The 72,089-nt window shown below is 39.6% G+C and overlaps 1 protein-coding gene across 1 annotated transcript; it reads left to right on the top strand.

Annotated features, from left to right (window-relative positions):
• The first annotated feature begins 25,819 nt into the window (after window positions 1-25,819).
• disp3 (dispatched RND transporter family member 3) lies at window positions 25,820-67,722 on the top strand. The gene is made up of 20 exons (XM_079896045.1): window positions 25,820-27,219; window positions 27,949-28,168; window positions 29,578-29,714; window positions 33,914-34,048; window positions 34,136-34,296; window positions 35,680-35,819; window positions 38,517-38,605; window positions 39,809-39,973; window positions 43,940-44,101; window positions 48,763-48,894; window positions 50,682-50,818; window positions 52,468-52,637; window positions 52,819-52,949; window positions 55,380-55,555; window positions 56,823-56,949; window positions 57,033-57,178; window positions 62,245-62,404; window positions 62,640-62,753; window positions 64,995-65,170; window positions 66,277-67,722. The coding sequence occupies exons 1-20, from the start codon at window positions 26,217-26,219 to the stop codon at window positions 66,619-66,621; spliced, it is 4,026 nt and encodes a 1,341-aa protein (XP_079752171.1). The 5' UTR covers window positions 25,820-26,216; the 3' UTR covers window positions 66,622-67,722.
• Window positions 67,723-72,089: the final 4,367 nt, after the last annotated feature.

The following is a 72,089-nucleotide window of genomic DNA, read 5'->3' as shown; positions in this document are numbered from 1 at the left end:
CTGAAAGATTCATTTTAACCTTTTGGAGAAACGACTAGAGTTCTCAGATCTAATACAGTGGGACACTCCTGCAAACTCCTCTGAGAGTCTCCATCATGAACAGAGAGCAGATACAGCATTGATAGTCACGGCCTCTGGAGGCACGTCCACATACTGTCTGATGCATATTCAAAAGTGGCAACAGTTGTTTCAAAATGGAACGCTCTAATCTTATTGGCTGGCTGTGTGCAATTTCCAGGAGTCGGAGTTCCGAGAAACAAAAGCTAAGAAGCCGCTTCACCAGTGGCGAGGCCAGGAATTTTAAAGTGAGTGAATCTTGGTGAAATAGAGTGGACCTCAAAGCCTACTCTCAAATTACATCATTTACAATATGGGATAAAAATTATTTCCATTAGTGATTGGAATGTATTTCCTCCCTCAGCTTTCCTACGCATCTGATGTGTAAACACAGTCAGCTCAGCATCCTCGATCCTTATGCTTTAATGTTGACTTGGTGATTCAAGCATGTCTTTGTCAGCAAATGTCACGGACTGTGGTTGACAGGCTGCGGCTGCTTTCATTATTCCATTCTGATCCTCATGAAAACGGCTCTTTATCTCAGCCAGCTGTCGGTCCAGTCTCTCATTCCATAAGCGTCGTAGGTCATCATCGTTCCTCACATTATTTATTCCAAGATTTGAAACAACTACTGAGTCACTGAGCCTGGCAGGCAACATTTTTTGTCTGGAGATGGTTACATTAAACTTCACGTTTTGTTATTAACTCATCTGTGAGTTCCAGAACTTTCTCAAAGTCACACTGTGAATTATCCCTGAAGACAGAAAATACATCTTTTAAGCCATCAACAAGATGGAGACAGTCCAAAACACGCAGCGTCGGGCTGAAGTCACTGCACTCAAAACGTTTCCCAAATATGACTAGCAAAAAAAGGAACCGCTTCATTTGGATCTGTTACCCTGTGTTTCGATTATATGGCTACTTCCACTACATTCAGCAAGTAATTCTAAAATTCAATCCAATAAAATAAGCACCTTTCTTACAGACCCTGATTTCGAGCCCCATCGAGTGTCAATGGATCGCTCAAGCTCAAGACACTGCCGACTTGGATGAAGTTGTTTCTGTATTTCCGTAAACCTGGCGTGTCGGATGCTTCCCGTCATGAATGTATGTAAAGAATTCAGTGTGTGCTGACGTGACTGGAAACTCTTGATGCTGCTTGCCAGAACCAGATTTAAGCGATGGGAATTACAGTGCACGTAAAGTGCATGGGGAAAGGTCCGCTTTTAAAAAACATGCACTCCTCCTCTATTTTCAGACATAATGGAGGCCCCATCGAAGCTGAAGCCTACGCAAAGACAAGGGTCCAGCTGTAGGGGTTCAATCACTTCCAGAATCTTTTTTGAGATGCCAGCTGCAGTCATGTCTTCAGTGGCCACAAAACCAATGTCTCTTTTCTTTAGCATTCCCCGGTGAACATACCGGATACACACTGCAATTAATTCTTGTTTTGACTGGTCTTTTTACACATCAGTGATCAGACATAGACAACTAGACATCCATTTTGATGAGCGCTTGTGTGAGGAGCTCATGAGATACATGCATGTTAAAGAGGCTATATGTAAGAATGGTCATATATTAATTGCTTTTTTATTGCCGAAGTTTGAACAGCTTTTAATAAAAGTTAAAAACGAGACCTTCGCTGACTTCCTAGGTTGTCTATGAAAGCCTGTAGACTGATTTTTATGTGAAGGACTCGTCGTTTTTGCTGGGAAATCATTGATGTGATGTTTACATGCACTCCCGAGAGCCACTCTTCTGTTCAATGACATACGAAATGAATGCTTATACATGCCGAAAGAGCCATTCTGTACTGTAATATCAATGTGTCATGCAAAGAAAATGGATTCACTCAAACTATAGTCTCACAGAGCCGGATCTATTTAGTGCATAGTCTCACTTTATAATCAAACTAGATGTACCGCATCGCGGTACAAAATATGACCGCCGCTCAGGCCTGCACTGGCTTTCCACAAAAATAAATGACGTGGAGTAATTTGGCTGTATTGCGTGTTTATGTATATACCTAAAAAAAGTAGTAGTATGTGCATGTCTGTCTGTGTGTGTGTGTGTATGTGTGTGTGTTTGTGTATGTGTGTGTCTGTGTGTGTGTGTGTGTGTGTGTCTGTGCGTGTATGTATGTGTGCGTACATGTGTGCGCGTGTGTGTTTGTGTGTGTGTGTCTGTGCATGTGGATTTGTATGTGTGTGTATGGGTGTGTGTCTGTGCGTGTGGATGTCAGTGTGTGTGCATGCTTGCGTTTGTTTGTATTCCTGCATGTGTGTGTGTGACAGTATCATCCTAAACCAGCAACCCTTCGCTCAACAGCACCATCTACAGGCCGATGAGTGTACAGTCACTAAATGTGCACATAAATGAATTTATTTTATACCCCCCCATGGATGAAATTCTACGAAACTCAGCAGAGGATACCCCCAGAGGATGTCAAGTTAATCATACACATGAAATATGGTGCAGTTCTGAACATCTCCACTGAAGATAGGGGCGATTAAAACAGAATAATATTGCATTTTCATTTTTTATGGGAGGGGCGCAAATCACAAATGAGTGATTATGGGCTAGGTTGATGTGGCCCCTTAAGAGCAAAATACCATAAAAATTTCTTCATCCTCGGTGCCACGGTTCAGGTAGTTATTTAGGAAAAACTGAATTTTTTTGGGTTTGGGGGGGCCCAGCGCGGGGGGGGGGGGGGGGGGAGTGGCCCCCGGGGACCAAACAAAATTTTTCCATAGAAGTCTAGTGGGGCTACAAGCCCACCAAATTTCATGTTCCCCGGTGCTTCGGTGTCCCTGGTATCGTTGACGAAAAATTTACGGGGGCCCCAGCGCGGGAGGGGGGGAGTGGCCCCCAGGGACCAAACGAAATTTTTCCGTAAAAGTCTAGTAGACCAACATACCATAAAAATGTCTTCATCCTTGGTGCCACGGTTCAGGTAGTTATTTAGGAAAAACTGAATTTTTTGGGGTTTGGGGGGGCCCAGCGCGGGGGGGGAGTGGCCCCCGGGGACCAAACGAAATTTTTCCTTAGAAGTCTAGTGGGGCTACATGCCCACCAAATTTCATGTTCCCCGGTGCTTCGGTGTCCCTGGTATAGTTGACGAAAAATTTACGGGGGCCCCAGCGCGGGGGGGGAAGTGGCCCCCGGGGACCAAACGAAATTTTTCCGTAAAAGTCTAGTAGACCAACATGCCATAAAAATTTCTTCATCCTCGGTGCCACGGTTCAGGTAGTTATTTAGGAAAAACTGCATTTTTTGGGGTTTGGGGGGGCCCAGCGCGGGGGGGAGTGGCCCCCGGGGACCAAACGAAAATTTTCCTTAGAAGTCTAGTGGGGCTACATGCCCACCAAATTTCATGTTCCCCGGTGCTTCGGTGTCCCTGGTATCGTTGACGAAAAATTTACGGGGGCCCCAGCGCGGGGGGGGAAGTGGCCCCCGGGGACCAAACGAATTTTTTCCGTAAAAGTCTAGTAGACCAACATACCATAAAAATTTCTTCATCCTCGGTGCCACGGTTCAGGTAGTTATTTAGGAAAAACTGCATTTTTTGGGGTTTGGGGGGGCCCAGCGCGGGGGGGGAGTGGCCCCCGGGGACCAAACGAAATTTTTCCTTAGAAGTCTAGTGGGGCTACATGCCCACCAAATTTCATGTTCCCCGGTGCTTCGGTGTCCCTGGTATCGTTGACGAAAAATTTACGGGGGCCCCAGCGCGGGGGGGAAGTGGCCCCCGGGGACCAAACGAAATTTTTCCGTAAAAGTCTAGTAGACCAACATACCATAAAAATTTCTTCATCCTCTGTGCCACGGTTCAGGTAGTTATTTAGGAAAAACTGCCTTTTTTGGGGTTTGGGGGGGCCCAGCGCGGGGGGGGAGTGGCCCCCGGGGACCAAACGAAATTTTTCCTTAGAAGTCTAGTGGGGCTACATGCCCACCAAATTTCATGTTCCCCGGTGCTTCGGTGTCCCTGGTATCGTTGACGAAAAATTCAGTAAGGTGACGGGAAAAAAAAAAAAAAAAAACTTTGACAATCCCTATATGACCGCTTTCGCTAGCTACGCTAGCGGCGGTCATAATTATCATAACAGTGTAATTTTAATTACCTCATCTGTCGACATAATGGCAGTGAATTGCAGAGCTGGTGCGAACTTATCCACATGCTTTCTTAACTGCTGCTTTCTCACAGCTGTCATTTCTGTTGTGTGTTGTGTGTTATTTTGTTATTGAGAGGAAAGCATGCAGCACATATTTGCATATTGATCTAAACATCGCTCTCAGCAGTGCAGATGGCGTTTAGATGTTGGCTAACAGTGTATTACTGCAAAGGTATTTCCAACTTTTTACCCCTAAGCAAAGAATGAAAATAAACTTTGCTTCAATTAATGTATACCAGGGCCTTGAATGAAGTTTAGTGTATTGTACAAGCACAAGAAATAAGTTGCTGGCTGCAGTTCACTTAACAGCCACCAGTGTCGCTAATAGCAAGGGTTTCTGAATTCTACATATAGCCACTTTAAATGAAAGTTTAAATATCTAATTTTATCGCTCATTACTTCTGGAGAGAAACGGTACAGACACTGGACAAGGAATACATCTTCTAGTGAGCAGATGTCGAACACCTGTGTTTGCACACACTATTAACTCTTTTTTATATGAAACTTACCCACATTCAAGTGTTGATAAAAATATGAATGCATGAAGCTACAATAACAGTAAAAGTTGATTTTTTTTATTTTTTTTTTATATATATATAGCCTATAAAGCAGAGGCCCTGTTCTTTTGATGTATTGCATGTTCAGATATTCATACAAAAAAGTATTCTTGGGGCCATGTGAAAATTATCAAATTTGCTTTGAAAATTATCAAATATGCTGGCAGTGGCTGGCAACTTTAAAAAAAAAAAATGGTGGCGGGGAAAGAGTTAAATGGAGAAAGGCTAATTGAAAGGCTTTGATTATATGAAAGGCAAAACTTAGAAATACTTAGGGATTTACACTCCGTCTTGCACATAGTGTGCAAGCATTTGCACATGTGACTCATTTAATGATCCACCAGTTGAAAATCATTGCCTTATAACAACATACTGAAAGATGCAACAAAATATGACATAAATGTCGGACTGCTCACTAGACACTTTTAGTGATCAGCTGTTTCCTTAAATATCTATGTTCATTATGGTACCAAACCATCTCAAAATCTGCCAAGCCTCTATCCTTTTTTTCTGTCAATCATGAATGCTAATGTGACAGACAGAGAGCATGCAGGGTTTGCACAGTGTAGCAAAAACACAATGCCACAGGAGACTATACCTCACAACCTCACCAGACACAACACTGGTCTAGCTGATAACAGCTCATCCCTGTGCTGTCAATCAACAGCTGAATCTATTTAGATATCACCACTTGCACGGTAGCAGGGGAGAAATAAATAACTAGAATCTCACCTCACTTAGTATGAAGGCTTTTTATCACTGTATTGAACTACAGCTGTAAGCTACTGCACTATAAATATTACATTCTCCTTATTTCTTAGATGGAGAGGGACATTAAAACAGTTATGGATGAAACAGGGACTGGGCAAATAACAGAGTCTATACTTTCTCGTAACAGTTTGGCAACAGCGCTTTCGGGGCAATTTAGGTCAACTGAGTATTTTCGTAGCTGAATAAAGTGGATCATGAGTGCAGCATCAAGGCAAATAGCGTAAAATTGAACAGTTATTTTGAATGTTTACTTTGGTTTGCTGTTGAAATCAAATCACGGAACTGAAGCATAAAAAATGGACCACTTGCAATAGGTTTCCTTTAAGACCAGGCCAGGGTTAATATCGTAGCCTATATTATAGACAAAGACATCATTAACAAACTAGATTATTATAATTCCGGTGGTTGAAAAATAAACTGAAATAAAATAATCATTTGTTAACATTAATTAACTACAGCATATTAGTTAACATAAACTAATAATGAGAAAATACCTTTATAGCATTTATTAATCTTAGTTGATATTAATTTCATAATTTACTAATACGCAATTAAAAGTTGTGTCTGTTAATATTATTTATTGGACCTGAGCTAATATGAACAAACAATAAATAAATAAGGGTATTTTTATTCATTTAACTTAATAAATGTATTTGTGTTAATGTTAGTTAATGCATTAAATGTTAACTAATGGAACCTTATTGTAAAGTGTTGCCTGACTAGCTGAAGACGTTATTAATAGACACGATGCTGCCTTGAAAATAAATTCCAGCATTACACTTCAACAACCATAATGAAATGAGCCTTCACTATAGATAATGCTTTACACTGAACTCTGTTAGAGAGTTAAATGTGACAATTTACCAATATAATACCTTACTCACCTGTGGAGTAATAAAAAAAAAATCTGTGTCGCAACAACATATCAAATCCCTCAGTTTTCGCCATCTCCGAAACGCCAAGCAGATGTTGATTCTGGTTTTATTACGAGCTCTGTCTCGTTCTCTTTTCTCCAGCAGACTCTCCTCTGTTCGGTGTTTGTTTTAAACAGGTAATTCTCTGGAGGTTGGAGATTTAACTGCTCCACGTCAACCTTCAAAGCAGCCGGAGCGTAAATCAGTTTTAGAAGAAGGATTGATGATGTATTGACTCATTATTTACATTTTGTCAATTTTGAACAAAAAAATGTACATAGTGTACCTTTAAAGTACACTGTGTAGGATTTTCTCCCATCTAGCGGTGAAATTGTTTATGACTACCAACTGAATATCACTTTCTAGCCCCTCCCATTTCGAGGGCGTTTTAACTCCTAAGGTGGCCGGCTTTCAAATCTGCCGGCAGTCGCGAATAATCTCCCCCTCGCATTTGTCACGGTGCCACTGAGTGTAAAAGCGTGAAAGGCGAAGCTTGAATTTCCAGGTATGTCCCTCTTTGGCTAATGTATTTTCAAGATGGAGGCACAACATGGCTGCCGCCATTCGAGCGACTCGCTCATATGTATTCTAAATGGCAGATTCTACGCTTACGAGAATACTTGATTAGTTGGTAGAAGTAATTACACATTAATGAGCACATATCATTTTGAAAGAACAAAGTGTTTTTTGATAAGAATCAACTTAAAAAATTACACAGTGTAGCTTTAATTAAAAAATAATACTGTTCTGTTGATTCCTCAATGGAATAGCAAAATGAAAGTTCTGTCATTATTTATTCATGATCCATTGTGTGAGCTGTGCCCACTATGACCGCATCATTGAGTCTTAGTTGGATTAGGAACCACTGTCTGATTTGAGAACAAATCATTCAGGGCTGCATTTCCCGGACAAATGTAACTCATTGCCAAACCACTGTAGGCAAGGCAAGGCAAGGCAAGTTTATTTATATAGCACATTTCATACACAATGGCAATTCAAAGTGCTTTACATAGAAGAAATTAAAATAATAAAAGAAATAGGAATAATTAAAACAGTTTAGAAAAATAAAATAAAATACAGTACAAACAGTCGGACGAACATTGGCACAGTGCTCATTCAGTAAATGCATAGCTAAACAGAAGTGTTTTGAGTCTGGATTTGAATGTGACTACTGTAGGAGCACGTCTGATCTCCTCTGGAAGCTGGTTCCAGCTGCGGCTGGCATAATAGCTAAAAGCAGACTCGCCATGCTTAGAGTGAACCCTTGGTATTTCTAGCTGATATGATCCTAGTGATCTGAGTGATCTGTTGGGTTTATATTCAGTAAGCATATCTGCAATGTATTGAGGTCCTAGGCCATTGAATGATTTATATACCAGTAATAATACTTTAAAATCAATCCTAAATTTAACTGGGAGTCAGTGTAAAGACCTGAGGACTGGTGTGATGTGTTCATATTTTCTGGTTCTGCTCAAAATCCTGGCGGCAGCGTTCTGTATGAGCTGCAACTGTCTTATGGTCTTTTTGGGAAGGCCAGTGAGGAGGCCATTACAATACTGTAGTTTACAGTACTGTAGTTTAATTCATCATTGTAGAAACTATAGCTAAGAACTGTTTCCCGAAACCGTAGTAACATGGTCACACCTCTGTAGTTTGAATCACGTCAGTTCAACAATATAGGACTGTCGTTAATGACGTCACTGGAGGTGGGGGAGTAATCATTTCTGCCTGGCTAATTAATTGATTAGAGGATGCAATTAATGTCATATTATTATAGTTAATTTACACAAACAACAGAAAGCCATTTATTTTTTTAATCACATTTACATAATTGGTGTACACTTTCTCCACAATGTAATTTCTCCAAGATACTGCTGTTCTGAACATGGCATCTCCTACTTCACTATTTTTGTTCCCCATTGTTTGCTTTATTTGATGTTTGATACATCGCATGTTCCCTTTTACGTCATTTATACACATAAACCCCAGACAGCAACATAGTGTCGGCCCAGATCCGGGCCACATCTGGTACATGTGGATAACACGCATACCAGATGTGGGCGGGATCTGGGCCGTCTGGGACTGATTGTTGACACCCTAATAGAGGGGTATTCAATTAAAGTTCTAAGAGGTCTGTTCTCTATATTTCCTTCCCAGCAGAGGTCTGGACAATACTTGAAGAAAAGAAAAAATCTTAAACAATCAAAATAGCCATCAAATATGAGAATCTTGGGCCCCGGGAGCCAAAGCAGAGATGTCTAAGATTTGTTACCAATATTTACCAAAAAAGTAATTATTTCTCCCAACTGGATATAAAAAGGTTAGATCAGATGTTTTATCAAGCAAATTTTTTTTATTACTTATTTACATAGAAGACATTGGGACTGAGAAAACATACTGGGGGTGCAGGGTTTAGAAAAAGTATTAGTAAAGTGTAGTAAAGTAAAGCAAAGTGGACTATTTTTTGCAATCTCTAAATAATTTTCCAAATTAAAACATTGTTTATTATGAAATGCTCTTAATATACTGATTAATAATGCTAAATGTATGGGATAAAACAAAACATCTAAAGGTGCCACGTGTTAACTTGTCACAAACCTAGTTTAGTTAAACGGTCATCTGTATGACAGATAACAAATAATTGTATTAGCCGCATTCTCGTTTTCTGCAGCGTTTAAGCAAAAGTATCTCTTTTACTGCTCATGATGTTTCTGCCACTGTTGTTAAAATAACCGTGTCGTCTGCAGCTCTTAAAGCTACAATATGTAATTTTTTTTCCACCGCTAGGGGTCGCTAACCTCTTACAATTACAAAGGCGTGGATTGATGACGCAGTGATAAGCGGAATGATGGGACTTGCTGTCATGCTGATGGATCTAATAATGTTTATGGATGAGTGAATATCATATTTTTTAACATGACTGTGGTATTGTCACGGTTTAGAGAAAGAGAACCCAGGCGCAGAATGAACAGTGAGCAAACAGTTTATTATGGACAATTCGTACAGATGAGGATACTCAGAACACCACATTTAGCAGGCGGGCGACCAGGACATCAAACAACGGAGAGGATGAGTGGTGTGAATAATGTTGAGTGGAAGCCAAACGGGAACCAGAATGAAGATAACTCCAAACGATCTCAGAGGTTGTCAATTTCTGTGGAAACTTAATGCACACATGGAACACAGACAACACACCAAAACGAACCAGCAAAGACAAGAGGAAAAGAAGCACAATATAAAGGGACTAGAACACATAAGGATCAGGTGAGCACAATTAATGAAAGGGACCAAAGCACATGAGGATCAGGTGAGCACAATTAGTGAAATGAGGGCAAGATGAGAACTAAACAATGGGGCGTGGTAACAGAAAACAAGGAGGCAGGACAAGAGGAGCACATGGCAAACACAAACAAAGACAGAGCCATGTGCTCAGACACAAAACCAACAAGGAAACATTAAACAATGACAAAACAGACAAGACAGTAAGAGCAGGATCCTGACAGGTATAAACAGGGTGCAATTGCTAATGAGAGACAGATATCAGCGCCACACACGAGTCCCGCGGATATAAAGGAATAAGGACATTTCATTCAAGTTTGTCGCGGATGCGGAGCTCTCGGCATCTCGAACACGCCACGCCGATATTGGTCCTCGTTTTAGTTCTCCTTTTGTCCCAAAGTCTGCTTGCCATGGTCCATAATGTTTGAACAAAACAACAACAGCGTGGCGCTAGACGTTACGCAGTTGTCCACGTCTGTCACCATGGTTACTATGTCTGTCTGTACAAGCGGAAACCAGGGATAACGCGGATATTACGTCATTGACAGACGACAAGTGAACAGGGACAGGCACTTTTTAAAATTGTGAATCTCTCTGAATTTACAAATTCTTAGAAACATTTAGGATAATGGAAGTACACAATTGAAAGAAATATATAACACTGTGCAAGTGGTTTTTGGATATTTTGATACAAAATTCGTACATATTGTACCTTTAATGCGGCGCTTTACATCTTTAGCGAGAGAAAAGCAACTCGCACAGAATGGAAAGAGCTTGAATTAAGCACGTTGATGAAAATATTAGAGGATATCGCCAAAAGATCATTACCCTGAGCGCTTGAGATGTGAACCGATCTGTTGTTTTTACGTGCTGCTCACTTTAAACTGTAGAAACAGTAAAATTGTGCAATTATGTCCCGCCATTTGAATACCACTGCCCTAAAACATATAGATTGAAATATATGTATTTAAATGGAATGAAGGATATAGATTGTTAGCTTGCTTTTTGTTCCACAGTGGCATGATCTTTTTAGGTCAACATGTCATACTAACCAGTGCTCGAATTGTGTCAAAGCTCTTGGGGGGTCCCTCTAGGGGGGTCCGGGGGCATGCCCCCCCGGAAGAAAATTTTGTACATTTTAAAGATAAATTCATTAATCTGGTGCACTTTGAGTCCCCCGAATCTGCTGTTAAAAATAAATAATCCACCCGCAAACCACCCATATTCTTTGATTTAGATATCTGCATCTGATCATCACATTTCAATTATTCAAATTCTCATTGTTAAGCATGATAATATGATATCACACTGAAGTAGGCTGATTTAAAATTAAGATTTATTTAAAATAAAAGTTCTTCTTTTGTCAAAATTACATTTCCAGCCTAAACAGAGGCTTTACTCCCTTCAAACTTAAATTGTCAATGTTTCATTACATCACTGTTGGAAAACACTCCTATCAGAATATTTTTTTTAGCTTTATAAAGGGCATTTCTTTCCCTAATTTGTACTCTCTATACTCTTTCCCTACTCTCAGGGAACTGAGGTTACGTTAGTAACCGAGTAGGCTACGTTATTTCTTATTTTATTTTTTTGATATTGAAAATTGTTTTAATCAGGGCATTTGTCCGGTTGGGCAAGTGCAATTCTCTTTCACTTGTCCCTTAAAAAACACACACACGTGTCCCGGACAAGCGTTAATGTCGATTCTATTCAGATCAGTAAATTACCAAACAATCATAAAAGAAAGAAATATTATCTTACCGTCATTGTGAGGTGAAAATGAGGATCCACTCTGCCAGACTCTTGTGAAAGTGCTTATCTATAGCACGAAATGTATTTCTCGTACACATTTATTCGCCAAAAATAGTTTTTGCGTGCATATGATACGCACTTTATGGCGTGTAATACGCACGTACTCCACACCCCTAATCCTACCCAAGGGGTTTGCAGTGCGTATCACGAAAAAAAAAAAAAAAAAAAACTATTTTTGGCGTATAAATGGCACGATAAATAAAATGTGTCTGTTTATAAATTCAACAGTCTGTAAATTCCTTCAGAAAACAGCGTGTGGCGCACTTGAGCGTCTTTTCATACGCAAATCTAATTTGAATTACTTTCTATGGGAGCGGCAGCGCAATACTTTGATTAATATATATATATATATATATATTACCTAATAAATTATGTTTCTATAGTTTTAATGAAAAACCAAGGGACCCCCCAAGGTAATTTTTTGGGCCTTATGGGGGGTCCCTTGATGCTTATGGGGGGTCCCGGACCCCCCCAGCCCCCCCTCAATTCGAACACTGATACTAACAGGTATGGAAACTTGTTTCCGCCACACAATAAAAAATAAAAAAGGTAATTGCGACTCTTTATCTCACAATTCTGACTATTTTTCTCACAATTGCGAGTTTACATCTCATATAAAGTTGCAATTGCAAGTTATAAAGTCAGAACTGCGTGAAATAAACACAATTGCGAGTTATAAAGTCAGAATTGTGTGATATAAAGTCGCAATTGCGTTTTATAAAGTCAGAATTGTGAGATATAAACTCACAATTGTGAGGAAAAAAGTCAGTTTTTTTTTATTGCGAGTTTATATCTCACAATTCTGAGAAAAGATGTCAGAATTGTGAGATATAAACTCGCAATTGCAAGAAAAAAGGTCAGAGTTGCAAGTTTATTTCTAGCAATTGTGAGTTTATATCTCACAATTCTGACTTTATATCTCGCAATTCGGAGATAAAAAGTCAGAATTGCAAGATGTAAACTCACAATTGTGAGATAAAAAGTCGCAATTATCTTTTAAAATGTTTTATTCTGTGGCGGAAACATGCTTCCATACTATGTTTCTACCAGAAAGTCTCAGATGGCAGGTGAAAGTTTACATGGCATTTATTCCATAAAGGATTAACAGATGGTAGCGTGCTACAATGATTCATGTCTAGTTGTATAGAAAGGTTATTTGGCGTAGGCCCCGTCCTAGTCCCAATCCTGGGGAAGCAGATTCGGCTGATCCTGTCTGAAGATGAAGACAACCAAGCTGGTGGTGGTGGGCAGGATGGAGGGAAACCTCAGCGTCAACTGCAAATGTAAAAGAGAAGGTTCGGTACTTGTATATCCTCCAAGTGTCAAGCAGTGATTGACCAGACCTAATAGTTATGAATAAATGACGTGGCATATGATTCTTCCTGGTAGAGCCTACGTTAAAGCTATCATTTCTAACCACAGGTCGAGAGCTGTAGTTCCAACCACACAAGTTTGCAGAGCTGTTTGTGAATGTTTGTTGGAACTAAGAATCGCTAAACTATGCTGATAGCAAAGGAGCTTGTGCATTTGGGAAATGATCTGGGATTATGATCTGGATCAACCAAAAATTCAATCTAAATTAACCTTGCTGAAAGTAAGATTAACTAAACTGAAATTTTAATTAAACTAGTGTTAAGATGCACATATAATTAAAACAGCATTCAAAGACAAATTTGGAAAAGCAAAACCATAAAAACCTTGCTTTAGACAGCCTTCTACATTGTCGTTTCTCAAATTTTTGCTGTCTTTCATTTTCTCAAGTCAGGAGGGAGAGAGAAATAAACCAAACAGGTAGAAATGAGCAGGTCTGGCCCATTTCTCAGCAGCTACTTTAGTCCCAATGTCTTTCACGCATGGGGACCGGCAATGACAGCACAGCAACAGCAGAAGAAGCAACCATAATTAATGTGCTCATGATATGCTATATCTGCCAGTCTTTCAATTCTCAGAGCATGCATGCTTACAGTAAATGGATGAAGTCTCAAGCGGCATTCAGTGGGAGATTATTAGGGACTGTTAGAATCAAGCTATTAACCCTTTAACCAGACACACTTACAGCAGAACATAGCAAGAGAGTTTTAAAACCAACATGAATGAACGTGTTTTTTATAGCTCTCCACAAGTCTGTAATATTGTCTGTTAAAATATCTTGTAGCCGCTTAAATATCACAAGATATTTATTCTGAACATCCTGAGCAATGCCGACAAAGAATAAGAAACCTGAAAAATTGAATACTGAGGAGCCAGGAGGTACAGATAAAGTTCATGAGTCGTCGCCGGCTAATTGAGCGAAATTGAGCAGCACCTTTGACAGAAAGTTTAATGTCCTTTCATCTACTTTATCCGAGGTGAACGTATCACTTGCTAATATTTCCACTAGAGTAGCAGAGACTGAAGAGGCAGCAAAAGTTCACGAAGCCCGCATCGCATCACTGGAGAAACTCTGTGAACACCTAGAATGTGAAAAGCTTAAGGAAAAGACCTGTGACTTAGAGTCAAGATCTCGACGACAAAACATCCAAATTGTCGGCATAAAGGAAGGCAAACAAAATTACAAACAAAAGGCATAAAAAAGGCATAAAGGCATACAAACTAAATTACATCAAAAGGCATACAAACTAAATTCTATCGCTGAATAAGAGACAAACATTTCCAATTGTTTTTGATGAGGTTTATGTTCTTGCAAGAAAAGGTCAGCAGTCGTACAGTCACACAGAGTGGCTGCAGAGAAGGGAGGACATCTTTCCTCTTTTATAGTCTTGACTCCCAGAATGTTATCTTTCTAGGCCAATAATGGTATTTCAACCATATGTGGAACATTCTTAGATTTGTTCATTATATTTTATACTTGAGTGGAGGCCCTCCTGTCACGTACCAACACTCTTTACCATTCCAATACAATTCCATATTAGAATAAGGATTGTTTGTGCTCTTTAACTGTAATATGATGGTCACACACATCTTAAAGATAAAATTTCTTCCACAATTCCCCCTTTTTTATCATTAATTGATAACTAATATAATAATACAGCAAATTTAAGTCACTTCATCACATTTATGACTGAAAACACTCTGTGTTTTTGGACATACGTCTTTGAATTGATCCTCATAATCAGACATTTGAAGCATTTGATATGAAACTGTACTTTTCACCATTCTCTACTAAAGCTGGGAAAACATTGGATTTCACATGGCAGGCACAGCAACACCAAAACTCTGATCACTATCACTGGCAGAACTGTATGTCATTTCCAATAGCCCTACTCTCCCCAGAGGTTGGTGAACCATTCAAACCATGAGTTATTACTTATGGGTGGTTCTTTTACAGCCATTCTCTTGTGCTCCATGATATTGGTTAGGTTGTCACTGTAGTCTGGAATGTACAAACAAAATGATGTACCCAACATTTTACATACCCCTCCTTTCTCAGCAGTTACCATGTATAACACTAATCTATTCTGTATAACAGCATCTCTGATTTGTTTCATTTCATCATTAACCATTGTCAAAGCATTCTCAGTGCTGTTTGCTATTGCCAGCACAGTATAGCCCACATAAAAAAGAAAATAATAGAACATAAAATAAAACAGAAATGAACATAAACCTAAACTTTTTAAAATACTCTTTAGCCTTGTCTCTACACCAAAATTAAAATTTAAACAAGAACTGTCAGGTTTTCATAATCCCCTAATAACTTCATATATCTCCCGGTTTGATGTCGTGCAGGGGGTATCAGCTGCTTTTCCATTAGCTGCTTTCACCTAAACATACATGTTGGATAGGAGAGAAGACATTTCTTTCAATTCCACTAGAAACAAACCTTGTTGTATTATTTTAATTTAATACTGTGAAGCTGCTTTGATACAATCTGTACTGTGAAAAGCGCTATACAGATATACTTGACTTGACTTTACAACACGATCTCACAACTCAATTGATGTTGATGGCACTCGTTGTTTAGACCCTTCCATTACCATAAATGGGGTCTTCCAAATAATATCCAAAACTTTTTACTTTTTTTCCCCCAAACAAAAGTTATCATCCCCCCTTTTGATGCGTGCATCAATTTACCATAGTGGTTGAAGAAATGTTTCGCTAAACAAGGTTTGCCATCAACACTAAACCAAACACGTCTTTAATACTGCAGCCAGATTTCCTCCAAACAGACTTCTCTGTGTCTTAATCAAAAGACTGCATGCTCTGTGAGGAGTCAGAAAAATCAGGGTTACTTTCAGATAACATGGTACACACAATCTCCATTGTTTCTGTGGCATCAGCTTTTCAGCTGCGTCTGCCCTGCAATAAAAAAAAAAAAAAAAATTTGTTAGTATGCGCTGCGCATTTACAAATAGAAATTTGATCAGTCAACAAAATAGCATCCAGCAAATATGATACTAACTCGGCATGAAAAAAAAGGTCAACCATCTGACTTCAAAATTGTTCAATGCCCACAGCGCCCCAAAATCATGTGCTACCCTAAACAAATAACGATAGTTTTTAATCGTCACACATTTTCCTGTCATTCATTTCCAGGCTTCAGTTAAAGCCACAAACTCAGCTCTTTAAGCAGAATAATTTGAGGGCAACGACACTAACACTTCAAATTCAGTGGTCACTGCCTATCTTGCCCAATTCAGGCCAATTCTGTCTCTGAAGCCAGAGCCAACTACAAACACCACATTCTCGCAGTTTTCGAATCTGTCTATCCGGTCAGGTCGTGGTGTACAGACTGGACAGTCAAACAACAGTGATGTTCCCATCCTCCTCCTTTTTTCACCCACTAGCCTTTCATAAATTTGACAGGGCTCTCTTGATAATTTTTATGGTGACTTTGTCAATTTGTCATTTTTTCTATGCAGTCAAGTCTATTATTTTAAATTAGACTATATACTGTATTTCCTCATATTTCTAGAAAAGGGGTTTTAAGCTGTGATGGACTCAATCTTCAACTTCCCAATTCCAATTTACATAAATACTCTTAAACATATTAATCCAGAGAGCCCTGTCAAATTTATGCTCCCTGTAGCTCCCTGATGTTTCTTTTAACATCTCCACGTCTCTGATTTTCAACTGAAACACTGCTTTACTATAAATAGCTTATTATCACTTATGACACAGGCTCAGATAACAGCTTTCGGTTGACATTAAATGAGAGAGACTCAAAGGCATTCAGGACTGGTACTCTGTCTTTTCATAAACTTGTAACATTTTCATTCTACTATATTTTAACTCTAGCCCAGCTTAAGACATCTTTGCCAGAAATGACATGCGTTTTGAAATAAACCTGTATTTATCCATTAACTTAAAAAAATTATTATAGATCTTTCCTTCAAAATGATTTCCTTAAGACTTTAATCTTTTAACCTTATTTTTATCCCTTGTTCTTTCTAAGACGAAAACTTTAAACTTTAATTTCTTTATATTAAACACTGATCTACCTTCAAACCCACATTAACACCAGACATTTCTGTCACTTTCACACTTTTCTGAGTGGGCATTTATAATTACAGGCTAAATGGCCCTGCTGAACACAATTAAAACACTCTCTGTCATCTGGTGATTCGTATCAGCCTCAACTACAGCAGCAGACACCTTGCCTTTAGTTTGATGATGAGCTTGCAAACGGCTCCAACTTTTTTTCAGACCATTGAAGAAGTGTGTCCCAATCAGGAATGTAAACAGAGCCACTGATAAGCAGTTCTCTTTATTATTTTGACAGTCCACCAGTGGCGGATTCATTTAAAGATAAAATTTCTTCCACACGTTCATCACATCAAGGCTAGATTATTGTAATGCTCTTGTGGGTGGTTGCCCTGCACGCTTAATAAATAAACAGCTGGTCCAAAACACAGCAGCTCGAGTTCTTACTAGAACCAGGAAGTATGACCATATTAGCCCAGTTCTGTCAACATTGCATTGCCTCCCTATTAAACATCGTATAAATTTTAAAATATTGGTGATTACTTACAAAGCACTAAATGGTTTATCTCCCCAGTACTTGAGCGAGCTCTTGACGCATTATAGTCCTTCACGTCTATTGCGATCTCAAAATTTCGGCCAGTTGATGATACCTAGAATATCAAAATTGACCGCTGGTGATAGATCCTTTTCCTATTTAGCACCAAAACTCTGGAACAGTCTTCCTAAAATTGTCCAGGTAGCAGACACACTCTGTCAGTTTAAATCTAGACTATAAACACATCTCTTTGACCTAGCATACACATAACACATTATAGACTTTTATAATTCAATGTTAGGCTGTATAGATTAGGTCAGCCGGAACCGGGAACACTTCCCATAAATCCTGATGTACTTGTTACATCATAAGAAGAATGGTGTCTACGCTAATATTAGTCTCTCTGTTTATCCTGAGGTTTACCACAGTCCACCGGATCCAGGCCGTATCCAGATCTGACTAGTCTCTCCCCTGTGAAGGCCCCCTTCTCCTTCCCTTTACCTCTGTACAGATAAAATGTTGTCAAAATAGTTCCAGTTCACATGGCTATGCGGAAGCGATAAATAATTCTGTATTATAATTTTTTAAGGCCAGACAAGTAATTTGTTGAGGTCAAGTTGTAAAGAAAGACTACATGCTTGCGCACATATATATTCAAACACGTATACCTATAGACTGAACAAGTAATACACATGTGCACGCCGTCAGCGTTTTCACAGGTTTGCGTTTTTAAAGCTTGCGCAGAGATAAACAGTGTTTTTTTTGTTTTTTTTTCAGGGCTTGCCCCTTAAACTCTACTCTGCTTCATGGAGTTGACACTATGGGAACATTAATACCCACTGTGCCATACTGGACAAATGTTGTTGAAATTAACCAGCGAGCTAGACTGTAGCCAAAGATTGCCATACAGTGCACCCAGTGAACAAGGGCTAAATAGCCTAAGGTGCGACATCCGCAACTCAGTACTGCCCATACTTTCTGTTTAACTGACCCGGGGCAGAACTGACTAGATAGACCACAGCCTAATGTGTTTGCCAACAGCTTCCACTAGGGACGGGCGGACTAGAGGACTGATACCCACATCTAGACCCTCAACCATCAGCTCCAAGGAGAGCAAAGTATTAAGCATCCCGTTCTAAGGACCGGAGGATGCCTCAGGAGAGAACCATGTTATCTCAACGGTCTGCTCTGCCTAAGGAACATGGGAGAACTGGCGAGAGAGCACTGAGAGTGGAGTGCTACATCAGCTCTACACCCTCATGCTCTCTATCACCGATTGTCAAAGGGCATGACTTCCCAATCTCTTTTCAGCAGAGGACCGAAAACTTTGCCGCTGAGCCTCTAGGGAAGTGCTCTGACTGATAGACAGGTCTCCCAGGGAACTAGTTGACGTAATTCATCCAACTACTACCTCCAGTATAACCAGAGGGGCTACTGAGAGAGACCCATAGCACTCTCCCTACCACATGGCCCTTATTGGTTGCCCTGATGGTTGCCCATTCCTACAGTTGTAGTGAATTGTGGAATGGAGGACAGAGAGTGGGTAGCTTGTCCACTATTATGCTCTGTCCCTAGCTCCTCTTGAACTTATAGGACACCTACTAACATAGTCCCCCACTATGTCCACACTATCACCTCCAGGTGATAGACTGGAGAGGCGACAAATGAAGAAGTGAGACGCAAAATCTTGCCCAATTCAGGCCTATTGTTACAGGCCTACGTACGCCTTCCCGTACTGCGATGCAGGACCTCAACCGCAGTGGGGGATATATTGCTTAAATGCCTCTAACTTAACCTTCGCCCTCTAAACTTTTGGACCACCACCACAACAGCTTTTTTAAGCCACTGGTACATTTATAATTGACAAAAGTACCATTCATTTCTTTAGGTGTAAAACGTTATTGAAATAGTGCATTTTTAAGGGATGGCAATAGAACATTTTTGAGCTCGCTTGCTGTACTTGCTCTTATGTTATTGCACCATGCAGATTACTTTGAAATATATAGCAGTAATTATAACAAATTAGAACTGACATGTGGATATTTCAGAATATTTTATGCAGAATGAGTGTCTGCTCAGCATTGAAATATATCCCAAGTGAAGCATACTGGCTCTCAGCTGTCAAAATGAACATTAACCAGGATTGCGCAAAGCTGCTGTGGTCAGCACCAGGGATGTGTGTTGTGGTGTAAATGATAAATTGGTTGATTTGACACCGTAAGAGATATTACCCCCCTCTGATCTGGGGACAACTAATGTTTATTTAAGCGGTAAAGCAAATGTGCAAAGCATGCATAATGGTGCTGTGCTGTAAATAATGGGCCTCATTACCTGAGGTGTCAGAATGTAACATCTTACATTGTCTCTTAAGCTGTTTAGTATCATGGCTGATCCAACAAATGGTTTGCAGGTCACATGACGCTATTGAATTAATCATGACTACTCTCGTTCTCTAGGTCTTTCTCAACAACCTTAAGCTATACATCTCAGAAAGTGGTGCAACCACATTTTACATGGTAAGAAAGATTCACAAATCATTTTGAGACAGATCTGGAATAGGAAGTGGGATTTTCAAAGCAGGACAGGGTTTGTGGCACTTACATAAAGCTCTGAGATGTGCAGTTGGTACATTTTTGTGTTGCAAAGGCTCACAGTGCTCTGTATTGTTGTAAGAAATAGTGTCAGCCTGTAGTTTGACAATGTGAGACAAGGAAACAGTGACCATCATTACCTTGTGAGGAAGATTTTACTTTGTGAAACCACCTGTACAGCCTATACTTATGTTACTATATGCGCATAATGCCTGTCAACAAGAATCTGATGACTTGTGCTGTTCTTTTTTGCACCACTTTCAGGGAAAGCTGGATGCTTTACGTGGGACTTTTGGTAATGAACCGACCACTTCTACTTGTGAGCAAGCTCAGTCTATACAAACACTTAATAACTTTACGCTGACCAACCCCATCTTAATTAGTGAAATGACACAGAAATCGAATTCTTCTTCATGCCGGTTGGATCCCGCACCAACAATCCTTCTGAAACACTGTACCTCTGTCATTTCTGCTCCTATCTCACATCTTGTAAAAAATTCTCTCTGCCTCTGTTCCAGTTTCACTAAAGACGTCTGCGTTACTCCTATCCTTAAAAAAACAAATGTGGACCAAAAAGACTATGCTAATTATCGCCCAATCTCCAATCTACCGTGTGTCTCAAAAATCATGGAAAAGGTTGTTGCCACTCAATTGCAGTCATATCTATCTCTCAACAATAGTTTTGATTTATTTCAGTCTGGTTTTCGCCAAAACCACAGTACTGAAACTGCATTAGTAAGGGTTATCAACGACCTTACTCTTTGGTGACTCGGGAAACCTTGCCACATTTTTATTACTCAACCTCAGTTCAGCTTTTGATACTGTCTGTCATAAATTCCTACTCATGTGCCTCTCAGAGATTGGTATCTCAGGAGCCACGCTATCCTGGTTTTCCTCCTATCTGACTGACAGAAAATACTATATCACCATGCACAACTAAAAATCTCCCACTGTCATTCTCAAACAAGGTGTTCCACAGGGATCAGTTCTCGGCCCATTACTATTTATTATCTACATTTTGCCTCTCGGACAAATTATTCGCCGCCATGGTTTTTAATACCACTGTTATGCTGATGATATCCAGATATATACTGCTTGCCGACCGGATTCTATTCACCAGACTACATCACTATCATCATGTATTAATGAATTAAAGACCTGGATCAACTGCAATTTTCGAAGTTTGAATCTGACTAAAACAGAAATCTTAAGTACTGGTCCACCATCTCTAACAAAAATATAACTAATACTCCCAGACTTGACCTTGAAGCTACATCAATTATTCCATCTGCCACTGTCAAAAACTTGGGTATCACTCTTGACCCTTCACTGACCTTCAACGGTTATATTAGTCAACTCATTTTTTCAACTCCGCCGTATTGCCAAACTCCATCCCTATGCCAGCCCATAAGATGCTGAATCGCTGGTACATGTGTGTATCACATCTCGCCTCGACTACTGTAATGTTCTTTTTTCTGGACTACCAGCACACTCTATCTCATGTCTGCAATATATTCAAAACTCTGCCGGAAGATTACTAACTTACACTAAACAATCTGCTCATATCACTCCAATTCTGTTCAAGCTCCACTGTCTTCTCGTATTACTTACAAAATTCTTCTGCTTACCTTTAAGTCACTCAATGGTCTTGCTCCTTCCTGTCTATCTGACTTACTTTCTCCTTACTGTATATTCCCCCTCGAACTCTCTGATCTTCTGGCTGTGAACTCCTCTGTGAGCCGAGATTTCGTCTATCATCTATGGGTGGTAGGTCTTTCTCTGTTATAGCCCCTAAGCTATGGAACTCTCTTCCCCTGGCTCTTAGGACAACAACCACACTCAAAACCCACAAGTCTAAACTATTATTATGTTGGAAAAAGCCTTGATATCATGTGGGCGTTTTGGAAAATAGCTACTAAACATATTTACAAATGTTCAGACAGCAGCTAAAGAATACAATTGTCAGTCCAGTCTGGGGTGTTTTGGTTTGGTTATGAAAGAAGAGATCAACAACTGCATTCTATACAAAACTTAACTGACAAAACTGTCAAAACAGTCCTTATAAAGAGGGCTCGTGCAGACCATCAAGGCAGGGTTAGTTGAGGTTGTAAAATGTGGTGCGACTTCCCAAAACCTAATGATATTTATGAAAGGCATAATCCATGGCTAGCTGTGCATTAAACCATTTTATGCACGACTTGGAGGCAGAAAACGACCCAACGCAAATCACAATATTTAATTTGACTGGAAGGGCCAAATTGACGGTTATTTTCGTCAGTTGTGGCTCGTTAGATTTAGCAGTCTGCCTGCTTTGAATCAGACACAGAGATACTTCAAAATAGCCATTACAGCGCATTAATATAGAACGGTGATTAAATCGACTTGGAACTACTTGTGCATTAAACGGTTTTATTTTACATCTTCCAGCCAATCAGAACCGAGTATTCAGACAGACCATGGTATAAAAACTAATAATTAATAATTTCCCTCTTTTGGCGTTAAAAAAATACTGTCAGTATTTACTAAAGACACGCAGAGATAAATTAGCGCTGAAAAGGCGTGGACAGTAATTTTTGCGGCTGACCTTACTGCATATGCATTTGTAGGAGTTTCTGTTTCAGACACAGGATTTATGGGAGGAGAGTATTTAAATGAATAAGTTGATTAACTAAGGTTTGCGCTAGTCAATTTACCATTATTTACCGCCCAAAAAAAGCACGTCTTAAACCAGACGCTAGCTGGTAGATTGCGTTGGTCATGGAAATGATCTGACAGCGCCTGTGTTCTTTAATTTGAGTGTTGTCATTAGATCACGTGCAAACCTTCCACTCCCATCGGCGCTGTTTTGGAATTGCGCTCTCACACTAATTTGCCCTGTTTATTAAATCTGGCCCTAGATTATTTACAGCAGCAATAGTGTAGTAATAGGGCTGCGACAGTTTTGACGTAAATCCACCCAAGAATCGAATTTGCCTTTTGCCGAACTCCCTTTTCCCATCACCTATCAGATCGGAAAGGCATTTATTTTCAATAAAAATTAAGAAAATATTTGAAAAGTGGAAATAAAGTGTTTTTTTTTTGTTTTGTTTTTTTGCTTTTTTAAATAATGATGACATATTCAAGGTTCATTGACTGTGAATGTAGCTTTAGATTCTCTGTTTCTCTCTTTCCAAAAATGTATTCTCAGCCTAATGAATTTGTCCTCTGCTGAGGCAAATGTTGAGCTCTCAACCTACTGTGAAGACAGATGTTGGTTCCCACCCTCTTGAGATGCCACCAACCAAACATCCTGCTCAAAATAACCATCTTCTCCTGTGGAGAAGCACAAAATGTTATCATGACTGAACTGAAAACTTCAAGACAAAAACCAATTTAAACTCATACATTAATTAATGTAAAAGCTCAAGTGCAATCATATCACTGATAAATATGTTTAACTATACCATGTCATCATAGTTATTGGATTTATTGATTATTGAATTTTGAGAATTTTGAATCAGCAGAAGATTATTTTCCGATTTAGTTATTCAGTGTGAATCACAGATGAATATTAAATTTAGTTCAATATTTGAGGCATCATAAACCAAGGGAATGAAGGTCTTTCTTCGGTAACACTTTATTTTAGTGTCTTTGTTACATGTTACATGTAGTTACTGTATTAATAACTATAAATGATGCATAATTACATGCAACTAACCCTAAACAAAAACTTATCTAACTCTAACTCTATAGTAAGAACATGTAGTTAATTATTATAACACAGTACTTAAATGCATAATTACACTGTAACATGGACAACTTAAAGTGTAGCCCTTTCTTTCAATATCTTTGCATAATTTTAAACAGATTCCTTTGCTCGTTTTCTAGCACTGCCACCTTCTACCAAGCATTAACAATACAAATAATAATAATAACAATAACAAATAAATATAAATTTTTTGATGCATATAATATTGTGGAACAAACACAAAAGTGAGTAGTAAATGATGACAGAATTTTCAATTTTGGGTGAACCATAACTTTTTGTTAAAAATAAGCTCTACAAATCTTTTAAGATGACAAACAAATACTTCAAAATGAAGCACCCATCTCATAAGAGCCCATTGAGCTTACACTAGAGTACACCTGAGCTCAGCCTACGGTGTTTGTGCATTGAAAGGTGACTTTTAAATGTCTCCTATCTCAGAATGCTAATTATTACCTCAACAGCTTATCAGTTTTCCAGGAGGGTTTATTTAGCTCCTAAATCAAGCATCGATCCACCACAGACCATCTAATCCCAGGAGGAAAATCTTCAGATTCTCTGTGGGTCAGAGATATAGAGATGGAGCATCTGTACCTGTCTGCCTCTCCTCCTTTTTATCTCACTCTCTCTCTCTGCCCCTGGGCTACGCTGTGGTGAAAGTCAATGACTTCCTGGCCTTGCGCTTGCACACATGGCTCTGGGGGCAATCTGTGTTGAAAATGAAATGGTACAAGCTCAGTTTCACACTGCCCCAGGCTGTATTGTACATTAGACAGGACTTACATTGGACTCCTGTCTCTCTCTCTGTCAGTAATTAGGCAGGCTTAGACGAGTTGAATGATTTAATTTTCAGTGACGCTGCCAACTGTGTGTCAGCTGCTGATAGCATGTTATCTCTGGCTCTTTGTCCCTGTTCTCTCGCTCACTAGTTCACTTCACTCTGTCTCTCTTTATGTGTGTATATGTGTGTGTGTGTGTGTGTGTGTGTAAGACAAAGTGGGGTTTTTGACGATATCAGCATAAATTCTTATTTCACAGTGTAAATGCTGTTTGTGTTGTCACTTACGGCATGATTCCTGTTTCATGTTCCTCTGTCTTGGATTCTTATGTTGATATGTAGTTTTTTGTTCTCATGGTTCCTGTGCTTTACTTCCTGTGCTTATCCATGATTTCTTAGGTCCTGGTATGTTTCCATAGTAACTCTCATTAATCTCCACAGCTACTAATCACTGTCACCTGTTTCTTGTTGCAGCCCTTGTTACCTTGTTCATGTTCTTTGTCTGATGTTGTCCTTTATGAATGTTATGTGTGTGTTTGTTTCAGTTCTGTTTCTGCCCATTTATGGAATATTCCGTTACTGCCTGGATTTACTGTTGTTGTGTTTGTTTAAATAAATATTTCTGCTGCACTTGGATCCAACTATCACGTTTCTGAAAAAGCTGCGTTACACTTATAAATGTAAAGTCACAACAAAGGGGGCCTCAGCAAACTTCCAAGTGTCAAGATGACTTAAAAGTATTTAAACTAATAAATTATTATACATTTATTTAAAAAAAATCTCACTCTAAATTAAAATGCTAACAAAATAGATACAATCAAGCTGTGAAATGAACGTAACTATTGCAGTTCTTTAAACTTCTGGAATCACAAAAGGAATTGTGGTTAATTTAATATATCAATACTCACAGTTTCAGTTAATACATTTTTTTAAGCTTTGTGGATATTTTGTTGCTTTCGAATCCACTGCATTAGCAAATAAATTTCAGTAAGGCATCTGTACTTAGATATTTTCTCAAAACTAACTTCACTATTTACAATAACTGTGTCAAGGTGATTCTTAGTGGATGCATTTATTATTTTTACAGTATACTGACTAATGGGGGAGGAAGGTTTAAATATGCAATGCAAAACAACTTTGAATCCTCCCAAAAAGATTCCTGCACCCATATAGGTTTCACTAGGCTCCCCTGCTATGAAATCTCCTCACATTTCGATGAGAAGAATATATTATCGCACACACACACACACACACACACACACACACACACACACACACACACACACACACATCTGAGTTCAGCATCTAATACCAGAGGCCAAACCATCTGCCAGCCTGATCGCTGGCCTGTGAGACTCGGTTCACTGTTTCCTCATTTCCATTCACCACTCACTACCCAGAGGCCAAAACCTTACACTATTACACTTACAGAATGACAGATTTCACGACTTTGTCCTTGTCTTAGCAGTGGCCATCTGAAAATAACCTGGCACTCTCTTATCGATTCTCCGAAAATCAAGTGCACTTTATCGCAGTATTCACCTGTCCAGGCACAAGCGGGAGCACACACAAGGCCCAAAGGCGTTAATGTTAGTGTTTTGTGTCTTTGTTGTAGTGCCTGCCATGGATTCGGAAGATGAACCCTTGTTGCTCCAAGGTACCTGGAACCTAAGCGAGTTTGAGGAGCAAGAGGAAGATGAGGAGGAGGAGGGAGAAGAAGGAACAGAAAGGGAAAATGGAGACGAGCAGGTCTTTAAGGGGTTGTGGTGGGCTTTGGGCTGGGTGTATACGCAGCCCTGGGCCAGCGGGCTGGTTCTGGCTGTGGGATTTCTGGTACCCTTCACCCTCTCAGCTTATATGTTCCTTCACTGTGAACCATTAGACATTGACCTTTCCTACAGCGCATTCGAGGTCAGGAGTCATGCCTCTGCAGAACGTTTTGATGCTCTCGCAATTGCCCTGAAAAGTCAGTTGGGGTCTTGGGACAGGCACAGGCGTGATGCAGATGGATTTGACTTTGAAGCCAATGCTCTGAGGGACCTTTTGTTGCTCATGGTAAACAGAAAAGGGAAGGACGTCTCTGCAATGGCGAATGTCACAGAACCTGCTGAGACTGAGACAGGGGTACACAATGACACCAGACAGTTTGGAAATGAGAAAAACAACAAGATGAAAGAGGAAAAGGCAGACTCGACAAACCCTAAGATAGCGGCACTCAATTCCAGTGATGCTGAAGATCACAGGAAACCAGACTCACCCTTAATGAGGAAGCGAAGATTTTCAGGCTACTCCTACCTTCAGACCCAGGCCCTCTGGAGGATAGAGCTAGTTTTTGTGGCCCAGGGTGACAAGGATAACAACATTTTCACCCCCGAACGCCTTCACACCATACACCACGTGGAGAGACTTCTAATGCAGCACCCTCAGTTTCAACAGTTCTGCTGGAAGCCACTGGAGGCATTGCGAGACTTGCCCCTGGGACCTTCCTTCTGCTCTCCTCCAAGCTCCCTCCTGTCCTACCTCTTTCCCAGTGAGCGTGCAGGGAAGATCTACTATGATGGGATGGGACCTGATCTAGCTGATATACATGGTGAGTCGTTTGGGGGAGGCAAACTATCCCACTCTCCACTAATGATTCAGTAATCCTCAGTAAATCAAATTTGAATAGAGAAAGAGTGTAAAATGAAGCTCATTTGTTTTAAATAAGCTCAGCTAAACTCTCTAAAACAGCAGTATGTTTTATTTGATTAACTGTTCTCATGGTCTCCAAGTTGGCCATTAGCTGGTTCTAGTTTGTCTAGATCCTGTTCCTGGAGAGTTCAGATCCAACCCTGATCAAACACACCTGTCTGTAATTATCAAGCTCCTGAAGATCTTAATTAGCTGCTTTAGGTGTGTTTGTTGGATCAGGGTTGGAGCTGAATCTCCAGGATTCGGATTGGACACGCCTGATTTAGATGGTTGACCAGTTGGTGAAGATCAGGCTGAGCTGATAGACCATCTTGGACCAGCAAAATATACATGGGATGGCCTGGTTTTCCAGTTGGATTTGCCCTGGTTAACAGATATCAGGGGTGTCCAATCCTGCTCCTGGAGGGCCAATGTGAGTTTCTAGTGATCCTCAAGATCTTGATTAGCTGGTTTAGGTGTGTTTAACTTTGCAAATAAATGTCCAGGAGAAGAACTCCCCTGACATATATTGTAAAAAGTAACATCAAATGGTGGCTGTATGATGTTCAAGGCCTCTTTCACAATCAATCCAACCAGTAACTGAAATGTTTTTCATAAAACTCCCTGATTGTAGTATCTCTATCCTCAGGTGCCCTGAGCTTGGCGATCACCCATCCACAGTTTTACTGGTATGTGGATGAGACTCTCTCACCAGACAAGCTTCAGTCCTCTCTTCTTCGCAGTGAGATCCATTTTGGAGCTCCTCTTCAATCTTTCTACTCTCTTCAAGACAGACCTTTAGAACAGAGACGTCTCTTCAGAGAATTTGTGGTGCAGTATGCAAACATCCTTTCACAACAATCCACCAGGTGGGTGTTGAGATTGCAGTTGGTGTTGGTATTAGTTACGTAAACAAGAAAGCTTTTTGTTTATTTGTCTGGTCTAAAACCATGTATGGTTAAATGCAAATTCAATTTAACAAGCATGCAAACCAGAGGATTCATCAAAAGATTCATTATGGCTTGTTTTGCATTAAATATGGTCATTGGAAACGTGCAGAATTAACTTTATAAATCCCAGTTAGCAGAAGCTTTTTTCTCCCACCCTGTGTTCTCCCATACAGAGCTTATCTTTTTTTTAAATTATTATTAATAGCCTCATCTGCATATAATTTCCATATGCATATTGCCATTGAGACATTTCCAAACTTCCTTAAATATATAATTACCAAAGACGCAAGTCATTTAGAGACGTGTTTTCAGATAATATATCTTGAGTTTAATTTCTCACGCCACAGGGATTTTACTTGTTTAAAGCATAAACCAAACACGCATTTTGCAGTTTTGATTCTCTTTTGATCATTTTCTGCATAATGTTGTTTATTAAATACATTTCTGTAATTCCAAACACACACACACACACACACAAAAAGAGCCATCCCTGCCATGGGAAATGTCTTCCAAAAGCAACATATATATATATATATATATGCTCAACTCCATACATAAGGAGGGCATTTTTATTATAAAAGTAATATACTGTATTAAATGAAAATGTAAGTGTGCATGAAAATTGCTATATTGCAGAATTTGCTTTCACAAATTTTACGTCCATAAAACTGAGCCATCAACTTACAAAGACAATCTCAGTTGCACGATGGTGATGAATCATGGCTCAGTCTTCCCGCTCTTCTGTGTGGCAGCTGGAAAGACTGTTCACTTTACTAATGCAAAACTAATGAGTTATATATAAATGATTAAACACAAAATGGGAGTCTATTAAGCCACTAAGTATTCCTTAGTGTCAAAGACAGAAGTCAGTTAGTCAGCCGTTTCGATTTTGGTTGTAGTGATTTTTGCAAGGATGATCACCAAACAACGCCAGTTATGAATCTCAGACAATGACCCAAAGCTTTATTACATCTGCAAAACAACCCTATTATACTCACTGCTGTCAAGTGAATGTATGCAGATGCTCTTCAAATGACAATCATTACTGCTGGGATGACAATGGTAGGAACTAAGCCTAGAAATGAGCCAATGGCCAGACACAAAAATAGACATTCATTGTATCTCTGATACAGTTTTAACTCCTTTAAGAGCCCCTCGATGTAATTAAGATTATCTTTTTCCATCTGCTAATGTGCCCCATTTTCTCTCTCATCCACCTCGTCTGGTCCTTCTCTTGTTACATATTGTCTGATGTCAAACGTAACCCATTCTCATCTTGACTACCCTCCCCTCTCATCCAATTTTCTGTTTTTATATTCTCTCTCTAGTAAAGTGAAGGTGTTGTACGGGGGTACAGAGTTATTTGATGATGAGGTGCGGAAGACCTTCCACAGTGACATGTTGCTGGCTTTGTTCAGTGGAGGATGCATTACTGTCCTTGTGTATGTTCTAACCTCATTTTCTGGTAAGACACTCAACAAGCATTCTAATCGAATAAACCTAAAAATACCATGCATTACAGGGGTTTTAGCCCACTTAAGGTCGTTGTTGTTCAGTCAACACAGATTAGAGATGCCTATGTTCATTATATAATTGCTTTTACAATCCAATACACAGTTTTATCAAGTAATTAATTAATTCACAGTTAGTTAACAGTTAACATTAAGCTGCTTTCAGTTATAAACTGTACAAAAACAGTATGTAATGCTGCTTGATGTTGCAAACTGGAATTTCTTATTTTTATTTATTATTGTAATCATAAACACACTCTTTTGTAGTGCAAATAGTTTTACTGTTTACTGCACTTTGTTCTTTATCTAGTTATTTACCTAGTGCTAATGAATCATACACACATTCATACTATATAGAATGTATTTTTTAACGGCCGCAAAATAAGCAACTTTTTCACTTGACATACCTACTCAGAGAGTATGCAATTTCAGATGCAGCCACTGTTTGTGAGTGAGTCATTGAATTATTCACCTAACAATGTAAGGAAGGAAAGCAAGGAAACACCACTTTGGACCCTATTTTAACGATCTGAAATGCAAGTATCAAACGCGAAACGCAAGTAACTTTGTGGGCGGATCTCGGCGGGATAAATGACTCTTGTGCCCGACGCAAATCTAAAATGGGTTGGTCTGAAGTAGCTACATTACTCATAGGTGTGGTTTGGGTGTAACGTGAAATAAACCAATCAGAGCGTCATCTCACATTCCCTTTAAGAGCAGGCGAGCTTGTTCCATGGCGGATTGCTATTATAACAGCGGATTTGCCAGGAGCGGTTCACAGTCGAGGAGACCGACGTTCTCGTCAGGGCCGTAAAAGACAGAGAAGTGACACTGTATGGGGATGGGAGAAACCCACCCAAATTAGCTTCGGTTAAACAGGCGTATAATAATTTTGGTAAATGTGTAAGCTAGATTTATGCCTATTTTTTCACATCTTCATGGACACCACAATGATTTCCCTCATGTGGAATATTTTTCCTTGTAATTATGTATGATTTGCAAAAATGTCAACTGCTGCGTGTAGATGAGAGAAGCAAAGTGTATGCGCGTTGTGCACACGCTACATTATGGCCCAAGCATGCGCCCTTAAAATAGCATCTGAATAACGCACCACTGACTTTAGACTAGGTTTTTCCTGGTCAGTGGCGGAATTGTTTTCTGAAACTGCAAAATAGCACCAGGGAACGTTTGTGCCGGAACACACCTCCTCTTTTCGCTACACCTCCCCCGGGAGCGCAAGTTCATTCCCTAGTTTACCGACGTGCGTCTGTGGAGGGAAAAGTCCGCTGTGCGTCGGGTGCAAAATAGGAATGATACATGCGTCGGTGTACAAAGTCAATTGCGCTGGGTGCAAGATAGGGGCCTATGTGTTGCTCTGAGAGAAACTGTTGGTTCTGCTTTTGACATCTGTGGAACTATTGTCCTGGGCAGAGCAAACAGACAAAGTATCTGGCGATATTGTGTCTAAAATCAGTGTAAGTTACACAACCTCATGTATATTGAACAGTTTTAAACTATAAATGTAGCGTCACTCTCGCAATTGTGCTGTTTGGTTTGAAGCGTCACTGACTTGAACTGATCGTGATTGAATTCTTAAAAACAAAATTGAGATATGTATAGTATATAATTTTAAGTTGTGTTTTGTAAAAAAACACAAATTATCAATAACATAAATTAGTACATGCTGTAAAAATTGTTAGTTCATGGTGACAAATGTATTAATCATGTTAACAAATTGAGTCTTATTGTAAAGTGCAAATTCAGTCTTGCTAAAATATTGTTAAAGATATGATGCAAGCCTTGATTTAGCCTTGTGTTTATGACTTGTGTTTTGTCATCTATAAATGGCCTCAGTATGCTTTGTGTCAACATTTGTGTCAACAGACAAGCTGCAAATGATTTCTGAAATGAAATCTGACTGATGCCTTGAACCTACACAGACTACCCACACATTTTGCAGTATGACTAAATAAGCAGTAAACATGTATTTCAGCTATGAGTCTATTAAAAGCACAAGAGGATGCAGACTTGAAGGTGTACTATCTGTGACTTTAGTTGTTGGGCAATTAATCAAGTAAATCTTATTGATTTGGCCGTCTCACAGCTCCACAGCTGGTTTTCTCGGTATATTCAGGTCATTATACTATTTTTGTCAGGACATTCCTAAAATGAGGCTTATTTTCTCACAGCTGCTGCACCAACAACCGTCTGGATAATGGAACTTTTCCATTTGACATTTTTATAAAAACCTTAATGACGCTTTTTCACGTTATGTAACTTGACCTTTGTGCTTTATCTGTATATCATATAACCTTCCCTAAATGTGTCTGCTGCACTTGCAATGCGCTACCTTGTTTGAGAAACAATAGAGAGCTCTCAAACGCTGTCGTTCCACTCAGCTTGCACACCAGTTTGTGACTGTTTGTTACAAAACCTTCAGCACTCTCTGTACGCCACAGCACTTTCAGTTAATTCAGGGATAAAAGCTTGAAACCACAGAAAACATCTCCTAGTGCGGTAAAGCATGTGGGCCAAAAATATCTTGGCAGTTTTGCGATTGCTAATGGTAAATTCAAAACGTTTGGTTTGTAAGAACGTCAGATATTTTGAATTTGACATTAAGGTCTTGGTGAATTCAAAAAGACCTGTCAAGAGGTGCTTGTGTTGGAGAAATTAGCTTGAAGTATTGATGCTAAGTTTACGTAGTTCTTACAGTTCAAAGCAATTGTTTTTTTACAGCAGTTTATTGTGCATGCAGCCCTTCATTTTAGTGAAACGCCTAATTTGAATAGTTGATTTAAATAAACTGATCCAAAAGAAAAGGTTCGCTGATTATTTTGAGTCGGTGCAGCATTTGTAGCAAGATTGTGCAGTAGCTAAACAAAATTTAGTAAAATGTGCTGTTCATTACTTTTTTTTGGTTTTGAATTACACCATTGAAATGTGGTGTCAGGGTAAGATTTTTTTTCCCTCTAAATAAATTTTGTGTCCAATAAGATAATAATCATGTTGTTCCAATAAGACTTTCATTCATCTTCAAAACACAAATGAAAATATTTTACTGATATCTGAGCGATTTCTGTCCCTCCATTGACAGTTCATGCAACTACCACTTTGACGCTTCAAAAAAGTTCATAAAGAGATTTTTAAAAACGAATCAATATGAATTGAGTGGTTTAGTCCAAATTTTCACTTTATATGATGAACAGATTTATTTTAGGCTTTTATTCACATATAAACATTCATCAACTCACACATTAGTTATGGTAAACGGAGGCTCAAGCATGTTCGCTTGATGTGAAAGAACCAATGAGGTTCATTCTCGTGTTATCTTCATTTGTGTTCCGAAGATGAACGAAAGTTGTACGGGTTTGAAACGACATGAGTAATTAATGACAGTTTTTTAATTTTTGGGTGAACTATTCCTTAAATACTTTCATTCAGGAAGGAAACATTAAATTGATCTAATCAAATATCTGTTTTAAATAAATGCTCTTCTCTTTCCGCATTAAACAGCATTTATCTGTTCATCAAAGAATCCTGAAAAAATGTATCTCGGTTTCCACAAAAACTGCTGCACAACTGATTTCAACATTGATAAGAATCAGAAATATTTCTTGAGCAGCAAATCATCATATTAGAATGATTTCTGAAGGATCATGTGACACTCAAGAGCTTTGATCACATGAATAATTTTTTTTTTAAATATATTAAAATAGTTATTTTAAATTGTAATAATATTTCACAATATTGCCACTTTACTGTATTTTAGATCAAATGAATCCATCCAGAGAAAACATTAAAAAATCTTACTGACTCCAAACTTTGGAATGGTAGTGCATATAACTTAAATGTTTACATTTATTTTAATTTACTTTCGGCGTAGGCGGTGGCTATTTAAGGTGTATAAATTTAGATTTTTCTACTTTCTAGTTTTATTAATCGTATAGTGTACATTTATAAGTAATAAATGCTCTAATAAATGCTGTAATAAATACTCTTCATATTACCCATGCAATTATTAAATTACATACTGTATATTTCAAAAGAAAATGCGCTTGTAAATTAACGAATGATCACTGTGCTTGAACACTAAAAGTCTCAAGTGTTTTGATTTGGCATTATGCGTCATATCCATTTTGTTTCTCCTCAGTGTTTCTGACGTTCTTTGGCTTGGCCAGTATTGGTCTGAGCTGTCTCGTGGCGCTCTTCTTGTATCATGTGGCGTTTGGAGTGAAATACCTCGGCATTCTCAACGGAGTGGCAGCCTTCGTCATCATCGGCATCGGTGAGAATAATAAAAACCTATGAGCTTTCCACATTGTAAATAAACATGTTCTTTGGTCTTACTGTCTTCCTCTGTCTTTCCTTCTAGGTGTGGATGATGTGTTTGTGTTCATAAGTACCTTCAGACAGTCAGCCCACCTGACTAGTTCAATGCAGCGTATGATCTACACAGTAAAGACAGCCGGCAGAGCGACGTTCCTCACGTCCTTCACGACGGCAGCAGCGTATGCTGCAAACACCTTCTCACAGGTGCAGTCAGCGGAGCAGGATAAACACGGCCAGAAAATCAATTGTCGAAACAAAGATGTGCTAACATTTAGACCATTAAGACCACATTTACACTTTCATAGTTCACTTACAATGCTAGTTAAGGTTTCCTGCACCCAAAACAGTTGTATTTTAGTTTTCCAATTCTTTGGTTCAATTAAACAGGCTGTTTTTGCTGCTATACCTTTAAAATCTCTATGTTATGATTGGCTAACCTCATACTAACGTAATTCATGCTTATCAGAGTTGGTTGTTTAAATGCCCCCTGAAATAAAAATTTTTGTTTTTTAGTTTTTGGTATGAATATGTTAACCTTAAGGTTATGAATAAGCTGGTGTGTTCCAAATCAATGGCAAAATTCGCAAAACTTACAGTCTCTCACTTCCGCTAAGATGGATCATGGATTTTTATGACATCACCGTGGACTTCAGCTTCTCATCACATCTTCTGTCCAATCAAATGCTCTCTAGAATGTAAAGCGTCCCGCTCCCTTTGCTATAAATACCATCAGGCCAAAGCAACCGTTGACACGTCACTGAGCAAAATGGGTTGGAGATGTGTGTTCGGTTGCTCAAACGCTGGAGTTTTATTCCATTTTCCACATAACTGTATGTTGGTTAAGAATGAAATGGCTAGAATTTTTTCACACCTCTCTTATTGAATCCAACATATCATCGGCGCTCGGATTCGCTTCCATGGTGCTGTCAAGTACAACTTGCAGTCTGTGAGGTAAACTAAACGCTGTTGGCTATTTGAAAAGGGGGAGGAGCCATTCAATATGTCCCGCCTTAGCTTCCTGTTTCAGTGGAAATTGTCGATGTGCTCATGGCTGTGACATCAGTGCCCGGAAGATTTTTACTAGGACCGTCAATTTTTAGACAATAACGTAATACAATTAATTACAAAGAAAAGTAACACATTATAAAGAGTAATGCTTTAATCATGACCTGTGACCCTTACATTATGTATTAAGGGCTTTTATCTGGCATCAAAACAAGTTTAAGCTTTAAGTGGTGTGATTAAATGAGCCAAAGTTCTGAGTGAACTTGCGGATTCGTACATGACCTCCTACTGTGAAGCTCAGGATTTAACATCAATCAAAAAACAAACACAACTGATGTAATAAGCAGAAAGAACATGTAGAGCAGACAGTCAAACCTTTAATTTTTAAAGAGATATTTTTATTCACAGTAGCTTTTGTACCCATGGGGCATTTATGTTTCTGTCACCATCTCATGTTTATTCAGTATCGTATTGACGTAATGAGAATCCCGCCGGTTAATTTATTTTAAAACATGCAAAGGGAAAAAAAAATTCTGCCAACACCTGACGTGTGACCTTTATCTGTTTTGCATGCGTCATTAGATCCCAGCGGTTCATGACTTCGGTCTGTTCATGTCTCTCATTGTGAGCTGCTGCTGGCTTTGGGTGTCCATTCTCATGCCTGCTGCCCTTTGCATCTGGACCCAGTGTGGAGCTACCAATGGCAACCCCTGTCCCAAATGGTAGAGTTTTTATGTCTTTCCAAATGTCTTTACGAGAAATGTGCATGTTCTTTTCTTTGAATTTTACAACTTTTATCATACAAATCATTCATTAAAGGTGCAATTGACCTTTCGCCGGCCCCTCCCCCAAAACGGCCATTGTCCAATCACACATCATAGCAACCGTTACTATGTGAGCAGGTCCGACAAACATTAGCAAGATGGTGAAGCGTGCGCCCATGGCGTTTGTAAATCGGACACTACATACCCCGAGAGATTGTCTGGAGGAGTTGTGGTCTTTCCATTCCCAAAGCCGAAAACACAACGTGAGCGGTGCCTACAATGGATAAGATAGTGTGGACGGCCCCAATCCCAGTTAAATGTGTCGAACATTACGAAGCATAAATACGTCTGCTGGCTGTGGTATCGATGGCTAACGTTACTTAAAGTTTTTTTTGTTTTGTTTTTCTGATCTGAAAAACTATCCTATCTGTAACTCAAAAAACATAATATTGTCTGAACCGCGAGTTTTATGATCCGTTGCCCCACTAATAAATATTATGGTCTCAACCGCGATTTTTGTGATCTGTTGTCCCCCTAATAAATATTATGGTAACGTTAAGTGCATTATGAAAGACAATCAATTAAAGTTATTTAGATGCAAATTAAGGCTATGTCTGGTTAAACAGTTATTGTGTGATTTCGTTTATTGTGCTTTGTCAACTTGAAGCATGAATTTGAGAAAGAAAATCATTTTTGGAAGAAAATGCACCACATACTTTTGTCAATGATATAGGCCTAAGTTATAGCTAAAATATTGTAAAAGATTTCAGTTCACCTGCCTAATTGTAGTTGAAAAGTCAAATTAAACTTGATTAATGATATAGTGACTGATCAAATAAACTACAGCATCGGGAATATAACTCCCATGTGTTTTGCAGCATTTAAAATTTTAGTCATAGCGTTATGCGAAAAAACACACATAAGAAATTATTGCTGACAGCACTTTTATTTTCAGAGACAGTTTTTTCTTTCACACAAAAACACAACAGTAAGTGTCTTACAATGCTTTTAAACACTTGTTTCCTTGTTCTTTGCCATAATCACAAATGATGTGTATGAACACCGGTAAGCATTAGCCTCGATAGAGACGTAGATAGTAGTCGTGTCTCCTTCATTGCGCATTTTTATATTATAATATATCCCTCCACTGCATACTGTAATCCTTTTTGCCTCAATCTGGAGGATATCGCGGAGGTATTGCTCCAAAAAAGGTCACTGACACGCACGGGTATACCTTTTTCCGTCGTGGCAATAGGCTTTATGCCCAGCTCCACTACTTCCTGAACTTCAGCCAGCTCCTTTGTTTCCTGTCTGCCATTATTGGACAAACTGATTAATCCAGGTGTGTCTGATTATTGTTGTTGTGACTACTGAGGTCAGGCACACCTGGATTAATCAGTTTGTCCAATAATGGCAGACAGGAAACAAAGGAGCTGGCTGAAGTTCAGGAAGTAGTGGAGCTGGGCATAAAGCCTATCTGTCGCGCTGGTCGTGTTTGACCATTTGTTTGTCGGACGTAGCAACAGTAACTAAGGGGGGCGGGGCTCGGCGAAAGGTCAATTGCTTGACTCAAGAAGATTTTAAGAAATGTCCATACAATGGAAGTCAATGGTGACCAAAACAGTTTGGTTACCAAAATTCTTCAAAAATATATTTTATGTTCCGCAGAAGAAAGAAAGACATTAAGGTTTGGAATGAAATGAGGGTGAAAATTGTTTCCTTTTTTGGATGAATTATGCCTTTAAAATCATAGTTCACCAAGAAATGCAAATTCTGTCATCATTAACATTGTTGTTCCAAATCATGACTTTCTTTCTTCTGCAAAACACACACTTTTTTAAATTGTAATGCGCTGGCAATTTCAGTACATTTAAGTGCCCAATTAGGCTATTTTAAACGTTTAGTTTCAGAGGTCTCCTACAATAGGTTTACATGCATCCAAGTTAAAAAAACACATTAATTTTCTCATAATATACATTGTAGCTTCACATCTTTTGTCACAGTATCTGAAACAGTTTGACAAGAGATAAATTTTCTCTAAGCCCCTCCTTTCCGAGAGCCTACTCTATATTGATTGGTCAGACGTCCTAGTCTGTTGTGATTGGTCGACCACTTATAGTGTGTTTCGCAAACCAATTTCTCATTAACCATATCTGAATTTCAGCTCCGGATCTTCCCTGATACACTGATACGAATAGTAACCTCATCCTTTAGAAGTGCATCAAAGTGGATTTGGAGTGCAGAAAACAGTGTCTTCTCGACATAAACAACATGAACCAAACTCGAATCGTTATTTTTAGTTGAATCTTTTTAAATAATTAGTTGACCCAGTTCACAAAACAGGTCTGAATGATTTGTTCATGATACAGACTGCTCCAGTTCTCAAGCTAAATACACTGACAGAGTGATCCATTGACAGCTTACTGGAGGAAAATATTATTGGTGAATAACATTTTTGGTGAATGGACACTTTTATGGTTCTTTAACATTGTTTTTGAAGACTGAAAACTTCAGTCCTCATTCATTGCAACTGCATGGAAAAGAGCGAAACAAAGGCATACTGATTTGGAATGACACGAGAGTGAGTAAGTGATGACATATATGGGATTTTTGGATGAATTATCCCTTTAACACTGAGATTGTTAAACCTAACAGGTGGACCACACTAACAAAACTGTCCGTCACCCCTAGTCCCCTCTCAGATGATGATGATGTTGCGCTAATAACTGTAGAACTGGAACCAGGTAAGGATTACTTTATTTTGATAAAAGATTACAAATACAATTTCTTATTTGGAATAATGTGCACCAATTAATCATTTTCTATAAGACCAGGAATGTGAAGTAAGGAGGTAAATAGGGTCTATTTTAATTGTCTGTTTATTTTAAAGGGGTCATGACATGCATTTTTTTTATCACTTGAATGTCATGGTTCACTTATAATGATAACGTTTTGCGTAAAAAAAAAAAAAAAAAAAAAAATATATATATATATATATATATATATATATATATACAATATATATGCATAAAAAAACAATTATTTTCAGCCTTTATTCTGACACTGTCTGAAATTATTCGTTTTTAAGGGGCGGCTCCTTTAAGTCAGTAAACGGCCACTTATGATTGGCTAATGTCGCTACATAGGAAACAGCATCAACGCCCACTCAATACTGCACACGAGTTAGTGTTTAGAAACATTATCCATAAAATAATTCACCCACAAAGCATTAATCATTCACGTGTGGTTTGTGATGCAGCTGCTGTTAGATCAGTTGGCTGCTTCGTCTGTCAACAAAAGTTTCTTTGCGACTCTCCATTACACTGTTCCTCGTTTACAAAACAAAATGCTCCGAACAAACATACAATCCTCCAATGCAATCTGGGACGCCATTAAAATACAGCACTTATTTCCGACACTGGGATCCTTCTGAAGTCTGTACAGAGACGCAAACGAGCTGTTGAAACTGGATGTGTAAAAGCAAACGTTCTTTCACTCTTCCATTTGTCCTTTTGTCAACAGACTCAAGTGTGTTGAGCATGCCAGAAACTGAACTCTCATCTGTATACTGTAGACAGCGTCAGTGATTATAATGGGTTTATTTGCTTTTGACGCGTCTAGGGAAATGTCTGCCAATAAGCGACTAAACGGCAGTGGGCGTGGCCTATGATGCGATCATGTGTAACTATTCGTCGATGTCTTGCTTTGGAGGCAGTCATATGCAAATCGCACCGATTCCGCAATATCAAAACGAGACGTTTTTGGTGCTTGATGCTTTGTTTATAAGGACATTTTAAGCTATGAAACTTGCAGGATGTTTTAATGGTACAAAGACCACTTATATGTCAAAAGATCAAGGCAAATTTGATTTCTCATGACATGACCCCTTTAAGATGAAAACCTTGGTGCATTATCTCAAATTGTAGGATGTCTTGATTTCTGTCCAGGTGTGTATGAGTCTGAATCGGATGCTGCCCTGCTGTCGCTCTCTGTAGAAGCTCCTTTGTCCGTGTCCTCTGAGGGCAGTGTGGGAGTTGTCAGTGCACACCTTCAGAGGCTCCTGAGACACTGGGTGGCAGAGCCTGTCGTCGACAAACGGAAAACTATCATAGGTCAGTAACATTTGTGATAATTAGGAACATTTGTGGTTCCCTCGAAAGACATGATGTGCTTTCACAATACTCACATTAGTTAAGCATCTTTACTCATTTGCTCTCAGGCGCAGACAATGCACTCACAGACTGTTCTGTTCTGTACGGTCTGATGTACGGCACGCACAAAACTGCCAAGAGCTGGCGGGAACCTTGCACTCTGATTGGCTGGTTTATATGCTACTTTCTGAAGTTGTGATGCACAGGCTTTTATCAGTCTTCCTGAACCCAAAGTATTGTACAATTAAGTAAGGGTTAATGCCCGACGAGGTGTCCATTGTCAGGTATTAATGGACGACGGCGAGGCGTGAGGTTGCCTCCTGCCTCCGACCATGGTGGTTGCCTCCACCATGGTCACTTGCCAAATAACACATTTTTAAAACATTAGTTTATATTTTAATTAGTTTTAAAATCGAAATCTAAAGTTTTTACTAACAATAACTTGGTTTCCCTGGTTACGCCTGACGGTTTATTTACTAGGTGTCCTCTATCACTTTTTAATGGACACCCTGCAGCCAATCAGAATCGAGTATTCACCCAGACCATGGTATAAGGTACAATAAATGCTTCAGCTGAAAAACTAGTTGCTTGATTTGCTAACGTTTGTGAGTTTCATGTAAAATATTCTATAAGATTTTAATTTGAGACATTTGATAGCATGTAAAAGAGATATCCTTGAGTCAACATCACTTTGTTTGCAGTGCTACAGTACTTCACATTTACTCACATCACATAAAAACAAACTTTTGTTACTTTGCCCTTGTGAAAAAGAAGTGTACTTTAGCAATTAAATGCACTTATTTTTCACAAGAGTGTTACATGGACAGTTCTTGGCCAAAATAAGCTGCAGTGTGAACCAGACTGTTAGGAATATAATATTCTGTTTCCTGCAACAAGTAATCTCTATACTCTCTCTATATATAGTATGTTTGAATATGCAAATTTCTAGTATGCATAAAATGATTGGATGACTTACTTCACTTGTCAAAATGTGCAGTGTGCAACAGAGCATGGGATACTGTATACCGCAGTGTAATGTGCAGTGTGATGGATGAACCGATAATATCAGCTACATCTCTTCCTTGACTCATTATTTGACCAGACTGCCTAATGTGGAGACATTTTTATAGGCTATAATAACTGGACACCGTTTATTGAATTACACATGCAATGCAGTGAGGTCATGTGACTACAATGTTTGCATACTAGAGCTTGGACTAGTGTAGGAATACTAGTGTGGAGTAGTGTAGAATAATGCTTATACTGATTTGCTTATTATTTAAAAAATAGTATGCAATATATAATACATACTGTGCAGTTTTAATGTGGGCTATTAACATTCTGCTTACTGCTTACTGCATAACACTGTATAATGCCTACTCTTTCTTAAAATAGTTGAGACACATTTTTGACACAGTCAAGAACATTTACAGATAAACTTGGAAATAAACATTATGGGCCCTATTTTAACAATCTGAAATGCAAGTATCAAACGTGAAACGCAAGTAACTTTGTGGGCGGGTCTTGGGCGCTGTTGCTATTATACCGGCGGGATAAATGACTCTTGCGCCCGACGCAAATCTAAAAGGGGTTGGTCTGAAGTAGCTTCATTATTCATAGGTGTCGTTTGGGCGTAACGTGAAATAAACCAATCAGAGCGTCATCTCACATTCCCTAACTTTCTATGAATTCAATGAATTAAAAATTCTATGAATTACACTGCATGCGCAAACCAAAAGATATATACCCACCGGATGAAGTAGGATTGGCCTCCACAGAACATAAAATATTCTTTTTATTTTATTTTTCGTGATCGCATTTATGTGAAATATGTTACAGGCGTGACAGTTCTCCATTACAGACATGACTGCTCTGAAAGCGACTTTAAAACTTTCAGAGACCTCAAACAGAAAGCACAAAGCCTTTCTTTAAAGTGAATTTCGTTTTTTTTATTAATTGTATCTTAATTTTAATCAATGTTTCATCAACCAATTGCCTGGATTTAATAAATAAGAAGTCATTACTTTTGCCGGTTCTTTGTGACAGCTTTTAGATGCTTTAGTGGCAGCGCCACCCACATGTTGAACGAGTCACACCGCATCAGCACCGAAAACATGATTTTTTTCAAATCTAAAATCAAAAATCGTGATACGATCCAAATTTGGTCTATCGTTACAGCCCTAGTAAGATGAGAAAGCAAGAGTTTATGGTTGTAAAAAAAACAATGGCTATCTGAACATCTTTGCCAAGCGCAAACCAGTACAGAAGTAGGCTAATCAATAAATTATCGGAGAGGGTCATGCCTTTTTTCACAATCATTTTGGAGGGTCATAGAATAATTTATTGCTGGCGAGGGGAGGGTCATGTCTTTTTTGACTACAGAGCTCAAAACTCCTCCGGTGGCCCCTTAAATAAAAAACGAACAGTCCCTTTAAGAGCAGGCGCGCTTGTTCCATGGCGAATTGCTATTATAATAGCGGATTTGCTAGGAGCGGTTCACAGCCGAGGAGACCGACGTTCTCGTCAGGGCTGTAAAACACAGAAAAGTGACATTGTATAGGGATGGGAGAAACCCACCCAAATTAGCTTCGGTTAAACAGGTGTATGATAATTTGGGTTAATGTGTAAGCTACATTTATGCCTATTTTTTCACATCTTCATGGACACACCGGAACACGCCTCCTCTTTTCGTTGAACCGCCCCTGGGAGCGCAAGTTCATTCCCTAATTTACCGACGTGCGTCTGTGGAGGGAAAAGTCTGCTGTGCGCGGGTGCAAAATAGGAATGATACATGTGTTGGTAAAGTCAATTGCGCTGGGTGCAAGATAGGGCCCTATATGTTTTTTTTTTTGTTTTTTTTTTGCATTTTTAATACAATTTTGTGTAAACGTACTTTTGGCAGTTTGATGAAATGAAGTGCATTGTGGGATGCGGTACTGATGAAGTGTTCTCTGGTTGTATTCTGCGTATATTTAGTACATCATTTAGATATTCTATGCATAACCCACTATGCAAAAAATTATGTGAGTAGTATGCTGTAAATATCTTACCAGAAATGTTGTTAACTAAAACTGAAATCAGAACTATACTAAACTATATTGGCAACTAACTGCATTAGGTATTATTTATTTTGACTCTGCTTGTTTTCTGCTTTGAGTATAAGCAAGGCGCATTGCAAATAAAATGTATTTTTATTATTAATAAAAATGACTAAAACTTAAGCTAAAATGATAAAATGATAAAATATTAACAAATACTGTAATAGTATATAATACTAAAATAACAATGATTACCAGTATTTACTTTGTAACTAAATCAGGATTGTCTATTTAAATTTATTTTAAGAACATACCTTTATAAGAACCAGAAGAATTGTTGATTAAAGAATGCTTACACAGGTATAAATGTCTGATAAATGATTATCCAAAAACGAACAAAGAGTACAGTAGTGAACTCGTGCAAGTCAGATTCAGATTTTTCTGCTAATGTACACACTTTTTTGCATGAGTAAGATAAAAAATTACCTGGCTGTTTTGCTTCAGAGTCCCTGTAATTTGTTTCTTATTCTCAAGGTCAGTTTAAACAAAAGAGCTATGAACTGCATCTCTTACGTATGTGTCTGCGACATTGCAATTAAGCTTGTGGAGTGTACCAAGAAATTTCAACAAACGCCTATTGTGTATACAGTATGCATATTTATGCAGCTGTATGCATGTCAATAAGCTAAATTAGAGCCAGGTTTCTCCCAGTCCACCACTGCTTATTAGGTGAGCAGCCTGAGCAGTGTTGAAACAACGGCTGTATAATTATAGACTTAATACAGTCATGCATAATGTAGCAGGGTGCATTTAAAACCCAGCATTAGCTTGTTGTGATAAACATCCTCCCCCGTCCACATCGCACGTCTAATCCTGTCTGGTTTTTCAGGTGTGTATGTTCTGGTTCTGCTGGGCTCGGTGTGTTGCTGTTGTCTCCTGCGCCCGGCCAGTCACGCGCCTGTGCTGTTCCACAGAGACACCAACCTACAGAGACTGCTGGACCTGCGCAGTAACCTGAGCGCTCAGGGGATCTCCTGCCATATGTGCTCAGGTGGGCCTTCTAAACAGTGCAGTACACTCTCGTGGGTCATAGAAAACGATCGCTTGACTCATTTGCGCTGCATTATTTAATTAGACTACAGATTTTCTGCTCATGGCAAGATACAGCGAGTAGATGAAGGCAGCGGGCAATGAGCCGAAACATGAGTAGAGACAATATTTGGGTGTCAGGAAATAGCTTTCATCAATAAGCCATTACATAAGGAATAATATCTGCTTTGCACCAGGGTCTAGTGTCACCCACAAGGGCTTCATTTTTTGTTGTTATGACTGGCTGACTGTACATTATTTATCAAACAGGAGACATGAAACTAGACTAGCTTTGGAAGAAATTGTTTTTTATAACAATGATCAATTATACTGTTTAGCACAAATATTCAAGCACAGAATACCATCTGTTGACCAGAATCAGAATCAAGTATCCTATGTAACAAAAACATTATAATGCTTAAACTAGCAGTTGTTATATATTCAGTCATAAATATATGAAAACGTAAGTTTCTGAGATTCAAAATCTTGAACATGGACATAATTTTTCCATGTTTTTCCATTTGTTCCCCACATAATTTCACATTCTGTCTCTCCATATCCTGACAAATTAAAGTTTAAATTAAAGGCAAAAAGGCCCAAAAATATACACTATATGGACAAAAGTATTGGGACCCCTGACCATTACACCAATAAGAACTGTAATGATACTGCATTCTAAATTCATTCATTCATTGATTGGTCCTTATATGACCTTTTAGGGTCATAGGGCTGAGGCCATCCCAGTTTCTGCAATCTAAATACATAGACAATAGCTCCTTTCACACTGGGTAGTTCTAGGAGCAGTTATAGGAACTAGCCACCAGCGTGGTTCCCCGAGAACTAACTGTTCTCCTAGGGCCGTTTTCCTGGTTGCATCTGCACCGCCAGTAGGAACTCTGAAGTGAAGTATGCTGGGCTTGTTAATGTGACTTTTATTTTGACGGCACTTAGAACGGCAGAGCTTTAACGCACATCGCTCCCATTCTCCATCTTCATAAATTTATGCTCTGTTTAACAGTCCTGTCATAACTGTACAACTGTTATATAAAGAAAGTAGACAGTATATGAAAAACATTAGCATTTGCTGTGTGGTTGATGCAAAATGTTGCTAGCTGAGCAGAAGTACATAATCATGTTTAGCTTGGTCCAAAGTTGCGTTGGATTATCTCCTTAGTGTAAAGGTTGTGAGGTCCATCTATCACTGTTTTCCATGTTTGTAGAGTTAGTTTGTGGAGTAAATGTATAGGCTATAAACTTTGTGTACATGGCTTTTTATTAAATGGCAGGTGCTGGTGTTTCGTGTGCGTTCGGCTGATCAACATGCACTTACATCACTGGTAGTTCCTATAGTGCTGGTTTAGACCGTACTCTGAAGCAGGAGCTAATTTAGTTCCCCCAAAAGGAGTTCCAAGAACTAAAATCGTTCCTAATTCATGCGGTGCGAACACACCACGGAGTTGGTCCCACCTTTGAAGTGAAGGCTGGTAACCTATACTTGACATTTGTCCTCTGCATTTAACCCATCCAAGTTAGTGCACACACATTAGGAGCATTGAGTAGTAAACACACACACTGCAAACCGTGCACACACACACACACACACAGAGCAGTGGACAGCCATTCATTGTGGCATGCGGGGAGCGATTGGGGGTTAGGAGCCTTGCTCAAGGGCACCTCGGTCGTTTCTTGCCGGTATTGAGAATAGAATCCACCACTTTCAGGTTACAAGTCCATTAGGCCACGACTGCCCCTCTGCAGCTATTAGAGATTCCACTCTTCTGGGAAGGCTTTCCACAAGAAGTTTCTCTGGGAATATTTACCCATTCATCCAGTAGAGCACTTGTGAGGTCAGGTACTGATGTTGGACGAGAAGGCCTGGCTCCCAGTCTCCGTTCCAGTTCATCCCAAAGGTGTTTGATGGGGCTGAGTTCAGGACTTTATGCAGGCCAGTCAAGTTCCTCTACACCAAACTCATCCAACCATGTCTTTATGGACCTTGCTTTGTGCACTGGTGCACAGTCATGCTGGAATAGAAAAGGGCCAAACTGTTCCCACAAATTTGGAAGCATAAGGGGTCTAGCCCAACCTCTTATAAACAGCTCCATACCATTATCCCTCCTCCACCAAACTTTACAGTTGGCATAAGGCAGTCAGGCAGGTAACATTCGCCTGGCATCTGGTAAACTCCATGAATCAAAGCATGATTGATCACTCCACAGAACATGTTTCCACTTCTCCAGAGTCCAGTGGCTGTGTGCTTTACATCACTCCATCTGATGCTTGACATTGTAATTGGTGATGTTAGGCTTGCATGCAGCTGCTCGGCCATGGAAACCCATTCCATGAAGCTCCCGCCGCACAGTTTTTGTGCTGATATTAATGCCAGTGGAAGTTTGGAACTCTTCAGATATGGAATCAGCAGAGTGTTGGCGACTTTTAAAGGGTTAATTCACCCAAAGATTAAAATTATCCCATAATTTACTCACCCTCAAGCCAAGAGTGAACTATGACCCGACACATGACGTATTGACGAACGCGGAAGCTCAGAGGATAGAGTAAAACAAAACACCGGTCATGAAATAGAAGTCTAAAAGGATCATTTTTAAAGAGAAATGTGGGAAAAGCTTGAGTTTGTTGCTCAGCCCTATTTGTTGAACTGCGAGAGGCGTCGACTCTCACCTAAGCTTACACTAAGGCTCAATCCTAATTCTATTTTATACCCCTTCGCCTACCCCTAACCCTTCGCCTACCCCTTACCCTTGCCCCTTGAAACAGAGTTTCAAGGCGTATGGGTGAAAATATTCCCCTAAGAAATGGGACACCACTACTACACCGTTACATGTCATTATACATCGTCGCTAGCGCCTACGTCACAGGAGATGCGCCAATGTTTATCACAAACTTCCAAGATGCCGTCGTCAGCTGTAGTCTTGCGTGAGTTACAGCTATTTTTTTGCATTTTTCTTCTTAAGTTTGCAGAAAACAACGGAGATGACGATATCTTCGACGCCTAATGCTGCGTTCACACCAAACGCGAATAGAGCGTCTGGCGCGATTGATTTCAATGTTAAGATGCGTTTACGTGCGTCTGGAGGTCTTGCGGCGCGAATGAGGCGTTTAGCGCGGCCCGGGGGACGCGAATTCGCCTCATTCGCGCGTCCACTTCGCTTCAAACTTTTGCTTTTTACACGCGTCTTATTGTTAACGAACTTTAACGATTTTTTTGCAACCGTTTGTTTGAAGAACATGACCGTAAACACTAGATTGAATGTGACATAAAGAAAATGATTATTGGCAGTCATGTATGCAGGTACATTTCTCATACCCCTTCGTTTGAAGTGTGGTCCCGAAAAATCTTTGTTTCAAGGGCTATCTGGCCCTTCCCCTTACCCCTACCCCTCCAACCAAAAGAGAATCGAGACAGCCCTACCCCTTCACGGGAACGCGCAAAACAGTGAAAACGGCAAGGGGTGAATTGGGATTGAGCCTAATGCTACATCCTATGTCATGCGTCGGGTCAGAGGTCACTCTTCGACCAGAACTCGACTCTCTTGTGAACTTGCAACTTTTATATAAAGTATAAAATTATGGATATTTTTCTCTTCAGAAGGTCTTTATTAACCCCTGGAGCCGTATGAATTACTTTTATGATGGATGGATGCGCTTTTTGGGCTTCAAAATCTAGGGTACCATTCACTCCCATTATAAAGCTTGGAAGAGCCAGGATATTTTTTTTAATATAACTCTGATTACATTTGATAACTCAGGAATGACATTTCACAAACCGACTTATTGCAATGGAGGCATCCTATCACAATAACACGCTTGAATTCACTGAGCTCTTCAGAACGACCCATTTTTTTCCACTAATGTTTGTAAATGCAAACTACAAGGTTAAGTGCTTGATTTTACACATTTTACACATGTGGCAATGAGTCTCATGAAACACCAGAATTCATTAATCAAGGGGTGTGTCCCAATACTTTTGTCCAAATAGTGTATTTATAACTTTTTTTACAATGTCCAATCAAGGTCTGGAGTCAGTACGATTTTTTTTTTTTTTTAAAGAAATACATATTTTTAATTCAGCAAAAGTGAATGAAAAGTGAATGAAACTGACAAATATATATTTCACATAAATGTTGTTCTTTTGAATTTCCTATTAATCAAAAAATCTTCATGATAAAATCTTCAAAAGCATCATCGTTTCCACAAAAAAATAAAGATGAATAGATTAATTTTACTAATTAATCAAATAAATGCGGCCTTGGTGATAAGAAGAGGCTTAATTTAGAAACATTAAACCTTACCGACCCCAAACTTTTGAACAGAAGTGTACATGCAGTGTATGTTGCATACTGCTAATGTTGCTCATGTACAATTATGATATCAAATGAGAATAGCATGGTGCTGTGATAAATGCTACGATCAACATAGTTGTGTGGTACTGTACACCCAGATTCAACACTAATAATGCTAGTAGTAATATTAATAGTACTAGTACTAATGCTAATACTACAATGGTACATGCCTAAAAAATTCCACTGACTAGCTCTATATTTGAGACATAACAAAAAATGAAGTGGTACAGACTGACATGCCTGACCTCTCTGTGTCTCTCAGGTGTTTTTATGGAGCGACCTCATAATCTTCACAGTGCTGTTGATTTCACAAGCTCTACCTCAGGGAACCATCCCACAATTCCCTCAAACCAGTCCAAACCAGCATCCAACAGCACCGCACAGACACTCGCAGGTTTGTTTTTCTGCTCTTCTGGGAGGAACGGGTGGAAAAACACTGACACCTGTTTTATCAAAACTTAATCAGTCTTTGATGCATTCCCTGCTGCAAAAACCAGGTCATACTGTACCAGCGAAAGGTTGTCAAGCTGGTAAACCGGGTTCAGAACATGGGTTAATCTGCTCGCCCCACCAGCTTAGTTAAGGGGTTTTACTGGCTCTAACCAGGTTGGCCAAGATGGACAGTGGTTTGCAACATTTTTTTTTGGTGTCCAGCATCCCCTATCCATTATCCAGGTCAAACAGTTCCATCAAATAAAATAAGTTATTGTCTTCTTCACTGTGGTTTTACGTCCTGTGCCATGCCAGAGTAGATGTTTAAATGTTGCAGGCCTTATTCTTTTGCAAGTAGTTACAAGCATATTTAGTTAAAGTCCCCATGTGGTAAAAATCAAGCTTTTAATGTTGTTAAGTGTTTTTAATGTGCTTTAAGACAATGTCCATGTCCAAATTCATAAGTCAACACCATTGCTGAATTTTCTCCTTAAAACTGCAGTGAACCAAAGACAGTCTCAAAAACACGGTTTGAAATCGCTGGTGTTTCTGACGTCACTACCTTGTAACCAATCAGATCAACGTGTGATCGTCAACGAGTGGATCTCTGAGCTGGTGTGTGTGAGTGGAGGCGGGGCTCATTTGCATATTCATAGAACCACTTATACTAAATGAGGCAAGGGTGAAGAGTTACATTCAAGATATTTTAAGGCATGAAGATTTTTTTTTTCTTCAAGGAAAAACGTTTAAATATGTCATTTTGGTGATCAAATTTTAAGGGATAAAATTAATTGAACTACAGGGGGACTTTAACTGTTGCTTCCAGTTCTCCTGGTGTTCTCAACTGATCAGCTATCTACCATACTGCAAATCCCTTTAAAGGAATAGTTCACCCAAAAATGAAAATTCTGCCATCATTTCTCACCCACAAGAATTTGTTTCTTCTGCTGATCACTAAAATATATTTTTCAGAATATAGGGTAACAAAAGAGTTGATGGGTCCCATTTGACTTCTATAGTATTTTTTTCCCTTATACTATGGAAGTCAATGGGGCCCATAAATTTTTTGGTTACCCATTATCTTTAAAATATCTTCTTTTGTCTATATTCCCACAATTAATTAACTTAATGTGCTGTGAAAACCAAAGTTTGGATGTTCTCTTAACTGCAATGGATTTCTGAAATAAAAAAGTATGTTATTATGCAGTCTTTCCTCCCTGAACAGTGGCTGCAGTATCTAATTGAAGATATTTCACTTTGAATGGTCCCCTTACCAGTCGTAAAAAAATCTTTTGGGAGGACCATGTCATGGGCAACATATTCATAAACATCACCGCTTTTACGAGGCACACACAGCTCTCTCACATTTAACTCTTCTCCCGTGAAACCACAAAATAAAATGCACCCCATTGTTGATCTACATCCACTGACATGCTGTTGCAAGTTTTATTTATAGAATAATTTATTAAATCCAAATTAACGTTTTGTGTCCATGTCTATTAGTTTTGAGATCATAAATGCTAGTGCACTCATAAACATTGACAAAATTCTGTTTTAGAAATACAGTATATGCAAAACATAATGGCTAATACCGCCTAGCACAAAGGGTCAAGAGTTGTCAGGTGAACTGTCAGTTGATACGTTTTCGCAAAAGCATTTTTTTAGACATCAAGCACTACCTTTTCAAAGTTTAGGGTTGTTACGATTGTTTTTATGTTTTTGAAAGATGTCTCTTATAAAATTCTGCAGGTGGTCTCCTAACTGTCTATGTGTTTATGCTGGAGATGAGCTCAGCTGTTCCTCTATATCGCTATTCACTCAGTGCCAGTGTACCTGCACCCTGGCAAGCATCATCGGCCGGGCACGGGGATGTGCCATTCTTTCAGGTCTGTATGACCACACACATTCACACACACACACACACACACACACACACACACACACACACACACACACACACACACACACACACACACACACACACACACACAGACAGACAAACACCAGGGCGGCGTGCCGTTCAGGAGAGAATTGAGAATGCCTTTAAATTCTGGTTCCCTTTCAGTCGATCACGTTCTACGTACGTCTCCGTTCCCTCCTTGAGGAGTTACATTCGTAACCGAGACGTTCTGTTCCTGAATATGAGTTACATTTGATAAAAGACAAATAATGCACAAATGTATTTTGGATGTTTAAATTCATAGAGTTAGTTTAATTCTACTTTAAAAGCTAATTATAAATATGAATAAATACTATGATAGCTACTAAAATAGTATCTAAAATTTAGATACTATTTACTCATATTTTGAATTAGCTTTTATTTGAATATTTTTGGCTTTCATTTGAATTTTAGTTTAAGTTTGTGTAATTTTGTTAAGTGCTTTTGTAATTCTTATTAGGCACCTTATGTATCTGTTAGGGTTCTTATTATTTGCTTTTCCGCTATTTTCAATTTTATGAAAAACCTTTTCGAACTCCTCCTAGACCCTTGCTATGATTTTCATGAAAATCTAATTGGATCAGACCATGCTAACAAAAAGTAATGGAATTCAAGTTGATTTGTCTTACTGTTTTTTAATAACTCGCAAACGAATTTGACAAAGAGTACATCAAAGTGGATGTGAGGCTATATGTCCGCAATGCTTTAGCATATTCTCACCAGACTTGGTGTGTGATATGACAACCATAACCTGAGGCTACCTGCACAGTTTCGGCACAGTGCCACCTAGTGGTCAGGAAAAATGAAAAATGGCTATTTTTGCTTAGAACTTCTGAACAGTTTGACCAAAGATCAAGACTAGTCTCTTTAGATTTGGGACAGCATGCCCGAACAATATCTAATTTTCCCATGTCGGCCATTTTAGGCATAGACCATTTTGAATTTTGTTGTTCAAATTTGTTGCTATATTTCAGGAACGCAGTGGCGAATCATTACGAAACATGGGGGCAGCATCACCTTGTGGTCAAAAATTACAATGGAACTGTTTTTAATTTATTTTGCTTATTTTATTGAAACTGGCCTAAATAGATTCCTTAAGTCATACCGAGAACAATGATACCCATTATGCCATAGTCGGTCGAACTTGCTGTCTGCCATTTTGAATTTCCTTCAAAACGTACTTTTGCGAAATCCTCCTACACTGTTGGTCCGATTTTCACCAAATTTGAGTCAGATCAATGGCTAGTATATTTACTATATTAAACAAAGAAAAAGAAACTATGGTTTATTCGAGCACAAACCGATGTGTCGACAGACAGCTGTGATAAGCCATTTTCTTGAAAACATAATTGTGGTTGGCAAATGTGTTTTTCACATTGCTTATTTCTTCACTACACAGACAAAAACCATTACCGCCTGTTTGCTAATGCCTCAGTGAAAAAACAAAGCTTTCAATGTACACAATCTATTGCGCCGCCTCGGGAATGCCATCAGTCCTGGCGTGTGTTTGCATCACCTCAGCACGCTTCAATTGCCCTTATAGCCCCATTCCATCTGAGCTGACAAACACTGATCGATGTGTTGTCACGGTAACAGGCCTACAGCAGTCCCCATAGCAACTTCAGCACGCGGATGACCGTGTGTGTGTCTCACGCCTATCACCCCCGCCCTCGCTGGATGCTCACACTGCGGTCATGTGACGGCAGCCGTCGCTGGAGATCAGAGTTTGAGTTCTACGTGGCTTCGGTTGAGCAGCAGCACAGCAGGCGAGTGTGATGTTCACAGATGAGCCGTGACTGATTGAAATCATTTTTATTGCTTCTCAACTGTGCAACATTTAACCCTGTATAGTCCTCAGTGCCCCATTTGAACAAATCAAAATGCCTGAAAAAGATCTTGGATTATAATAATCCAGTAATTGATCTCCTGTTTGTGTATTTTTGACAGGAAGCTGTATTTTGCCCAACACACCAACAGCCCGTACCCCAGTCGTGTGTGTGAGGGGCCTCCGGGGTGTGTGTTCAGCTCTGGGCCCGACGGACCCACTCAGGGCAGCTTTTACGCCCCACTTCCTGCTGGTACATGCATGGTTTTAAATGTATTTGAAGTTGTGCATAATTTAAGGTTGTGGCAGAACATCCCCTTGTGAAAAAGAAGTGCGCTTAACTATAACTAAGGAGTTATTGACACATTAGACAATAACGTGTAAATTACACATAAAGGGACATGCAAGATGCAAGAACAACAAGAATGCAAAGAACGGACTTGAGTTCTTGGGGAGAACGCTCTTGCTAGTTGTTCTTGGAAGAATGAACTCACAAGGTGACGAGCACACAGAACGCTGCTGACAGTTTGAGACGATGTGTTCTTGCTGGTATTGCGCAATAATACCCCTGCACAGACGCCGTCTGCAGTACCCAAACATAACGAGAATTATTGACGATAACAGCCAGGCTTTATCGCCCAAGCCTACCCTCAGCTCAAGGTATTACTCTACAACTGTACACTACATGTAATGTATATTCATAACGATAAAGCAACGCTCATGGAGATTCTCACTTCCGAAAACGTTTGAGCACATTTTCGATTCGCCATAAATTTTCGTAAAAATGGCAATATTTGAAATCTACACAGTTGATTTCTCGCATTAAATGTTCTCAGAAGTGAATTTAGTGATGAAATAGCGTACGAAATTGTAGAAAAACGACCTGCCTCTCCTTCCTCGAATGCCGAAATGAATGCTGGGATATTTCTGCCGTCAAGTTCACACAAGTTACCAACCGATGCATCCTCTGTAAAATGGGCGTGTCAAGAACACTTCTGGGATTTTTAACCGTTCTTGCCAAAATGCGAACTTGTGTATTGGGACAGTACTTGGGCAGCGACTGATGACGTTTCACAAGTCCACAAGAACACAAGTACTGACAAGAACGCATATTGAGAAATGGCCAAAGAGTGGGACTTGCTTGATGTTACAAAGAGTTATTAAAAGTACAATATGCCGCAAAACAGAACTCATATTCAGTATTCGCACACTGACAGGCAGCTTTCTGGACACGGTTAAATGGTCGAATACTCACAAAAATGTACAAATCTGAGTATTCATGTAAACACAGTAGGTTAATGTATTGAGTGAAGGTAAACAGAAGGGAGAATTTGATGTGTACCAATTTATAGGGTACATGCGTTACCTCTTAAAGTGACAGCAGCCTAATATACTGATGCTGTCTGTGTCCTTAATCAAACAACAAAAGAATAAGAGAAATTCACTCTCTGCTTTTGACTTTGAACTTTTGTAGCTTTAATAAATATCAGTGTCTTTTTAATTCATACAGTGAAGACTTGAAGTCCCCCTGTGGTGAAAATCAAGATTTTAATGTTGTTTATATGTCTATGTGGTTTTTAATTTGCTTTCAGACAAACCATGTGTAAATTCACAAGTCGACACCATTGCTGAGTATTTTCTCCTTAAAACTGCAGTGAACCTGCAAAAAAAAAAAAAAAAAAAAAAAAAAAACTGCAGTGAACCAAAGACAGTCTCAAAAACACGCTTTGAAATCGCTGGTGTTTCTGACGTCACAAACTACCTTGTAACCAATCAGATCAACGTGTGATCGTCAACGAGTGGATCTCTGAGCTGGTGTGAGTGAGTGGAGGCGGGGCTCATTTGCAAATTCAGAATGACTTGGAAGAGAAGAGATTGTTGAATAATGTCATTATTTGTGGTTTTTTATGCGCACAAAAAGTATTCTCGTCGCTTCATAATATTAAGGTTGAACCACTGTAGTTACATGGACTATTTTAACAATGTTTTTACTACCTTTCTGGGCCTTGAACATTCCAGTGACATAGCTGTCAATGGAGGGACAGAAAGCTCTCAGATTTAATAAAAAAGCTCTTCATTTGTGTTCTGAAGATGAATGAAGGTCTTACGGGTTTGGAACGACATTAGGGTGAGTAATTAATGACAGAATTTTCATTTTCTGGTGAACTATCCCTTTAAGGCCAACTTGAGTGGGTCAAAAAAGCACTAAACTTCAACTAATTACATTTAATATAATGTTTAACTAAAATACATTTGAATTTCATTGTAATTAACTTGCAATTAAGTGTCCGAAAGCGTTACATTCAGTTTGCAATGCATTTAAGTATATATTCTTTTAAAGTATATTATTTCTGCATTAAAAAAACTCTTGAATAAGTTTGCTAAAGTGTTCTTCTTTTTCACAAGGAATGACCTTGTAAGGACAGTAACTTAAAAATATCTACAACTGAGATCTGTTTTATGTGAGCAATGGGTAGTTGATAAATAATTTAAAATGTACTGTGTTTTTTGAAAAAATATTGGGTTCTAGTAGAAAAGTAAATTCATATGGGTGTGACTGAATCAATATTCATTTGATATGCCCCAAACTTCTGCAGGAGATGCTGGATACATTTCTTTTATGACAATTTGAAAGTTGTTCTTTCTTTGCTAAGTGTCAGATGCATCTTCTATATGTGATCAGCTCCCACCCAGATGAAGATCTCCAGGACTTCAGGCTTTAACCCCTGCAGTGGAGGAGAATGTGGGAAACCAGCAGTGCGCCCTCTAGTGGACACCGGAGCCATGGTGTTTGTGGTGTTCGGCATACTGGGGGTCAACCGCACTCAGCGCTCAGACAACCATGTTATTGGAGACCTGGTATGACAGAATAAAACAATGTACACTATTTACAGTGCAGAAATTTAAAAAAATACTATAATGTAAACTCCATTTGTGAAAATGCTTGAGAATAATCATAATCAACATCAGAATCATAGTAGCTGCGTCCCACTTTACATACACTTGCTAAATAGTTTGATATCAGGATTAGTTTGTCCCAAATCAGGTAAAAAGTATGAATCTGTGCATGCTTTGAAACATTTCCCTCAACTCCCATTACTTTGAATACCAATGAATGAAGGGCACCAAAAAACTGCTTCTTATTTTATATCATGATCAATGTCACAAATTTACTCTAGAAAATGATCTAGAACCTTAACCCTATAAAGCCTACTGTATATCGTATTTGATGCACAGATTTCTAAGATGTCTTAATTATGAACCTGATCATAGCTTTGCTGAATAACCTGTTGTACTCAATCTACTACCTTCTGTCGTCTGATTGATAGTTTAGACTTTTTTAGAAAGTAAGGCATTTTAGTATAATTGTAAAAATGTCCCACTTTAGCTCGTGGTTCGCGTGTCTTTTTGCTGCGAAATCTTTACTGATTTTTCTAAAGTAAATGTAAGAATAATACTTGGGTTTAGTTGTTTATCCATCCATCTTTTTTTGTTGGAAATATGAATATCATTATGAAACATCAGGCTTCTGAGGAAATTTATTTGTTCATCTCTCAGACATCATTATATTAAATTGCATTATGTTTTAAAACTACAGAGCTTTGATCATAAAACTAAGCATTTAAATATCATCTTACTAAGACATATTATTGGAAGATACAGAGTGATGCATTTTATATAGTTAAGTCTCTATTATGTTATTATTGATTTACATTACAAGCTATCAGAATTTCATCTTCCTTTTTGGCCATATAAATATCAGCAACTGCACCAAATTGAATATTTGACTTAGTTTGCTTGTTTTTTGTTTTTCTCGAGTTTGAGCTTCATATTCTCACTATATCATACTATATGAACCATAAAAGCCTGATGTATCAAATAATATTTTGTCTAAAAATTCATTAAATTGTTCTATTTAAAAAAAACAAAAAAACAAATAGGACTTTTATTTCATGTCAGGAATATTTTTTATTATTGTTTTAAATTATTTTCAGGTTTGAATGGAAAAAACCCTGATTTTTAATTAATGTCATCCCAGTCTGCACATTGTACATTGATTGATTTCCTTTGAAGCTGATTTATGAATTATTAATTGAGTGATTATTGACGTTCCTCCCCCTCAAAGGGTAGTGTGATCTATGATCCAGACTTTGATGTTTTTAATGAGATCGGGCACTTGTGCAAGCTGTGCAAAGCCATCAGTGCCAATGCCAAGCTTGTGAAGCCCGGTGGAGCTCAGTGTTTGCCATCAGGTGAGGGAGAATCATCCACGAGTCCTTCTCATATACCCTTTCAGTCGGTCACAGTTTTACCACGTCCTGTTTCTCTCTTTCAGGAAACAGCCTCACATCCATTCTGCCCTTACTTCACCCGGAGTGTCACTCTCTCCCCGAGCCCAACCTCTTGCCTGGCCAGCTGTCCCATGGTGCAGTGGGCATGCAGGGCGGGAGAGTGCACTGGATCTCTATGGCTTTTGAATCAGTGAGTTCACTACGGCATTTCAATAGTTCACACAAAAATGTTGTAGAGTCATTTTATGGTGCATTTTCCCCTTTTAGAGAGTGTGACAGCCAGTGTTGGGGAGAGTTATTTTTAAAGGTACAACAAATTACATTACTTTTTTATTGAAAGTAATGTTACTTTTGTGTTACTTTTTATCACTTGGACTCGTTCGCTCGCTTCCAGGTCTTTGTATTGGTAATGTATTTTAACACAGTAATGTATTCAACAACATAGCCTATATATAACATACACCTTGATTTCCTTTTAAAAACACATTTACAATATTATTATATTCTGACCACTTAGAATATTTCCTGACCACTACAGCTTCGCCATACAAAATATCTCTTAAAATCCCCCTGGGGTAAAATATTTTTTAATGTTGTTTATATGTCTATGTGGTGTTTTTAATATGCTTTAAGACAAACCATGTGCAAATTCATAAGTCAATACAATTGCTGAGTATTTATCAGATCAACGTGCCGGCGGGCTTTAGCATATCATTAACAGCGAACTAGCAGGGGAGTCTCGAGAGATGCCAGGTTATCCCAGTATATTGTTTTGTTGATATGAAAAAATCTGGTAGATTTAGCAATATAGCAGGTGTATGATGTATATTACGATGCTATGATGAACTATATGCCTTTCTCCGCTGACGTTCTGAGTTATTCAAAGCATTTCTGATTATTGTTAGAAGGCAGACTGAGAGGGTGAACGGGAACATGGTTTGTGTTACATTAGCAACACATTATTAGCTGTATGATAACATAGTCAAGCAAAAGGCTAATCATATTAATTACCGTTATGTGTCCAAAGTTTCAAAGAAGAGCAATAACATTGTGCAACGTTTACCTCAGTAGGTTGGCCGAGTGGATCTGTGATCTGGCGTGAGTGAGTGGAGGCGGGGCTAATTAGCATAATCATGTTTCCACGTATACTACTGTAAATGAAGCAAGGGTGTAGAGTTACATTCAAGTTATTTTAAGCATGAATAATTTTTTTTTCCAAGGAAAAAACTTTTAAATATGTCATTTTGGTGATCAAAGATGAGTTTTAAGGGATAAAATGATTGACTACAGGGGGACTTTAACATTACGGTTATATTACCTATACCTACTGTGCAACAATTGAATGTCATGCTGGATTCAAACAAATAGCATATCCATAACATGGTACCATTTATAGACTGAGAGCTGAAGAGTAATATTCAGAGAAAAAAAACTGTTTTTTAAGAGGTTTTTGAAGGAGAGAAGAGAGGATGCTTGACGGATGTCTTGAGGAAGAGCATTTCTCAACCTGAGCCACAACACTGAAAGACCTGGCTCCCATAGTCACCAGACTAAACTTAGGGGTGACTAACTATTCCACAGCGTAAGGGGCGAACAGGAGCATAAGGCTGAAGTAAATCAGATAAATACGTAGGACCAAGATGCAGGACCAAGGTTATGAAGAGTTTTGTAAGTGAGAATTAGTACCTTGAAGTTTATACGCAAGAAACCCAAAGCCAATGAAGGTGACAGAGGATTGGAGTTATGTGCTCATTCTTTCTTGTGTGAGTGATCAAGCGGGCTGCAGAGTTTTGAACATATTGTGAACGTTTGATATTTTTAGCTGAAAGGCCATATGAAGTGAGTTACAGTAATCTAGTTGAGATGTGACAAAGCCATGTACAACAGTTTCAGCATCCTGCTGACTAAGAGAGGATCAAATATGAGAGAGACTGTATTACGTAGGTGTAAAAACTTTACCACTTTACCAATGTGATTATTAAATGAAAGAGTGGAATCAATGAGAACTCCAAGATTTTGAACTGTCATAGAGGGCATTATCAAGTCACCATCTAAATCTATCAGTTGACCAGATAGTTTCAACTGTTGATAGATTTGACAGGTAAAACTGAGGTAATACTGATCGGCTCTGAGTTAAATTTGAGGTAATTTGCCTCCAGCCAAAGCTTGAGTTCCTTGATGCAAGTTGTTAATGTAGGCGGAGGAAACGCTGAGGTGGGAGGTGTGCTAAAATAAATCTGAATGTCATCAGCAGTGGAAGATAAACCACTATTTTTCCAATTAGTAACATATTAATAGTGAAAAGAAGAGGGCCCAAGACAGAACCTTGAGTTAACCTTGATTTGTGCTTCTGGTAACAAATTGTTGCCTCCCTGTCAAATAGGAGGAAAACCAGACAAAGGCTGTGCCAGTAATTCCAATTGCTGATCGAACTGCATTAAGAGCTTCCCTGTACTGCTGAATGTGTTCAGTATATGCCAAGGAGTGAACAATAAGGCCAGTTTTCTTATAAAAGCTTTCTAGATGCCAGCCTTTGGTTTTCATTTCACTAAGCTCAGTGTTGAACTGAGGAGAAGTGCAAGAGGATGGAACATATCTTGATTTTAAGGCAGCATATTGATTCAAAGTAGTAGAAATACTTTCATCATAGACATTAAGAATGTATTCTGCACTGGGAAGACTGAAACAGGCAGAAAGTATTATAAGTATATAGTATTATATATCATTTTAGGAAGATGGTAGACCAGTATTATAAGAAGGGGAGAGTGACCCGTGATTTTAAATGCCAAATATTCAAATGATGTCACATCATGAAAAGCAGACAGCTCAATATGAAGACTCTGGCGATAGACCACCGCCAGACCCCCACCACCGCCTCCAATTCGGGGCTTAGTCAAAATACTGACTAAGTACTGACTGTCAAAATATAAATTTTAGTCTTAAAACGAAATACAAAATACAAGAGGAGAGCGCAAATTGAGTTCAACAAAGTCATTTAATGTTTGCCAGGCTTCTGTGAGCATCAGCATATCACAGTTATTATCAGAAATTAGGTCTCGGAGAACCAGTTAATGAACGAGTGTTGAGTAGGGCAAACTTCCCACACTGCTGGACACTCTTGTTAAGCACAGAGTCATTTCTGATCTTTTCTAGTGGCTTTAGAGAGGATAAGCAAGCCCTGCGATGTATGTACTTAGAAGATGACTTCCGTGTGCTTAATCTGTGAGACCAGATAGAGGGAATAGAAGCAGGCGAATTATAGGTCTAGGTGATTCATTCTAGGAAAGGTGGTCATGAGTAGTTTAAAAAGCTTTCTAATTTATGTTGGTGCATGACAATGTTTTCTCCTTTTCATTTTTGTCTTTTTAGTTATTGGCTGTTTTAGATCACGCTTGACTTTCTCCATAGCGTTTTAAAGAGGTACATTCTCAATAGAATTCAAATGGGTCGCATATTTGATCATCAGAGCCGCTATAGAAACGGCCCGCGCAAATCAGATGGTCAGAGTACTGGCAACATGTGAGAAGTGCTAATAAAATAAAGAAGTGCCAGGGGCGTTTCCTCTGAGGAGGCAAGGGAGACAGTGCCTCCTCAAAAAATTAGATGAGAAAATAATCCATATTATAAAAATAAAACAATGCAAATATTACGAAACGTGACATTAAAAACTGTATAAATCACTGTTCTTTCTAAAGTAACACTAAAGTAGCCCATTGAGTTTTAACAGACCATCTAAAGCAGGGGTGCCCAACCCTGCTCCTGCCGATCGACTGTCCTGCACAGTTTATCTCCAACCCTAATCAAACACACCTGAAGCAACCAATTAAGGTCTTCAGGATCACTTGAAAATTAAAGGCAGGTGTGTTTGATTAGGGTTGGAGATGAAATGTGCAGGACAGTCGATCGGCAGGAGCAGGGTTGGGCAGCCCTGATCTAAAGCATGCACTGGGTTTGGCAGGGGATAATTGAGATTGAATGACGACTGTGGGTTTTTTTAGCAAGCAATCAGCTTGGTGAAATTAAAGGTCATCTTCGTGTCTGTGATCAGTTGTTTATCGAGCTTGATGACTGAAAATAAGTTGACTATTAAAAAGAATTGAACATCATTCACTAATAAAATAGATTGTTTAAATTGTTACTGCCTTTAGTTATTATTTCGGAATAGATGTAAAAATGCTTAAAAAGCTTTAAATATTTTAACGTAAAAATATAAAATAGAATTGTATTTGGTTTCTTTTTATTTTATTTTTTAATGTAGGCCTAATGTGATGATTATTTAAGCTGGAAAATGCGCCAACATTAAGTGTAAATGGAACATGAATACACTGTTTAAAAAATTCCGTTAAATTTACGGTAAAAAACTGGCAGCTGTCACCAGGATTTACCGTTAAAAAAAAATACGGTAGCAACATTTTAGGTTTTACAGACTTAACTTAAAATTTACAGTAATAAACCGTATTTCATTATCTGATATAATGTTAATTTACCGACCTATTGAAGTATTAATATCTGTTTTGTACCATTGTAATACACTGACAACCAACAATCACAGCAGTAATGAGAGTCACATGATCAATCAAAGCTCATCACAAGCAGTTCTTCCACAAAAAAGTTAATACAAATATATTATAGAAGCTGCACAGTGTCATTCACACAAACATTAAACACCATCATGGTAACACACATTAAATTTAAAAATACAATAAACATTAATTTAACAACATTAAATGTAACATAAAACCCTAATGTACATAAATGATGAAAAAAAAAAACGAAGAAAATTATGACGAAACATATTTATTTCAACAAAACAAAAATATGAAGTGTCACGCAGGGAATTGTGGGAATGTCAATTTACGGTTTTTCACTGTAAATTATACAATGACTTGTTCGTTTTCACTTCCAAAAACTGTAATTTAATGGTATTTTACTGTAACATTACATTAAATGTACCATTAGATCTATCACAGTTATTTACCGTATATAGTAAGGAAACTTTCTGTTAACCAATTAACAGTTTTTTACTGTAGCATTTTTGCAGTCTTTTACTGTTAAAATCACAATAGTTTTTTACAGGGTATACATTTAATTAAAAAAAAACTAAACTAAGCAAAAAAACTATGAGGACTTCGCCTCATTTCAGAACACCACTGCAACACTTGGTGACAGCATCATTTTCAGTACTTGATGTCTACTCCAGGTTATTAAGAATTTGAATGCAACTCTTTCTTCATTTTTATTGTCTCTATGATTCAGACCACCTACAAGGGAAAGTCTTCATTTCAGACTCACTCTGATTTCCTGCAATGGGAGAGTTTCCTGCAGAAGCAGCTCGCCTCACTTCCAGCGTCGTCTGCCTTGAGACGAGGCTTCCAGACCTGCCAACACTGGAAACAGATCTTCATGGAAATTATAGGCAAGAGAGCAAAAATAGAACGTGGCAAAGACAGAAACCAGCTTTGATAAAAATGGCTCTGCTTGAACAAATGAGCAATTTAAGAGTGATTAGTCTGAGGCGCAGACATCATTAACATGAGAGCTCATTAACCTCACTCTCAACAAATGACGATAATGAATCAGATTCTCTATTTACATGACGTTTAACATGGGTAGACTCCCTCCCTGAACTCCTCTTTATGCACTTACTGTAGGTGTAGAGAGCGCCCTCTACAGTCTCCTGCTGTCACTTGCCATCTGCATCGCAGCAGTAGCTGTGTTTACTGCACATCCACTTCTGCTGCTGCCAATCCTGCTGAGCATTCTGGGTATGTCATACCTTTGCAAACATCGAGTCACTGCACAAAATATTAACTATTAATATTATTTTTGTTAGTATATCATTTCAACCCAAAAATCACAGGAAGAAAATGAAGCCTACATTTTACTAATATTGTAATAGTGTACACATGCTTGTAAAATAACACTGATTACAGTACATGAGAATCATTGAGATTAATGAGAATTACAAAAAAAAAAGATGTATTACTGCAGATGTGCTTATAGTTAGTGACATAGTTATAGTATAGTTAGATGAGCAATTAGTCACAATTCAAAAACTAATTTTCCTTGAGGATACTTAAATGCTGCGTCTCCTTTTGGACGGAGTCATCAAATGGATTTTTCTTTAATTCTGTTGAATTTAATTGACTCATGTAATATGTACTGATGGTGAAAATCATTGCCTTTGAAATGTGCAGCTCTATTCCCATCTCATTTATATGTTAATACAATATGCCAGACATGAACATAATTTAACTTGCTTTCAACCAGGAATATTATCACTAGTGATTACTCAGACTGAACGAATATACAAATTATGTGAAATGAAAAGAGACTCTGAAAATCATCCCACTTTTATGTCCAGCTAAACAAGGAAATAGATTTCAAAAATGTGCAATGATGCTTGAATTCAAGTAGAGGAAGGAATAAAAACAGTGAAAAGGACAAAAACAGAACCAGAGTGTCTATGAGCTGTTTAAAGAAGACCTATTATGCTTTTTTTTTCTTTTTTGTAATGTTATTGTTTGAGCATGAAAAAGTCAAAACACAGTATCACTTCAAAGGGAGTTCTTCTTTATATCAGTGTCACTGTTTCTAAACTCCCTTGAACTCCTCCATAGTAGTCTTGAGTTTTCTTTCGGGAACGAACACCTCACAGTATTCGTTATTTAACTAATTCCCACCCAAGGCAAAACTCTTTTTGAGTTATTTAGTGTGTTAAAACTCACGGTTATATGGCGTGGCGTGACATTTCTGTAACATGCTCGAAGCAGTTGACAAATCCCAACTCACTGGTCCAGCTGACCAATCAGAGCACATTGTGCTTTCCCGAAGGAGGGGCTTCATACAGACCGGAACTAACTGTCGAGAATGACGTCACGTGCAGGTGGAGTAATAACTTCTGCTGATTAATCTATTCGATATCTCCAAGAATCCACTGTAATGAAGCCCCTTTGGGTGATCGGATCACAAGTGAACCAAGCTAAATACAGGTGTAAACAGGATCTAAAATGTTTTGAGCCTGTCCACTTTCGACCACTTCGGCCTTGTTTACACCTGGTATTAAGATGCGTTTTGGTCGATCGGATCACAAGTAGACGAGGGAGACACATTCCCGTTACACCTGGTGTTTTAATCCATCTCTTCTGTCCACTTTCATCTACTTCTGTCCTGATTTCTTCGAGGGGAGGGTCTATGGGTGGGTAAATGTATGGGATTTTTCAGATCTTTTGATCACATGGACAAAATAAGCTCACGCAATTTACATATGAACGCACATATGTAACATACAAACATACAAACTTTAGTTTCTGCTCTGACAGCTGCAAGATCAGCCGAACACTGTGAGTGTGTGTTAGAAATCAGGATTGTTGAGAGAACATTGTGCTTGGTATGTTTTTCATCTTTAAACCAAACTTGGGTCTCCAGCCGACAAAGTTTAAATCCCAAAGTGGCTAGTGCACTTCCCATAATGTAACGGTATTTTGTGGCTGTTCGAACACATTTGATCACATGAGTGTTTACAGTATGAAAGCAGTCCGGTCGAATGCGTTTTCGACTACCTCTGGAAGCGGTCAGAAGTGGACACGCTCAAAACCCCATTTACACCTGTATTTAGGCTCGTCCATTTGTGATCTGATCACCCAAAACACGTCTTAATACCAGGTGAAAAAAGTCATGTTTTTCCATGTCGTTTTGCTTTATTTGATGTTTGATTAATCGTGGGTTCCTTTATACATCATACTCCGGAGTTTGCTTATGTTCATAGAACTATGGTTCGAGAAACGCCAAATCATTGAACTGTATTGGTAACTTCCGACCATAGTTGGTCTTGAAACTTGAACTTGAAAAACAAGTTGGTTTTTTGAACATCCAAGCATGAAAACCCATTCTAGTAGAGCCCCAAAACAAAATCAAGACTTATAATAGGCATAATAGGTCCTCTTTAAAATAAGTCTTAAATCTTGAAATTACTTCATAATGTGTGTGTGTTTTGGCACTGGCAGGTATGGTGTGTCTGGTGGTGGCGGTGATGTATTGGCTCGGGTGGGAGATGGGTGCGGTTGAAGCCATCTCTCTCTCCATATTGGTGGGCTCTTCGGTGGACTATTGCTTGCATCTAGTGGAAGGCTATCTACTGGCGGGGGACCCTGAAACTTCAGGACTGGCCAATCACAGTTCGGTATGATTTACAATTATCCATTACTCAACAAATGTGTCAAAATACATCTCCTGTGACGGTGAAATGGAACTGTTTTCATGATATATTCACATCCCTGACCGTTTTATTGGTAGTGATCTGGGCACGTAACAACAAAGCTTAGTTGGGTCCCGGTTTGGGACATCACTTGAACAGTTAAGACGCTGGGATTTCCTCCCACCATTGTGCCCTAGAGCAAGGCACTGAACCCTGGCGCGCTTCAGGGGAGTCATTTATATTGGTGTAGGATAAGCTATCCTGGATGATACAGTTCATGTTCGCAGTCGTATACATCAGGTGCCATTTTATATGGCATTATACATAACAACTTGCATAACATAACAACTTAATGAAGCCCTGTATAAATAATGGATTATTCTTGATTATTGATATTATAACACAGTAATAATGCATTTATAATCATTAGATTCATAGCTAACTTTAGGTGTGTTCACGCCATGATTACTATATGACTACCTGGATGTTTTACTCACATCTCTCACATCTGTTTTACTCGAGACAAAAACTGTGACTAAAACTAAACACTGCTTGCACTTTATTTTACAACACGTGCACTTTCAATGTATTTACTGAGTACTTTAAGGTAACTACATGGGTTAAGTTCAGGGTTAGTACCTAGTTAATACCCAGTTAGTGTCATTACTACAAATTAAAACAGGACTGTAAAACAAAGTGCTTCCTAAAAACTGTGTAAACACAAACACTGATCCATTCTGACTGCAGTGTTATGGAGAAAACCTGCTGTTACTGAGAACAAACCCAGTGACTAGGAGAAATGTCAGCATACTGATGAGCTAAACACGTCTGATCATATATTCTGCTCTGTTCCTACCATTCCTTTCCTCAAGCCCTATGTCAGAATTGCAAAACAGCTAAACATGATGGGCCATTTACAATTGATTAAAACGATAGTAGGTCTATGAGACAAGGAAGTCAATTTGAAAACATGACACCAAAGTTAGAGTCGTGAAACAGAAAGAAGACAAGGTGTGAGTGTTTTTTTACGTGTGTTGAATATTAATGTTAAGAGTTTTTACAAGTGTCATTTCTTCTGCATTGGCTTACAGGAGTCCTCCATCAAGCGGCAGCTACGGACCCTTGAAGCAGCCAATCACGTGGGTGTTGCCATAGTCTCTAGTGCCGTCACTACAGTGATCTCAACCATTCCACTCTTTTTTTGCGTCATCGTGCCTTTCGCCAAGTTTGGTCAGATTGTGGCCATCAACACGGCAATTTCCATCGCATTCACTCTCACGGTCACTACCGCGCTCCTGGCGACAATGGGACCCGCCGACTTCACTCGGACACCCAGAGCCGTGCTCAAAGCCGCTCTGGTGGTCCTGATTATGGGTGTCTGTGGAGGTCTGCTTTGGTGGACCGGATCACAGTTTGCTCCTGACACACTCATCTAAATCACACAGCGAATCCCTCCTGCACCCGTTTCAGGCCAAGGAACCTCATTCCAGGTGGATTTCAAGTGTGCAACTGTGATTTGTTTGTGACAGTGAGACAACATACGTGAACATGAACTCATTGGGAAGCAAGTTGGGGAAAATGAAGTATTTAACATATGTGGCACACTGTTAGAAATTAGGAAACCCTGTACATGAATAGTGAACAGTCTGCATGAAGGTAGTGAGCCCTGACAGACGTGGGAAATACGTCGGACACATTTAGGTGAATGACACTGTCTTTGCTATCATGAATCGATATGTCAGGGACTTGCATTAATGTATGACCAAAAGTGTTGATTATTCCTCGATATTTTGTTTTATTCACAACATGGAATGAAGAGATTTAGAGGATGTGAGGACATGTCTTACATTGGTTCAAGTGTGATTAAGGCCTGAAGTCTCAGAGGTGAAGAACATGAATTCTGTGAATTCATCTCACGTGCGGGAGCAGGACAACACTGAATGAGAAAGTGTAAGACAAAGCTACTTTTTCACCGCCCTTGAGGGATGTTGCAACAGGGTTGGTGTTTAACTTGAGAGTTAATTATTTGAACCCCAAATGTCGAAGTCCTACGGTACATTTTGGTTGAAGTCAACAAGAAATGACATTCACTAGCCGTTTTACTTTTGCAATGCAATATACATATTTTTTGCAGAGTTAGACTCATTCCTGGGTCAACATCTTTTGTTGATCCTGGAACAAAATTCCTGTTTGAAAATTTTGTCCTAACTATATCTCTACCCCTAAACCTAACCCTACACATAACTTATCCCTAAAAACAGAGGGAAAATGATTGGTGAATAACACTGACAACTTGACATTAACTGTAAACTTGTCCCTCAAATCTGATTGGTTGATTGGAATGTTGATCCAGGATCAACAAAGATGTTGTTCCAGGAACATGATGCACTTGGTGGAATCAGGTTAGGCCTGATTTGGTTTCATCCATCAGGAATCGATTGGATGGTAAAAGTGAAAAGTTAATTTTACCCTCCTGTGTATTTCACCATATCACTTCGTCTTCAGATAGAGATTTTAGAAAGCTGTGTTAGCTACAACAGTAAAACAATGCTAAATAGCTAACTGGCTATTGTATAGTCCACAAAGCCTTACACTTGGTTTTTGTTAACTAAAACAATTAAAAATAATTTGACTTAACTGAAATAAAGCTGAAATAAAATATAAATATTAGATGAAAAACTTTACTTTAAAAAAACTTAAATGAAAGAAATTTAAAATTTCTAAACTTAAATAATGGCAAAATTAAAATTGTCATTAGTTAAAATGCCAATTGCACATAACAAAATGACTGAAAGATATTAATAAATACTATAATAGTGCATATATTCATTATTATATGACACTAATATTATACAAATTATTTTATAATACATTATAATAGTAAAATAACACTGGAAGGAAAGGAACTCCGCGGGTATAAATACGGAAGTGGATGCACGCACCAGTTGTTTTTCGCTGAGGAGCCGAGCGGAGCCCGGAGTCAGCGGTGGTCCAGCAATAGTGGCGACGGGACTACGTCTCCGTAACCGAGACGTTCCCTTTCAGTCGCTCACGTTCGACGTAGTCAATGTTACGACTGATTGGGATCCCTATTAAAACGCCACTAGTGCTGCCACCTTCCTGTGCCTAGACAAAAGCCTCCTGATCCCCCCGCATTATTGAGGCGGAGATAGGACAGGGCTTAGGCCAGGGAAGTCACTGCTGTTCCATAAGACCATGGGGAAAGCGTTTACCTTCGTTGGAAGGAATACGGTGCGGAAGCCACATCCTGCCCGTAGGGAGGTAACATGTGGGGGGATTACGCATATGGACATGGCGATTTACCGGGCAGTACAACATATGGAATGTCACTGAGGTGGCTCCAGCCTTTAACAGGGGGAGACGCAACCGGTCAGTGACGGCAGAGCAGGCTCTGCCAACACGAGCTCACTGCACGGAACCATACCGTGGAAGAATACACATATGGGATCGCCGTAGGGATCACAACATATGGACCCAGCCTAGCACAGGTTCCACCAGAGCATATGAGTGTTAGGCCTGGCCTCGGACGCTCCGCCACGTCCAATGCCGAAGGGTGTGGAGGAACTCAACAGGGTTCAGCTAAAGAGGAACTCTACTGGAGCAAGAATGGCGCACATATCCAGTCCATAGGAGGGGAATGGCGCAGCAAGCCAACACTTTGAACCGGGCTTACAGTGAAACTGGCTTCATGTGAAGGGAGCCCACGGAAAGCAACCGGCTCGACACATAGGCTATTTTTCTAGCGAATGTGTTGGTGTCGTCCAGCCCACAGCTCTAAAAACATCTGTCAGCGAGGCACCCTGTGTCAATGCCCAGGAAGGATCTACACTCTCTCTTAGAGAGGCACACTACTCAGGTGGGCATGTGCACCTTGGATAAACACACCAAGATGATGGCAACCACTATCCAGTGGGCCAACCTCTGCTTGGAAACAGCCTTCCCTTCTGCCGGTCTCCGTAACAGACAAGAGCTTGTCTGAGGTCCTGAGGCTTTGCATTCTGTCCTGTTATAACCGCAAGGAGCGGAAGGAACAGAGAAAAGCCAGGGCTGGGTCTGCCTCCTCCGGGGAAGCACTTGCAGGCTCACCACCTGGTCTCGTTTTAAGGGAGAGGTAGGAACCTTGGGCCCATATCCAGTCCGGAGTCTCAGGATATCATGAGAGTTGGCCTGCCCAATTTCCAGGCACGATTCGTCGACCGAAAATGCGTGCAGGTCCCCTACCTTCTTGATAGAGGCAAGCAAGCAAGAGAACTGTTTCTTCGAAAACAGGATTTTTAACTCAGCTGCCTGCAGGCTCAACGGGAGGTCTCTGAGTGCAGTAGCACCAGAGATAAGTCCCAAGAAGGTATAGAGGGGCGCAAGGCAGATTCAGTCTCCTTGCTCGCCTCAGGAACCTGACGATCAAGTCCTGCCTTCCCACGGATTTGGACCCACTGCATCATGATGTGCGTTAATATAAAGGCAACATACATTTTGTGGGCGGAGGGGACAGCCCTCGCTCCGACCCATCTTGCAGGAAAGAAGGCACGGAAGTGATCTAACACCTTTGGGGGTCTTCTCGGTGAGAAGAACACCACTCATCAAACAGGGTCCACTTCAGGTCGTAAGCAAGCCTAATTTTTTTTAGAGAGTGCTTTCGCAGAAGTGATGGTATCTACGATCATTCTTGAGGTAGATCACCTAGAACCTCCACTCTAGAGGTCTGCGCGGGTGCCAACGGTGCCCCATTCCTGAGATGTCTCAGAGGAATGAGTCAGGAAGGGACTGTCGAGAGGAGCATAAGTTCAGAAGACTAGGTCCAGTGGGGCATTAAGGGGCAACTAGAAAGACCTGCTCATTCTCCTTCCTGACTTAGCACAGTGTTATGCAAGAAGCGCACTGGGGAAACGCATCCAGCTGTGTGCCAGCGCCTCTGAGCTGAGGGTCTTCCGCTCGGTCGGGGAGAAAACAACTGGCAATGGGACGAATTCGGAGAGACAAACAGATGTAACTGTGCGGCCCCGAAGTGATCCCAGAACAGCTGGACCGCCTGGGGATGGAGTCTCCACCCTCCCTAGGCCACAGGCTGTCGTGAGGCCTCGTCAGCGGCACAATTGAGCAGGCCGGAACTTAAAGTGGATGAAGCGACCTCAGAAGCTTCTGACTCCATAGGAGGAGGTGGCGGGAAAGTTGCGACATGCGAGGGAAACGTAGCGCAACGGTCGCTGTACTGAGCAGTACAGGCTTGCTGAGTAGCGGCATCAAGCAAGGTGTACTGCTAGCAACTCGAGGCAATGGATGCCAATGCAGTTGGAGGCTCGCCCAGACCCCCGTTTCTGCATGCCCATTATACGTGGTCCCTTAGCCGGTGTTAGTGGACACTTGTTCTAGGGGCGTCTGGCCCGGAGAAACAAAAGGTCTGATCACAGGCTGAGAGTTTGGTGGCAGGGTGATTGGCACACGGAGCGTGCCGCTCGACCACGGTCACCTTGGGACTCGGCCATGAAGCCAGTGCTGAAGCGGTCTTCATGGAGCCGATCTGCACCAGGAGCCTCTGAAAAGTTTCAGTGGGACCCTTTCTCACTTCTGTATAGCACTGACCGGACACGTTCCTCTTGAGGGACGTGTTGGACCGAGTCCATCTCCATACCGGAAAAAGAGATCCCCAGACCGTGGATGAGTTTATTCTTTTCCAGTTGACCTGAAGACCCAACTGGGTATGTAGCACTCGAAGGGTGGGACTTGTACTGAGACTTCGACCCCTCAAACGCAAGAACATAGGCATAGGCCTACGTTGCGGAAGGGTAGAGATCTGAAGTACGCATCCTTCAGGTCGAACGCTGCAGACCAATCTCGGGGACGGAGCATTCGAAAAGGCGTTTCTGAGTTTTAAACTTGAACGGAAGCTTGTAAAGGGCCCGACTTAAGAGACGCAGGTCCAAGATTGGCCGTAACTCACCACCTTTTTAGAGTACAATGAAGTACGGGCTGTACAAGCTGGTCTTCAAATCGGCTGGAGGGACCAGCTCAATCGCATCCTTCGCCAGTAGGAGTGCGATGACCGCGCACATGACAGACGCACATTCAGACGCAGGTCGCAGACGCAGGTCCAAGATTGGCTGTAACTCACCACCTTTTTTAGAGTACAATGAAGTACGGGCTGTAGAAGCTGGTCTTCAAATCAGCTGGAGGGACCGGCTCAATCGCATCCTTCGCCAGTAGGAGTGCGATGACCACGCACGTGACAGACACACATTCGCTGAACACCGAAGTGTAACGAATATGCAAACCCATGCGGCACTCCAGTCTTCTTTTGGGAAGTTGGCCCAGAAGAAACACTAGAGCGGGGCATGGGAGTGGGGACTCCACCTTCGCGAATGAAGGCAAGTCTCGATCTCAACACAGCGATGGTAATATTCCTGCAGTGGGAACATGAGTCATCCATGAGAGCTGCTTCAGCATGCTGTAAGCCCAAACACGTGATGCATCTATTGTGACCATCAGAGGGGGACAGAGCCCTACCGCACCCAGAAACGCACGGATGGAATGGCATCCTGAAAAAGACGCAAACACACCCGTGTTGCTCTTCACCAGTGCCGGACCAAAAAGGGGAACAACCGTGGCAACACTTTTCAGTGAAGTAACTCACAACTTCTACCCTAAACCGGCCGTCAACAAAAACTCTTAAATGAAATGCTGTTAAAACAGCAGTTGAGAGCTTCAGTAGCTCGCGATCACCGCTGCAACTCGCTGTAGAAACACCAGCACTAGGAGAGTCTTCCAGAAGAACACCGACACACTCGCTCGTTGTGACAATAACACTCTTCAGAGACATCAATACCGATCGGCTCCGAAGCGAAAAACAACTGGTGCGTGCATCCACTTCGGTGCGGAGCGTGTGATG

The sequence above is a fragment of the Squalius cephalus genome (assembly GCF_949319135.1).
Source record: "Squalius cephalus genome assembly, chromosome: 16".
Classification (NCBI taxonomy): domain Eukaryota; kingdom Metazoa; phylum Chordata; class Actinopteri; order Cypriniformes; family Leuciscidae; genus Squalius; species Squalius cephalus.
Note: the sequence above shows the minus strand (reverse complement) of the source record. Positions and strands in the feature narration are given on the sequence as shown.

What these genes read in the sequence shown, in the direction of transcription:
- disp3 (XM_079896045.1), top strand. Translation starts at nt 26,217, where the DNA reads ATGTTAGTGTTTTGTGTCTTTGTTGTAGTGCCTGCCATGGATTCGGAA. An exon ending in TGATCTAGCTGATATACATG is followed by an intron (nt 27,220 to 27,948) that starts GTGAGTCGTTTG and finishes CTCTATCCTCAG; the next exon opens with GTGCCCTGAGCTTGGCGATC. An exon ending in CAAACGGAAAACTATCATAG is followed by an intron (nt 39,974 to 43,939) that starts GTCAGTAACATT and finishes CTGGTTTTTCAG; the next exon opens with GTGTGTATGTTCTGGTTCTG.